This window comes from Mytilus edulis, chromosome 10 (assembly GCF_963676685.1).
Source record: "Mytilus edulis chromosome 10, xbMytEdul2.2, whole genome shotgun sequence".
In the NCBI taxonomy this organism is placed as follows: domain Eukaryota; kingdom Metazoa; phylum Mollusca; class Bivalvia; order Mytilida; family Mytilidae; genus Mytilus; species Mytilus edulis.
Window position 1 is genome coordinate 28,746,866 of NC_092353.1, and position 72,089 is coordinate 28,818,954.

At 31.3% G+C, this 72,089-nt stretch overlaps 6 protein-coding genes across 6 annotated transcripts; 3 read left to right on the forward strand and 3 right to left on the reverse strand.

Moving 5' to 3' along the window:
* Positions 1-325: 325 nt before the first annotated feature.
* Positions 326-15,575, reverse strand: LOC139490808 (uncharacterized). Its single transcript, XM_071277849.1, has 5 exons — positions 15,525-15,575; positions 2,452-2,630; positions 1,873-1,998; positions 1,004-1,183; positions 326-670 (listed from the first exon to the last, which is right to left on the reverse strand). The coding sequence occupies exons 1-5, from the start codon at positions 15,525-15,527 to the stop codon at positions 463-465; spliced, it is 696 nt and encodes a 231-aa protein (XP_071133950.1). The 5' UTR covers positions 15,528-15,575; the 3' UTR covers positions 326-462.
* LOC139490810 (uncharacterized) lies at positions 3,446-6,242 on the forward strand. Its single transcript, XM_071277850.1, has 5 exons — positions 3,446-3,565; positions 3,787-3,944; positions 4,631-4,729; positions 5,177-5,365; positions 5,755-6,242. The coding sequence occupies exons 1-5, from the start codon at positions 3,563-3,565 to the stop codon at positions 5,984-5,986; spliced, it is 681 nt and encodes a 226-aa protein (XP_071133951.1). The 5' UTR covers positions 3,446-3,562; the 3' UTR covers positions 5,987-6,242.
* Positions 15,576-15,837: 262 nt separating the features above from the next.
* LOC139490811 (uncharacterized) lies at positions 15,838-19,237 on the forward strand. Its single transcript, XM_071277851.1, has 5 exons — positions 15,838-15,946; positions 16,182-16,339; positions 17,491-17,589; positions 18,123-18,311; positions 18,738-19,237. Exons 1-5 carry the CDS (start codon positions 15,944-15,946, stop codon positions 18,967-18,969), a joined length of 681 nt encoding a protein of 226 aa, XP_071133952.1. The 5' UTR covers positions 15,838-15,943; the 3' UTR covers positions 18,970-19,237.
* A 4,154-nt stretch (positions 19,238-23,391) lies between these two features.
* On the reverse strand, positions 23,392-26,321 carry LOC139490814 (uncharacterized). Its single transcript, XM_071277854.1, has 5 exons — positions 26,198-26,321; positions 25,822-25,979; positions 25,176-25,274; positions 24,329-24,517; positions 23,392-23,884 (listed from the first exon to the last, which is right to left on the reverse strand). The coding sequence occupies exons 1-5, from the start codon at positions 26,198-26,200 to the stop codon at positions 23,656-23,658; spliced, it is 678 nt and encodes a 225-aa protein (XP_071133955.1). The 5' UTR covers positions 26,201-26,321; the 3' UTR covers positions 23,392-23,655.
* A 211-nt stretch (positions 26,322-26,532) lies between these two features.
* LOC139490813 (uncharacterized) lies at positions 26,533-37,067 on the forward strand. The gene is made up of 5 exons (XM_071277853.1): positions 26,533-26,619; positions 27,559-27,740; positions 33,882-34,007; positions 35,494-35,673; positions 36,725-37,067. Exons 1-5 carry the CDS (start codon positions 26,617-26,619, stop codon positions 36,930-36,932), a joined length of 699 nt encoding a protein of 232 aa, XP_071133954.1. The 5' UTR covers positions 26,533-26,616; the 3' UTR covers positions 36,933-37,067.
* Positions 37,068-44,126: 7,059 nt separating this feature from the next.
* Positions 44,127-48,158, reverse strand: LOC139490815 (uncharacterized). The gene is made up of 5 exons (XM_071277855.1): positions 48,046-48,158; positions 47,702-47,853; positions 45,788-45,886; positions 44,931-45,119; positions 44,127-44,611 (listed from the first exon to the last, which is right to left on the reverse strand). The coding sequence occupies exons 1-5, from the start codon at positions 48,046-48,048 to the stop codon at positions 44,386-44,388; spliced, it is 669 nt and encodes a 222-aa protein (XP_071133956.1). The 5' UTR covers positions 48,049-48,158; the 3' UTR covers positions 44,127-44,385.
* Positions 48,159-72,089: the final 23,931 nt, after the last annotated feature.

The window sequence follows — 72,089 nt, forward strand, 5'->3', positions numbered from 1 at the left end:
TTAAACCTGATTTTAAAGCGCAAAACCTCTATGTAAAAGAGAAGTGACCGAAACAAATAAAAAAACGACAACACACAAACAACAGTGCTCAAAACACAGCATAGAATCTAAAGACTGAAAATCAACAACCTAACCAAAAACTGGATGTGATCTTATGTGCTCCAGCAGGGTAGGCATAATCCGCTTCCCAAGTGGCACCCGTAAATGTTTGTCAACAAACCTAGAAAAAAACCTACAAGGTTCGTAAAATATATTTTACAACAAACCATACAATTTATTTGTATAGTTGAGGTTATTGTCATTTCTAATAAATAACAAAAGTACAAAATGTTAAGGTACTTTTATTAAATATTTCTGTTGTTGTTTGTAAATAAACATAAACGTTAAAACAATACACATAAATGATGAGGATGAAATATATTGCACATGCCCTTGTACGTGACTTAATACTGTTCTTTCACTTTAGATAATTCTTTTTGGTGTAAATGTATCGTCACATCCAACCTTAACACAGCTACAGGCTGTTGGGATTTTCTCGGCATGGAGAGTTATTCTTCCATTGTCACTGGGGCATAACACTGCCATGGTTCTGGTGACGTAATTGGTTGGTCGGCAGTAATAATTCTTTTGTGGTGCATAATGAAATCTGCATTTTGTTGTTCTCTTATGACTGTAAAATTCAAAGTAAGAACAAACTAAATCAACAAAATAACGTCTTATTAAACATGATAATATTTTGCCAGGAATAAGTTAAGTGAGATGCAGGTGATACTCCAATGATACAAATAACAAATGATACTGATACCAAATGATACCCATATTCAATGGTTTTTACTCATTTACTTATTATCTTTTCCTTATTTTGTGGCTTATACTTTAGAAAAGACATCAACCAAACTCTAAACAATGCAAATTTTTCTTCTCTTTTTACTTTATTTTTGGTTTATCATAGTGTTCATTTTTTATAACTAAATGATATATTTGAGATTAAAAGTTAACTCACCCAATACACTCCACTTTATCAATAGTTTGGACTCCTTGGTCGCTTAAAACGACCTCACAAATTTCCTCGCCCAGTTTTTTACCAGTCATTATTTGGTTGATGGATCTATAAATATGGGTCACAGGCGTACGAACTTCTCTGCACATAGGAAATTTAAGGATCTTTGCCATTTTCGTCATTCTGAAATAAAAACATGTAAATATTTATCTAATCCATTTTGTGACAATGTGACCTTATTCTAATATAGTTGTTATCACGAAATAAAAAATATTTGAAGACATATTAACAGATGGTAAAGTTTAAATAACTGTGAAATGTTACTAGTAGTACTGCAAACAGTTGAAATAAGTGATTGTGTTTTTTTTCATATATTAAAATAATAATAATAAAAATTTAAAATTATAGAAAAGAAAATATTAGGTGGAATAATTAGAAGTAACATATTAGTTGGTCAGAGTAAAGTATCTTACGATATATGCCTTTTATTTGCTTTAATCTAAACCAATAAGTAAGTATTGATTGTTTAATTATTCATTTTGAACCAAATAGTATTTAATCGATATAAAAAATTAAAACTAGAATCATTATTATTTTTGCAATTGTCTAAATAAAAAAACAAAAATAAAAGAATCTGAGCTTTTTTTTGTGATTGTGAATATTTATTTCATACAAAAAAAACCAAACAGATAGCAAACATGGAAATGTGTTGATGTAAAGATTCGTATCAGCTCCAAATTAAACAAGAGATCAATAACAATTCATTTAGATGATTTAGGTTTAGAATGCACCAAAAAAAAGACATTTCTGAAGACAACATTATAAAGTCGTCATCGCTTCCTTTTTTCCATAATTTGCAAAAAAATATTTACCCAGTTCTTCTGATATCCTCTACTGCATTTTGTTTAGAGAAAACGTGTTTTGAGACACCATCGCATTCTTTGCTGTGTTTTAAGTAATTCACAAAACTTCCATCTGAGTCTGTCATTGCTTGACGGCTGTAAGAGAGAGTTTTATTTATATTTCATGAAAAAGTCAATCACATCTTTAATTTCAAGGCTGTTCAATAAGCTTTTACAGTATGAGATATAATATGATTTATTTAGTATAAAATGGAAACATAATTTGACTAATCTACTCATTTTTGTTTTTAAACATAATGACTGTTTTGCAATACAAAATTATGAAATATCGGATCTAGCGATCTGTATTTGTTTTTGTATTTAGTGAAGCATGTGTGTGAATTCTGATCTTTGAACTTTACTATTTGCACTTTTTGTTGTAACATATTACCAACGTTTTAATGAACATTGGATAAACCTCAATGATTACCTCGATAATCTCATTTATTTTCTCAGAAGTGCTGCAATGAAATTTTTAATTATTGCATAATTTTGGTATCTATGGTAAGTTTATTTATTAATAACATTTCGTATGATAAGAGTACTTACATGTTAAATCTAACGTAGTTTTCTGGAACCTTACTCTTATCACAAATCCATTCCTGTGGTGGTAGACATTGTCTATACAACAAGTCGTATTTCTGACAGAGCTGCCATTTCTTATCCTTATTCGGGAGAGCAGTAGCAAGTGTCACAGCTATGACAACAACATAAATTTGAAGTAGAACCTGAGAGAAAAATATTACGTGTTTTAAATGAATATCTTACAGCTGTCTTTGGTTTTATCTAATTAATGATAATTCATGGTCACAGGAATAATATGCGTAAAGATTATCATGCATTACTTCTAATATTGTTTATATTTTCAAAACAGTTCTCTTACAAAATTTGTTTTTCAAAAAGAAAATTGAGTTTCTTAAGACTGTAATCTTGAATTAAAAAGTAGAAAAACTTTATAAATGTTGAAAGGTATTCACAAATGTTTATTAAATATAAGTTCTTCTTAAAAAATCTAAATAATCTTACTACTTGTAGACTTTCATATAGATTTCATTTAAATAAAGCAATACATTCATAATATTTCCCTTAGAAAGTAGCTGTATCCAAATAGGAAATTTGTTTTTCGTTTAACTGCGACCTTTTCTTTAGATTCAGACAAATTGGTCATATTTTAAAAGTTGTTCAAAAACGTTTACTCTTTATAAAAATTTCTTCTTGAATTAATTAAGATTTAGTCTTACCATCATTAATTCTTGTTCTGAGTCAAGATTAAATCTGATTTCTGAACTAGAAAATATGGATATTTATATGAATAAACGAGGAAATTAACTTCTACGGTTTTGTAACATCGTTTTTTGATTCGTCCTTTTATTTGTACGTTATACACTGATGTATTACTTAAAAGTCTTAAGGCTATGTTAACAAAATAAAAGTTACGTCACAACAATGATTATCATATAAATTTTTTGACAACATTCGAATTGCAAACTAATCTTTTGTTTTCAACTAAAGTGCATGTTTATGGTTTTGACTCTTTGACGTAATAGTGTCATATGAGCTGCGATTGGCTCTTAAATTCTTTTCCTCATTGCATTAAAATGTATAAAAGAAACAAAATTATGAGTTATTCATAATATACAGTTGTTCTAACGATTTAAACATGGTAAGAAAAAACTATCATTCACTTATCATATCTTAGTTCAGTAAAACTGCACAAATGATGAAAATTAATTGAATTGAAATCAATTTTTGATGATTAGTAATATATAAATATAGTATAAATATCTAGTTATTTTAAAATATAATGACTTTAAATCCGAAGGTTTTACCCACAAATATAGTCAAATTGTTGTTACTATAATTCTAAACATTTCTTTTATCTAGATGCATATTTTTGTTGTTTGGTTTGCGGTATTGGGAATATCTTGCGCTTACAAATGTATGGATCCTCCAGAAATGCATTGGCCTGATAGGGTCAGAATATGTGATGGAAATTTTAAAAATAATCTTGGATGTGATGATAAAAGATTTCCGTATAACCAGTAAGTACATTCTTTAACCAGTTTTGTTCTGGCGAGTTCTAAACATCTTTCTAAATCATAAATTGTTCCTGATTGAATTTCTAATTGAGATATTAAGAAATCGGTCATTTTGTTATTCAACTTTTTTCTTGCTAATTGTCAACTGGCATTTTATATGTGTTTCAATCGATGATTGAGCATTACATGTTATACACGTACTTGTCAAGATTAAGGATATTCTCAAACAATTACACGACGAGAATTTCTTATGGAAGAGAAGTTCTAGGAAATATTATTATAGACATATTAACATATAGATAATAGTTCTTTACTGATCTATGGCATCTATGTTGTTATTTACACACCGAATAATTTTATTGAAATTACATTTTAACACACCGGCCTCTGTGATTGTAAAGTAAGCAGCGCACTCCAGAGAACAGATTTATTAAAGATTGTTTGACCCATATTCTATTGAGCATACGTTACCCATACAAAAATCTAGAACATTAAATTTGTAATTATATAATTATTTTTCACCTATAGATGCTAATTTGTGTGTAATTTCTCTTTAAAGAGTTTTCTTTTTTGCAATCACACCACGACTTCATTTTCATATTTCAAATTACTAGTGTACTATACTTTGATGAATATTGTAATAAGTAAAATGTATACCTTTTTTCATAGTATTGTAATTTTTATTTCAGTGATCATATAGAAAGCGCCCTTCAAGCTGACAGAGATCTCCTATCCTTCGTTGAAGATTCATGTAAAATATACTCTCCAGAACTTCCCCTTGAATATGAGTAAGTTTATCTATAAATTAGAAAATAATTGTTATTACCTCCGTCACTATCGGGGGGGGGGGGGATAAACACTTTTCTAAACGGGTATGTTTGAGTAGACACTGGATGTATTTATAACTATCTGGTTGTCTTTTAATTACATTTTAAAAAAAAGTTAAAGCTTCAATTCTATTTAATGTGTCATTGCATCAATTCAAAACATCAATCATCAATGTGTTATTAGAAATCAGTCCAAGTATTCATCCACGATGTGTTGTTACACCAAAGTCCGAATATTCAACAACTTAATGTTATTACAAAAGGTCCGAATATTTGATCACATTGTGTCATAACATTAACCGTAATATGTTTAATGCAGCAAGGTAACTATTATTGCTACGAATCTACATTGCAGTCTATTCTTTTACTTTAAATAAAATTTATATAATTGTCCACCTTTGTTTAAAGGCAATGTCCAATTGATGGCGGAGATCTTGGAAAAACATTAGGGAGATGTGAGAAGGTTTGTGATGGTGAATATGTTAATGTTACAGCTGTAAATGTGCAAATGGTAGACGATAGAACTAAAGTGTCACGTTGGAGCAAGTGTTATGTTATACGTCCATGGGAACAGAAAGTTTACTACATGAACTGCAAGTAAGTAGTTATAGTCCACACAGCTGTTTTCTTTCTCTTGTGTTTTTTTATTTTTTTTATTTTTTTTTAAATCATTATCAACAATGTAGTAGTGGTAGTGAAAATAAAACAACTCTCCATTCAAGTCACAATTTATAAAAGTCAACCAATATATGTTAAAGTATGGTATCGAACACAGAGCCGTAGCTCACACCGAACAGCTAGTGTACAATTTCTAATACTTTTTTTATAAACCTTTATCCAAATTTACTTTTCAAATTACCTTATTGGCAAATGAAGAGATTCAGGCTCATCTTTTTAAATTATTTTGTATGTGTGATCAAAATTGATGATTATAAGCTTGCTTATTTAAATACAACAATAAAACATTGTTTTTTATTTTATTTCAGAAGTGAGCAACCTACTTTTACTACTTCTTTGAGCAGTTCATTTAAGTGTGTTCCAGACAACTTTATCAGACGTAGGGTTGCCGTATTCTGTCCAGAATTTAAAGAGCACCAATGTCAAAAGGTGGACATTGAATTACCCACTAACTGTGCTGCAAGCCGATTTGAATGTGTCAAACCAAGGGAAACAAGGAAGCAACAAGTAGACAGCTTTTTCGATTCATTGTTTTTGTAGATTTAAAAACAAACTATCCACACGGTGTGCTGTGGGTCAAATTTAATGTTATCAGCGAAAGCAACAGGGTCAGGAAGAAGTAGATAACATGCTTTAAATTTTGAACCTCACAGATTTGGAAAGTTTTGATTTCCTTTTATAAATCCATGCAGACTGTGATATTATGTTTTTGTTTGTAATATTGTTCATTTCATCATCAACTATGCCATGTTCTTGTAATAGTGACTTATGTGTAAATAAAACACCAATTTTATTTATACGAGACTTGTAATTTTTTTCGTGTAGAATAGTTAATAATTGACATTAGTTAAGGATAATTTAGTACTAATCAAGACCCTATTTGTCATCAGTTTATTGAATTTTCCATTGCAAAATAGATAGCATGTCTTGTGGGAGGGTTAGCTGTTAAACCAGGTTGAACCCTATATTTTATCTTAAAATGTCCTGTACCAAGTCAGGAATATGGCATTTATTATCAAATATAAAAGATGTGGTTTGATTGCCAATGAGACAACTCTCCACAAGAGACCAAGATGACACAGAAATTAACAACTATAGGTCACCGTACAGCCATTAACACTCAACAAAGCCCGTAGGTCGTTTTATGTGTGTTTGCGTTTGTTTTTGTTACACTTCGGTGTTCCTTTGTTTTCCTGTTATAATTTGTGAGTTTCCCTCAGTTTTAGTTTGTAACCCGGTTGCGTTTTTCTCAATCGTTTTATTACTTGTTAACATCGATTTACTAATGTTGCCTTTATTTATACAACAACTTTACAAATACAATACAAAATTGCAATCCAGGTATCTATGATGAGTTTATTTACAATTGCTCGTTAACTCACTGCCTATAACTGGTGGCACTTGATCAAACTCTAGGTAATCGATGACACATGAAGACACGGCATACAACTGATGGCACTTAAATACACTGCCTGCTACTGATGACAAGTGGACAAAACTCTCTTGATCGGATGGTAAATGAACACACTACCAAAAACTAAAATCACACAAACACACCCCTTTTATACCGAAGACATATCAACACAATGCCGAATACTGCAGGCATATATAAACTCACTGCTTTATACTAATAGCACATGAATTACTGTCGAAGACTGGTTGCATGTTAACAAACATTTAATGACTATTAGCACGTGAATACACTTTTTATAACTTATGTCATGTGGATACAATACCTATTGAATAGTTTATGCGCCTCTTCATGTCGACCTCTTCTTATTTTCATATGAGTCCATCTGCCACTTGTGAAAAACATGAAAATCTAAGAAATCCGATCATTTTATTTCACTTTTAGATATATTGATGATGTTCTTTTCATTAACAATGCAAATTTTTCATTGGTCTTTTGATGGTGTTCCTATAATATGTCCTCCAGAACTAGTAATACATATTTTAGACTTATATATCAAATTGACATAAGCGGTCATCTCACAACGAGAGTCTATGACAAGCGAGATGATTTTACTTTTGAAATTATAAATTGTTCCCACTTAAGCAGCAATACATGAACGTCACATGCATATGGGATATACATTTCTCAACTCATATGGCATTTAAAAGCTTGCAGCTGCTAGTCAAAAATAATAAAACCAGTGTCTTAAGCCAAGGATATGTCAAAGAACGTCTCGTCCTTTTTATATATAAAAAAACATCGTTTATAATACATAAAACGTTGATCGGTTCTTATACATCCCGCCATTGTGTTATTGTGCGAAGGTCAACTGTGAGTTTTTGTCTTTCCTTTTTGCCTATGTACTGTGTTTAATAGTATAAGCGTTTTTGAGTTTCTTATTTGAAACATTATTGTGTTTTTTAGTGATTAAGATTGTATGAAAAATTTAACTGATGTACGCAAATGTTTAACGTTGTTATCTATTATCATGATTATGTCTGTGTACTTTGCTCAAACATGGTTGTCAATATAAAGGAAGTGAAAGGTTTAGCTAGCTACCAAACCAGGTTTAATCCATAACTTTCTACATAAGGAAATGCTTTCACCAAGACAAGAATATGACAATTGTTTTCCATTCGTTAGATGTGTTTGAGCATTTAATGTTGCCTTAAAGGACTTTCAATTTTAAATTTCCCTTGCAGTTCAGTGTTTATTGTTTTTTTTTAAATTAGTGAAATGGAGTTGAATACAATGCCCACTTCTTATACTTCATTTTATAATTGGTATATAGATGGATTGTAAGGCCTTTTGTAACATAGACCTTAACTTTCTGCCTATTGCCGATGTAACGCGAAGACTTTTCGTATTACAAATGGCATATGGGTAGGAAATAAATCCTACAATTATCAGGCAAATTTGACCTTAGATGGATTTGGTTATATTTTAGGTTCCTTTTTAGTCATGTAGCTCTAATAAATCATTTGCATTCTAAGACTAAGAATAACAGGATAGTCATTCATACTATCTACTGTCACAAAATGAAATGATTTAAATCCACTACAAAAACCCTCGAACCATCCCACAATTCAAACGGAAATAAAGTGTGGACAATTTTAGACCTCAAACATGTTGTAGCCAAGCGTACATAAAATGTAATGCACTGCATACAAGGCTTAGGCACCAAAATTGACCAAAGCGATTGCCTAATTGGTAACCTACATTCGAAGTATGTAGTGAGTAATGCTAAATACTCCCGTGTCTTTCCTTTTGAATATGACATATATCACTTGCTTGAATGACAACTATTTTACGACAAAATAATATCTCTGGTTGAAAATCTTATAGATATAAAAATACACATTGATGTTGAAACGCAATTGTTTGGAAAAGAGGAACATAATTACGAAATTCAACTTTGAAAAACGATAGGTAACGTTGAAGATAAAATAAAACATGTGTAAGCCAGTCGCATTTATGAGCCTCACTCAAATCAGAACTTTTGACATTTGCTAGTTTTTTTTTGTTTATTTGTACATTTATATGAATCGGAGTTTAGTGTGACGTTTTATTTCGCTGAACTAGTACACATAATTGTTAAGGGGCCAGCTGAAGCCTGTCTCCGGACGGGAGTTTTTCGTGCTGTGTTGAGGACCCATTGGAGACCTTTGGTGGCTCAGTGGTCAGATTCTTGATTATGAACTAACAAAGTTTGATTTTAAAAGCGAAATTTCAAACAAAAGATCAAATAAATACGACAATTATATTTTCCATAATTCATTCAGTACGCTTTTCACAATACATACCTACTTAACCGCAACTGTTGAACAATATGTTATGATAAGTTATATTTTGTTTCCATCTTTGTTTGTTCGAAGAGTAAACTGCACTATTTATAAAATAAGAAAATTTTGTATAATTGCAAATGAGACAACTCTCAACAAGAAACCAAAATGACACAAACATTCAGAGCTATAGGTCACCGTGCGCTCTTCAACAACATACAAAGCTCATACCACATACTCAGCTATAAAAGAGCCCGAAATCCCAAAACAATTAAACAAGAAAAACAAGGCCTAATTAATGTAAAAAAAATTAACGAAAAAATCAGTTGAAAAAGGTTAACTCATCAGATGGATACAAACACAAATACATAAAACAAAAACGAAGAGTGGACGTAGATGAGTACTGGTACATCTCAACAACAACAAGACATTGACTACTAATGAAAATAAAAAAAAAGACTAAGACTAAATAGTATATTATTAACATGAAGACTGCCATGATTTGAATATCATAAAATATCATATTGTCATATTCCTGACTTGGTACTGACATTTCCTTATGTTTAAAATGGCTAATCAAACCTGGTTTTATAGCTAGCTAAACTTCTTACTTGTATGAAAACGGTACAACAAGGACGGTCTGGATCGGATTAACAGAATAGAGATAATGAGCACAAAATGAAGAATTAGTTTATCAGAAATAAAGAAGAGAGCAAATCGGGCAAAACAAATAACAAATAAAGACTAAATGGGGTGCAGAAATATAAGCTGCGATCAACATGCAAGGTTTTATTTGTTCACAAGGTGTAATAAGTGTAATTGTATGCACTACTGTTCTGCATTAAATTATTATTAAAGCGGTAATCTCTTAATTTTACTGTTCTTTAGATTAACTGTTCTTTACATGTAAAGTACTCACAAATGCTACTAGGCTGAAAATTGTGAACGCCTTCATAAAACAATATATGCCCGAGCGAGAAAACCGTAAAAATTTGAAAACAACATTTTATAAAATAGTGGATTCACAGAAAATAAAAATATTAATGATTTTACATGTCAACAACTGTGTTCTGAATATGTTAATTCATTCGGGAATGAATTGCTCACATGTAGTGGCATAAAATAATCGAAACAAGCAACCACATTTTTGATTCTCTTATCAGTGTTTTTTTATCCTCAATATTTCGAAGATAAAAATAAACCAACACTGCTTTTCTGGGTAATGGTTCTTTTCAAATGGGTGTTTTATAACTTGGGCGGGTGTAGTCAATACTAAAACTACAACATAACATCTTTACATAGAATTAATAATGACATTTTGACGATGTCCGTTTAATAAATGTCCGTAATAGATAGTTATGTTTTATTGCAAGTATCACACAGTCTGAAGAATATGATGAGTGCATTGACACCAATGACCTAGTATGGAGAGGTATATATATATATATATATATGGTATATATCGTTGGTAAATTGTATAATCACGGTCAGTAAACTGTATAGAGGTGTAATATATAACATTGTCATCAAATATACAGTTTTAATATTGAACCTGTGCAGACCTAGTTAAAAGGGTTAATATGATTTCAAGGATGTGAAAACAAACACACAGAAAAAAAACCCCAAACACAATGGCATAGAGAAAGTTGAAGAAACATATAAAAAGAAAAATATGGAAGTACAACAATAGACAAATACAACTCATAAGGTACTACATCTATCGAAGCACATAAGTTAATTCCAAGTTTTTGGTTGTGTTCGTGTTACGTATTAACGAGATATAGACTCCATATAGGACAAGTGTCAGAGACGAAATTATGATAAATTGTATGTTGTACAGACGTGTTAGAAACTAATATTATAATAGATTATATGTAGGACAGAATTGTCAAATGATATTATTATAATAGATAGTATTTAGGAAAACCGTGTCATATACTATTATTATAAGGCTATTGCATAGGTATTGGTATATCGAATATATTCCTATATTAAATGAGTTGATGAGTTCAATATTTAGTCTATGAAATTCACGAAAAAGTTAAGATATAAAGTTTAAATCAAATAAAAAAGCTTCGAAAACTATTTGAAACCTATTGATGATGTCGACGATTTGAACCTATATTTGTCTATTGCTATATCAAAGACTTTTGCACTCTTAATTTGTGTTAAGTGTTGTATAAAACAATTTTTATGCTATAACAGAACATATAGTTATATTCTTTCTATGTGGTCGATACGATGATAATTGACCTAACAAAATAAAAATTGACAGAGGATGAAGTCCGGGATCGATGTCAACTTTAAGGTTGATATATTGTAGAATCTAATAAACTGATCACAGATACAAGGAATGAAATTTTGTATTTGCGACAGACGCGCGTTTCGTGTACAAAAGACCCATCAGACACGCTTAACTATAAGAAAGTTAGAAAGGCTAAATAGAGTACGAAGTGGTAGAGCAGTGAGAGCCAAATATTCCTAAAAGTTTTGCAAACCAAAGCTTAGGTAAAATATTTGAGAGGTAGAATTGCCTAAGTATTTAAACTCATGGTAGGGCTACAAATATTAAATAATCACTGTCAATATGTCAACAATAGAAAAAAAAGGTAGGTTGATTCTATCATAATCTTTTAGGACAGAGGTGTACGATACTTGTAGTTAAATAGGTTGTATGTAAAAGAGAGACGACAGATACCAAAGAACTATTCAGAAGTCGAAAACATTGTCAAATTGACAATGTCATTACTACCAATGAAAAAAGACGAATGAACTAACAACAATGAAACTATAGACTAGAATCACAAACCCCATCAAACATATGGGGATCTTAGGTGCTTCAGAAGTATAGACTTGTTCTGCTCCACATAGGACAACCGCTAATATTAGTTAATGTTGATAAAATCTTCAATCTATTTTACTACATCATTATGTAATTCTTCAGAATAGTTAGGGTTGTTGTCATTCATAATAACAATTGAAGTACATATTTAAAATCTAGTTTTTATTTAATACTTCTTTTGTAGTTTATAAATAGAAATGAACATTAAAAAGACAATACACATAAATGATGAAGGTGAAATATATTGCACATGCCCTTGTAAGTGACTTGATAATGTTCCTTCACTTTAAAGATTTTTTTTGGGTGTGAACATATCGTCACATCCAACCTTTACACAACTACATGCTGTTGGGATCTTCTCAGCATGGAGACTTATTCTTCCATTGTCACTGGGGCATAATACTGCCATGGTTCTGGTGACGTAATTTGTTGGTCGGCAGTAATAATCCTTTTGTGGTGCATAATGGAATCTGCATTTTGTTGTTCTTTTATGACTATAAAAAAAATAATACCAACACATTAAATAAGCAAAATAACTTCATATTAAACAGATTATATATTCCGCTCGGAATCAATTAAACAAGATGAGGAGTACACATCAATTAACAGAATATCAATAACACTAATAGATTAATACATACAATGAAAGTAGAGATATGTCTTAAATGACAGACACGTGTGATCATCTGGATGGCGGTCCTTCATTTCTGTATTTTTTTTTATTCGAAGTCCCTATTTCTTATGGTGTTTGTCCATTATTCATTCATCGTAATATTTCACCATCTATTATTCCTTATAATTTATTTTATATCTTTATGAGATAAGAAGAGGTGTGGCTTATAATTCAAAACGACAGAAACCGAACTCTAAACAACACAAACTTTTCTTCTATTTTTATTTCAATTTTGGTTGATTATAGGGCTCGTATTTTTCCTAACTTAATGATATATTTGAGACTAAAAATTAACTCACCCTATACACTCCACTTTATCAATAGTTTGGACTCCTTGGTCGCTTAAAAAGACTTCACAAATTTCATCGCCCAGTTTTTTACCAGTCATTATTTGGTTGATGGATCTATAAATATGGGTCACAGGTGTACGTACTTCTCTGCACATAGGAAATTTATGGATCTTTGCCATCTTCGTCATTCTGCAAAAAAGGATGGAAATATTTATCTTAAGCATTTTGTGACAAAGTGACCGGTTTCTTACGTAGGTTTTATCACGAATTAAAAGAGTATTTTAATACGCCTTCAAAGATAGTCAATTTTAAATCACTGTGAAATATTACTTATATACAGTTGAACTCGGTGGTTGGGCTCTCTTTTGTGATTGTTAGTATTTATTTTTATTATAAAAAAAACAATCAGATAGCAAAAATTGAAATGTGTTATTGTAATAGTTTTGTATAAGCTCCAACTTAAATAAGAGTTCATTTTTCAAAAATCAAGATGCTTTAGGTTTAGAATGAAACAAAAACAAATAATATGCATCATGATCGTTCCGTTTAAAGACATTTCTGCAGACAAAATAATAAACTCGTCAGTGCCTACTTGTAATTTTCTATTTTTTAAAAGTTATTTACCCAGTTCCTCTGATATCCTCTACTGCATTTTGTTTAGAGAATACGTGTTTTGAGACACCCTCGCATTCTTTGCTGTGTTTTAAGTAATTCACAAAACTTCCATCTGAGTCTGTCATAGCTTTTCGGCTGTAAGAGAGAGATACATTAAATTTCATGAAATATTCAATTACATCTTTAATTTCAAGGCTGTTCAATATACAAAATTATGAAATATCAGAGAAAGCAATTGGTTTATTTTAAATTTATATTTATTTTCTTTCTAAGTGAAGAATATGTGTGAATTCTGATCCTTACATTTTTCCTTTTTATGTTGTAACATATCACCAAAGTTATAATGGACTTAAGATAAACCTGAACGATTACCTCGGGAATCTTATTTATTTTCTTAGAAGTGCTGCTATTATATTTTTAATTATTGCATAATCATGGTATCTATGATCATAATAAAAATTGAGAATGGAAATGGGGAACATGTCAAAGAGACAACAACCCGACCATAGAACAGAACACAGAAGAAGGTCACCAACAGGTCTTCAATGCAGTGAGAAATTTCCGCACCCGGAGGCGTCCTTCAGCTGGCCCCTACACAAATACATATACTAGTTCAGTGATAATGAAGGACATACTAAACTCCACATTGTACACAAGAAACTTAAATTAAAAATAATACAAGACTAACAAAGACTAGAGGCTTCTGACTTGGGACAGGCGCAAAAATGCGGCGGGGTTAAACATGTTTATGAGATCTCAACCCTCCCCTATACCTCTAGCTAATGTAGAAAAGTAAACGCATACCAATATGCACATTACAATTAAATGCAAGAGAAGTCCGAGTCCGATGTCAGAAGATGTAACCAAAGAAAATAAACAAAATAACAATAGTACATAAATAGCAACAGACTACTAGCAGTTAACTGACATGCCAGATCCAGACTTCAATTAAACTCATTGAAAGATTATGTCTTCATCATATGAATATCAGGCACAATCCTCCCCGTTAGGGGTTTAGTATCATACCATCATAACAAATATGAGAAGAACATAACCCGTGTCATGCCAGCAACTGGTTTTTAGATAGATGTGTTAGTTCCGATGCAAAGACCCTATAAGTGAATCAATATTAACGCCAAAATAATCTTTAATGAATTGACAACAGTATCGTAACTATATCCCTTCTTAATAAGTCTATTGAGTTTACTTATTAATAACATGTTGTCTGATAAGAGTACTTACATGTTATATCTGACGTAGTTTTCTGGAACCTTACTCTTATCACATATCCATCCCTGTGGTGGTAGACATTGTCTATACAACAAGTCGTATTTCTGACAGAGCTGAAATTTCTTACTCATCGGATTAGGGAGAGCAGTTGCAAGCGTTACAGCTAAAACAGCAATATAAAGTTGAAGTGGAACCTGAGAAAAAATCAATACAAGTTTTTAAACGAATATCTTACAGCTATCTTTGGTTTTATCTAATTAATGATAATTTATGGTCACAGGAATAATATGCGTAAAGATTATCATTCATTACTTCTAATATTGTTTATATTTCCAAAGCAGTTCTGTTACAAAATTTGTTTTTCAAAAAAGAAAATTTGAGTTTCTTAAGACTGTGATCTTGAATTGAAAAGTAGAAAAATTTTATAAATTTTCAAAGGTGTTCACAAATTTTTACTTAACATAAGTTCTTCTTAAAAAATCTACATTATCTTACCATTTGTAGACTTTCATATAGATTTCCTTTAAATATAGCAAAATATTCATAATATTTCCCATAGAAAATAGCTTTATCCGAATAGGAAATTTGTTTGTATTTTAACTGTGACTTTAACTTAAGATTTAGACAAATTTGTCATATTTAATAATTGTCCATAAACTTTTACTTTTTACATCAATTAAGATTTAACCTTACCATTGTTAATTCTTGTTCTGAGTCAAAATTAAATCTGATTTCTAAACTAGAAAATATGGATATTTATATGCATAAACGAGGAAATTAACTTCTACGGTTTTGTTACATCGTTTTTTGATTCGTCCTTTTAATTGTACGTTATACACTGATGTATTACTTAAAAGTCTTAAGGCTATGTTAACAAAATAAAAGTTATGTCACAACAATCATTATTATATAAATATTTTGACAACATTCGAATTGCAAAATAATCTTTTGTTTTCTACGAAAGTGCATGTTTATGGTTTTGACTATTTGACGTAATAGTGTCTTACGAGCTGCGATTGGCTCTTAAATCCTTTTCCTTGTGGAATTGAAATACATAAAAGAAACGAAATTGTGAGTTATTCAGAATATACAGTTGTTCTAACGATTTAAACATGGTAAGAACAGACTCACATTAACTTATAATATCTTCGTTCAGTAAAGCTCACAAACTATCATATTTGCAATTTATCAATTGAAATCATTTTTTGATTTATTGGTAACATCAAAATATAGTATATAAATCTAGTAAGTAGTATTAACATAACGTTTTTACTGTCCGGAAATTCTATGTACAAATATATTCAGAATGTTGTTACATGTGTTACTATTCGAAACTTTTCTTTTATCTAGATGAATATGGTTTTTGTTTGGTTAGCGGTACTAGGAGTAAGTGAAGCGTACAAGTGTATGGATCCTCCAGAAATGCATTGGCCTGATAGAGTCAGAATATGTGATGGAAATTTTCAAAATAATCTTGGATGTGATGATAAAAGATTTCCGTATAACCAGTAAGTATATTCTTTGGCTAGTTTTGTTAAAGACATTCTGACAGGTACTATACATCTGTATAAATTATAAATTTGAAAATTGTTCCCGATTTTATTCTAATTGAAATATTAAGAATTCAGATATTGTATTATTCAACCTTCTTTTCTTGTTATTTGTAGAAAATTCGTTTGAAGAATTTGCTTTGTATATTGTTTGGTTTATCACATCTTTTTAATAATTAAAAAAACCAAAAAAACAGCAGAAATCAAAAAGACAAATACAAAATTAAACTAAGAAAGATTAAATACAAAATTAATACTGATAAAGATATTACATTTATATATATATATCGATCAGCTGGCATTTCATATGTGTTGTAAACGATGACAAGTGTATAAAATCAAGATATTAGTTGAATGTTGTACACTGAATATATTTGACTTCAGCAATTTACATGCAAGTTATAATTCGGAGTTTAGTATGACGTCCATTATCACTGTGGTAGTATACATATTTTTTAAGGGGCCAGCTGGAGGACGCATCCGGGTGCGGGAGTTTCTCGCTACATTGAAGACCCTTTGGTGGCCTTCGGCTTTTGTCTGCTCTATGGTCGGGTTGTTGTCGCTTTGACACATTTCCCATTTCCTGTCTCAATTCTTTTTTAAAGCTAATGATAAAATATATGTATGTTTTATATATAAAAAAACATATCTTACAAGGTATGTTCAGTTATAAATATAAAAATGCAAACGATTGATGCTGTAGTGCTGGGAAATATCAGTATGGACATATTATTATATAGATGATAGCTTTTTACTGATCTATGGCATCTACGTTGTTATTTACCGAAGAGTTTTATTGAAATTACATTTTAACACACCAGCATCTGTGATTGTATAGTAAGCAGCTTACTCCAGTGAACAGATTTGTTAAAGATTGATTGACACATATTCTTTTGAGAAGACGTTACCCATACACAAATCTTCAACATTAGATTTTTAATTATATATTGAATTTCTGTGCAATTTCTCTTGTGAAGAGGTGTTATTTGCAATCACACCACGACTTCTCTTTATATTTCAAATTACTAGTGTATTATACTAAGATGAATATTGTTATAAGTAAAATATATACCTTTTTATTTTTATTTTTGTGCATTTTTTCATTTCAGTGATCATATAGAAAGCGCCCTTCAAGCTGATAGAGATCTCCTATCCTTTGTTGAGGATTCATGTAAAATATATTCTCCAGAACTTCCCCTTGAATATGAGTAAGTTTATCTTTATATTTGGAAATAATTTTTATGACATCAGCCACTATCGAGGGGAGACATACTTTTCTAAACGGGGTGTTTAAGTAGACACTGGATGTATTTATTATTATCTGGTTGTTCTGAAGATGATAGCCAACTGTCTGATATTTAGATAATATTCCACGAAATAACATTCTGTTAATTTAATGCGTCCGAAAAGTTTTAATTGATTTACTTTCATCATGAATCATAAAAAAAAATGTATAAAAAAGTAAAGACCTTAGAACCTCTATCACAAAGATAGACTTTACATGAATGTCTTTTAATCACATTTTTATAAAAAAAAAGTTTAAGCTTTATTTCTATTAAATGTGTCATTGCATCAAAGTCAAAACATCAATCATCAATGTGTTCGACATATTCGACCACATTGTGTCATAACATTAATCGCAATGTGTTTAATGCAGCAAAATAATTAATATTGCTATGAGTCTGCATTTCAGTTTTTTTTTCCTTTAAAAAAAATTAATATGATTTCCCCCTTTTTTTAGACAATGTCCAATTGATGGCGGTGAGCTTGGAACAACACTAGGCAGATGTGAGAAGGTTTGTGATGGCGAATATGTTAACGTTACAGCTGTAAATGTGCAGATGGTAGACGAAAGAACTAAAGTGTCACGTTGGAGCAAGTGTTATGTTATACGTCCATGGGAACAGAAAGTTTACTACATGAACTGCAAGTAAGTAGTTATGTTTCACACAGCTGTTTTCTTTCTCATGCGCCTTTTTAAAATCTTTCAATTATTATCAACAATGTAGTAGTGGTAGTACCAAAAGACAAACTTGTTCACACAGATATAAGAAGTTGTTGTATGAGTGCCAATGAAACAACTCTCCATCCAAGTCACAATTTATAAAAGTAAACCATTATTGGTCAAAGTACGGTCTTGAACACATTAGGTCACAACGAACAGCTAGTGTATAGTTTCTAATGATTTATTTGTTATTTTTATAAACCTTTATCCTAATTTACTTTTCAAATAAACTTATTGTTAAATGAAGATGTTTAGGCTCATCTTCCCAATTTCTTTTGTATGTCTGATCGAAATTGAAGATTAAAAGCTGCTTATTTAAATAAAACAAAAACTGTTTTTTTTTAATTTCAGAAGTGAGCAACCTACTTTTACTACTTCTTTGAGCAGTTCATTTAAGTGTGTTCCAGACAACTTTATCAGACGTAGGGTTGCCGTATTCTGTCCAGAATTTAAAGAACACCAATGTCAAAAAGTGGACATTGAATTACCCACTAACTGTGCTGCAAGTCGATTTGAATGTGTCAAACCAAAGGAAACAAGGAGGCAACAAGTAGACAGTTTTTTCGATTCATTGTTTTTGTAGTTTTATCTAAACTACAGAAATGTATCCACACGATGTGATGTGGCTCAATTTAATGTTATCAGTAAAAGCAACAAGGCAGGAAGAAATAGATAACATGCTTTAAATTTTGAGCCTCATTGATTTGGAAAGTTTTGTTTTCCTATTTTAAATCCATGCAGACTGTGATATTTTGTTGTTGTTTGTAATATTGTTCATTTCATCATCCATTATGCCATGTTCTTGTAATAATGACTTATTTATAAATAAAACACCAACTGTATTTATACGAGACTTGTAGTTTTTTTCCGTGTAGAATAGTTAATAATTGATATTAGTTAAGAAGATTTTACTACTTATCAAGACCCCATTTGTCATCAGTTAATTTAATTTCCCATTGAAAAATAGATAGCATGTCTTGCGTGAGGTATAGCTATTAAACCATGTAAAACCCTATATTTCATCTTAAAATGTCATGTACCAAGTCAGGAATATGGCAGTTATTATCAAATATAAAATTGAAGCTTTGGTATGAATGCCAACGAGACAACTCTCCACAAAAGACCAAAATGACACAGAAATTGACAATTATAGGTCACTGTACGGCCTTCAACAATGACTATAGGTCACTGTACGACCTTAAACAACGAGCAAAGCCAATAGTTTTTTTTATGTGTATTTGCGTTTGTTTTTTTGGTACTTCGGTGTTCCTTTGTTTTCCTCTTATAGTTGATGAGTTTCCCTCAGTTTTGGTTTGTAACACGGTTTTGTTTTTTCTCAACCGATTTATTACTTTAAACACAGATTTATTACTGTTGACTTTATTTAAACAACAACTTTACATATACAAATAAAGTTGCAATCCAGGTATCTATGAGGAGTTTATTTACAATGGCTCGTGAGCTCACTGCCTATTATTGGTGGCATTTGATCAAATTGTCGATAAACGATGACACACGAATACACGGCATACAACTGATGGCTCTTGAACACACTGCCTGCTACTGATGACATGTGGAATGAACTCTCTTTATCGGATGGAAAATGAACACACTTTCAAAAACTAAAATCACGCAAACACTCTCTTTTTATACTGAAGACATATCAACACAATGATTGATACTAATATAACGTGAATTACTGTCAAAGACTGATTGCACATTAACAAACGTTCAATGACTAATGGCACGTGAACTAACTTTTTATAGCTCGTGTCATGTGAATATAATACAAATTAAACGAGTTATGCGCCTCTTCTTGTCGACCTCTTCTTATTTTCATATGAGTCTACCTGCTACTTATGAAAAACAAGAAAATCTAAGAAATCCGATCATTTAATTTCACATTTCGATACATTGATGATGTTCTTTCCATTAACAATGCAAAGTTTTCATTTGACTTTTGATTGTGTTCCTATAATATGTCCTTAAGAACTAGAAATACATATTTTAGACTTATACCTCAAATTGACATAAGCGGTCATCTCACAACGGAAGTCTATGACAAACGAGATTATTTTACTTTTGAAATTATAAATTGTTCCAACCTACAGCTATACATGAAAGTCAAATACATATAAAATATATATTTCCCAACTCATATGATATTCAAGAGCTTGCAGCTGCTAGTCAAACTAAATAAAACCAGTATTTGAGGCAAAAGATATGTCAAAGCATGTCTTGTCCTTTTTATATAGAAAAAATCTTTTATAATACATATGACGTTGCTCTGTACTTATACATCCCGCCATTGTGTTATTGTGCGAATGTTAATTGTGGGTTATTGTCTTTTCGTTTTGCTTAATATGTACTTTGTTTGCAAGTAAATGTGTTTTTGAGTTTCTTTGTTGAAACATTTATTTGTTTTTTTTTCTAATGATTAAGATTTTATGACAAATTTAACTGTTGTACCCAAACTTTTGACGTTTTTACCTATTATCATGATAATGTCTGCGGAAGCAAGTCATTTCGTACTCTGACCATTTCGTACCTCTGCTATTTCGTACCCAAATCTGCCATGTTGTACCCAACATTTACCATTTGGTACCAACGATAATATCCATTTCGTACCCTATGCCCAAAATGCATCTACAATTTCGTACCTCATAGGCTTAATACATGTTATCATATTTTGTAAAGTTTATCATGATTTTAAGTTTTTTTTTTAAATATAATATATCAAATAAAATTATGCATCTAGACATACCAATTTTATAAAGTCCGATGATTGGTTTGATTAAGCATCACTTGGAAACTTCAATAGTTATAATTACACTTTGTTTTTTTGTAGGATGTGAAACTCTAAAAGTATGAGGTTAATTAACCAACAAAGACATAATTATCTGCTACTGTTTTTATAGTAATTTATAGTTGTATTTGTCAGGAAATGCAGTGAAAGGGGACACAAGCTGACTTTTACTCAAAAAGTAAGCCATGAGTCAAAGTGTTTGCATAAGTATTTGCAACTTATTTGACCAATCAAAGAACTTGCTATGGCTTTTTAATTTGAGAAATACAGACAGCCAATAGATCACCTTGTCCGAAGATGATCGTACAAACGGTTTTACTTATAAATCTTTCATGAGGTACGAAATGGCATGCATATACATGACCTCCGAAAAGGAATAGATATTAATCTTCCATGAAGTACGAAAGGGCATACATATAAATCTTCCATGAGGTACGCAATGGTATTACATACTAACCTTCCATGAGGTACGAAATGGCATACATATTAATCTTCCATGAGGTACGAAATGGTATTACATGTTAATATGCCATGAGGTACGAAATGGTCAAGGTACGAAATGGTCAGGGTACGAAATGGTTTTTTGCCAGGGTACGAAATGGGGGGTACGAAATGGTTAGGTTACCAAATGACTATAATTCATAAATGGTATATATATCGATTGTAAGGTCTATTATAACATAGACCATAACATTCTGCCTATTACCGATGTCACACAAAGACATTTGTATAACAAATGGCATTTGGATCGGAAGTAAATTCTACCATTATAAGGCAAATTTGACCTTAGTTGGATCTGGTTATATTGTAAATCCTTTTTAGGGCATATAATAAATCATAAGAGGAAAGTCATTCATACTATCTACTGTCAGAAAATTAAATGTTTTAAATCAAACTACAAGAAACCCACGAACTATCCCACAAATTAAAAGGATATACAGTGTGGACAATTTAGAACTCAAACATATTGTAGTGAAGGGTACAGAAAATTTAATACACTGCATAATAGAATTACCGCCAACTTAGATATATAATAGAGAACGAAAGATACCAGAGGGACAGTCAAACCCATAAATCGAAAATAAACTGACAACGCCATGGCTAAAAATGAAAAAGACAAACAGACAAACAATAGTACACATGACACAACATAGAAAACTAAAGAATAAGCAACACGAACCCCACCAAAAACTAGGGGAGATATCTAGTGTTCCAAAAGGGTAAGCAAATCCTGCTCAACATGTTTCAAATGAGTAATTTAAAGTCCAATTTCTTTTTGACAAATTATTAGACAAGTCGTTATATGAAAAATACTAACTCCACAGGAACAGCTTATACAGATTGTCTATCAAGCCGTACTTTATGAACATATTGGTGGTTTTATTGGCATGTTTTTAATGTTGTTCGTGAACACACAACCAATAATTGCTATTGTAATAGATTATTTTTGTAGAAACGGTGGCGCGTAATTCATTGTTTTATTGACAAAAAATTGGACTAGCAATACACATTACAAAGTATCAAGTTATATTTTGTAGTCGCACAGTTTGAGTTCTGCAACAGTACGTAAGTCTTTCGTTAAGATGTCTAGCGATGTCATCTTATAATAATTAAGTTGTTAAGGGGTAATAAACAAAATATCACCTCCCAACAATTTAAGAAACTTTTCACTGGACGTTTAAGATTTATCCGAGAACTCGAGTACTTGCAAGTAAAATGACCGAGTACACGAGTCTTATATTTCAGATCTTTTGACATTCCCAAAATAAACTCGTCATAGATAGCAGGATTGTAATTTTGTATTGTATTTGTAAAGTTGTTGTATAAATACTTTTTTTAATCTCGTTGTTCAAAAGTAATAAATCAATTGAGAAAAAAACAAATCCGGGTTACAAACAAAAACTGAGGACAACATATCAACTATAAGAGGAAAAAAGAGAACAACAGGAACCTCGAAGTGCAACAAAAACAAACGCCAACACACATACAACATACTATTTGATAATAACTGCCATATTCCTGACTTGGTACAGGACATTCTAAGATAAAATATAGGGTTTAACCTGGTTTAATGGCATTCCAAACCTCCCGCAAGACATGCTATCTATTTATTAATGGAAAATTAAATAAACTCATGACAAATAACTAATGTCAATTATTAACTAGTCTACACTAACAAAAAGAGACTAAAGACTCGGATAAATAAAGTTATTGTTTTATTTTCACATAAGTCAATATAAAAAGAACATGGCATAATGTATGATGATGAAATGAACAATATTACAAAAAACAACTAAAAATCACAGTCTGCATGGATTTAAATAAGAAAATCAAAATTTTCCAAATCTGTGAGGTTCAAAACTTAAAGCATTTCATTTTTTCCCTTCTTTTCAGAATGGTTTTGATGACAGCGTAAGATTTGAACTGCAGCACGCCGTGCGGATAGTTCTTTAAAAGAACTAACTACAAAAACAAAGAATCAAAGAAGCTGTCTACGTTTTGTTGCTTTGATTTCTTCGGTTTAACACATTCAAATCGACTTGCAGCACAGTTAGTGGGTAATTCAATGTCCACTTTTTGACATTGGTGTTCTTTAAATTCTGGACAGAATACGGCAACCCTACGTCTGATAAAGTTGTCTGGAACACACTTAAATGAACTAGTACTGCTTGCAAATGTAGGTTTATCACTTCTGCAATAAAAAATAAATCATAAGTTATTTGGTGTATTTAAATAAGCAAGCATTTAATCTTCCATTTTGATCAGAGATACAAAAGAATTGAAGAAGATGATCATGAACTTCTTCATTTGCCAATAAGTAAATTGTTTGGGATAAAGGTTTATAGAATAACAACTAAAGTATTAGAAACTGTACACTAGCTGTTCGCTGTGAGTCAAGCTCCGTGTTCAAGACCGTATTTTGACCTATAATGGTTGACTTTTATAAATTGTGACTTGGATGGTGAGTTGTCTCATTGGCACTCATACAACAACTTCTTATATCTGTGTAAACAAGTTTGTCTTTTGGAACTACCACTACTACATTGTTGATAATAATTGTTTTTTTTTAAAGGCGCCTGAGAAAGAAAACAGATGTGTGAAACATAATAATAAATTTGAGAACGGAACTACTTACTTGCAGTTCATGTAGTACACTTTCTGTTCCCATGGACGTATAACATAACACTTGCTCCAACGTGCCACTTTAGTTCTATCGTCTATCATTTGCACATTTACAGCTGTAACATTAACATATTCACCATCACAAACCTTCTCACATCTCCCTAATGTTTTTCCAAGATCTCCGCCATCAATTGGACATTGCCTTTAAATAAAGGAGGACAATTATATAAATTTTATTTGAAGTAAAAGAATGAACTATAGGGTACACTCATAGCAATATTAATTACTTTTCTGCATTAAACACATTGCGGTTAATGTTATGACACAATGTGGTCGAGTATTGGGACCTTCTTGTAATAACATCAAGTGGTTGAATATTCGGACATTGTTTTTATAACACATAGAGACAAAATTATGATTTTGGTGTAAAACACTTCGTGGATGAATACTTGGACTGATTTCTTATAACACATTAATAACTGATGTTTTGACTTTGATGCAATGACACATTAAATGGTAATGAAGCTTAAACCTTTTTTAAAAATGTAATTAAAAGACATTCGTGTTATTTCCATCTTGGTGATAAAGCTTCTTACGTCTTTACTTTTATACATTTTTATTGTTTTTATGATTCATGACAAAAATGAATCAATAAAAGCTATTCGGACGCACGAAATTGATAAAATTTTCTTTCGTCGAATATTTGCTTACTATCAGACAGTTGGTTGTCATTTTTAGAACATCCAGATAGTAATAATTACATCCAGTGTCTACTAAAACACCCAGTTTAGAAAAGTTTATATTCCCTCGATAGTGACAATTGTCATAAAAAATATTTTCAAATATAAAGATAAACTTACTCATATTCAAGGGGAAGTTCTGGAGAGTATATTTTACATGAATCCTCAACAAAGGATAGGAGATCTCTGTCAGTTTGAAGGGCGCTTTCTATATGATCACTGAAATAAAAATTGCAACACAATGAATAAAGGTATACATTTTAGTTCTAACAATATTCATCATAGTATAATACACTAGTAATTTGAAAACTAAAAAAAAGAAGTCTCATCTATATGTTAATATAGCCATAATAATATGTCCTAGAATGTCTCTTCCGTGAGAAGTTCTCGTCTTGTAAATGTTTGAGAATATCCTGAAAGTATGTGTATAACGTGTATATGAAACTTGCATGGTTTATCTAATCTTTCTGAGTTTTAATTTAGTATGTTATCTTTCTCAGTTTGATTTTGTATTTAATCTTTCTAAGGTTTGATTGGTATTTGTTTTTTTGGTTTCTTTTTTTTTTAATTATTCAAAAGATTTGAGATATCAAACAATATAAAGCAAATTCTTCAAACGATTTTTGTACAAGTAACAAGAAAAAAGTTAAATAACAAAATGACCGAAATCTTAATCAAAAATTCAATCAGGAACAATTTTCATATTTATGATTTTGAAAGATGTATAGAACTCGCAAGAACAAAACTGGTTGAACCATGTACTTACTGGTTATACGGAAATCTTTTATCATCACATCCAAGATTATTTTTAAAGTTTCCATCACATATTCTGACCCTATCAGGCCAATGCATTTCTGGAGGATCCATACATTTGTAAGCGCAAGATACTCCCAATACCGCAAACCAAACAACAAAAATATGCATCTAGATAAAAGAAAAGTTTAGAATTGTTATAACAACAATTTGATTATATTTGTTGGTAAAGTCTTCAGATATAAAAAACATTAACTGAATAACTAGATATTTATACCATATTTATATATTACAAATCATCAAAAATTTATTTCAATTCAACTAATTGTCATAGTTTGTGCAGCTTTACTGAACGAAGATATTATAAGTTAATGTGAGTTTGTTCTTACCATGTTTAAATCGCTAGAACAACTGTATATTCTGAATAACTCACAATTTCGTTTCTTTTATGTATTTTAATGCCATGTGGAAAAGGATTTAAGAGCCAATCGCAGCTCGTATGACTCTATTACGTCAAATAGTCAAAACCATAATTAGCCATTTTAGTAGAAAACAACAGATTAGTTTGCAATTCGAATGTTGTCAAAACATTTATATGATAATCATTGTTGTGACGTAACTTTTATTTAGTTAACATAGCCTTAAGACTTTTAAGTAATACATCAGTTTATAACGTACAAATAAAAGGACGAATCAAAAAACGATGTAACAAAACCGAAGAAAGTAATTTCCTCGTTTAAGCATATAAATATCCATATTTTCTAGTTTAGAAATCAGATTTAATTTTGACTCAGAACAAGAATTTACAATGGTAAGATTAAATCTTAATTAATTTAAATAATTTTTCTTATAATGAGGAAAAGTTTATGAACAACTATTAAAATATGACAAATTTGTCTCAATTTAAAGTTAAGGTCACAGTTAAAAGAAAAACAAATTTCCTATTTGGATAAAACTATTTTCTGAAGGAAAACGTTTTTCTATGGGAAATATTATGAATATATTGCTTTCTTTTAAAGTAGTCTATACGGAAGTCTATAAATGATAAGATTATGTAGATGTTTTAAGAAATACTTATATTTAATAAACATTTATGAAATTTAATATATACATTAAAAAGTTCTATAAGAATTTTTAATACATTTACACAATATATTGCTAAACAAATTAGCTTCATTAGGCATGCGCATCTCTCATGGTGATATCGGATGCATGACAAAAAAGAAATTAAGCTTGAACTTCACAAAATTTGAGTTAAAGTTTAGCATATTTATTGATGTTCTATAAAAATACATGTTTGTAGCTCAAACTACATAAAGTTGGAGTAAAAGTTTAACAGAATTTGGAATATTCAATAAAGTGTATGAATTTCTATAAATCAATTTGTATGATTTCAAGATTATTATTAAGAGTTGTTTTTAAATTATTTTCATCTCTCTCATTGAGTTCACCAGGATCAAGAGTTCCTAACTGTTGCATCAGAAATCCCTCTCTCTCTTTTGTCATATATATATATATGTTTTCTCTGTTTTCACTTTTTTGCTTATAGAAGTTTGTTTATTTGAGCATTATGTCTTTTCATTCATTTGAAGATATTAAAGCATAAATTGTTTGAATAAATAAACTATGTAAGATGAAATGTATTATAAACTTTAAGCATATTATTCCTGTGAACAAAAACTATCATAAAATAGATAAAATTTGAGATAGCAGAAAAAGTTCCTTTAAAAACAAGTATTATTTTTCTCAGGTTCCACTTCAACTTTATATTGCTGTCATAGCTGTGACGCTTGCTACTGCTCTCCCTAATCCGAAGAGTAAAAAATGGCAGCTCTGTCAGAAATACGACTTGTTGTATAGACAATGTCTACCTCCACAGAAATGGATTTGTGATAAGAGTAAGGTTCCAGAAACCTACGTTAGATATAACATGTAAGTACTCTTATTATACGTAATGTTATTAACAAGTAAACTCATCATAGATGCCATGGTTATGCAATAATTAAAAAATACATAAGATTCCGAGGTAATCGTTGAGGTTTATCCAAAGTCCATTAAAACCTTGGTGATATGTTACAACAGAAAGTAAAGATCAAAGATCAGAATGCACACACATGCTTCACTTAAGGCAAACACTAATACAAATTTAAAAAAACATTCACTAGATCCGATATTTCATAATTTTGTATAGCATACAGATGGGTGCGGTCCTAACCTTGACAAAAGTTAATTTAGAGTTAACTTGTTGACTGCTTTTTAAGTTAACTTGAGAATTTTTAAGCAGACCAGCAAGTTAACTTCGTCTACGGTGGACCAGACCTACGGTCCGCTTTTTTATGACTGCTGCAGACCTATCGACGGGTCTGTTCCAGACCAGACCTGTGGACAAGTCTGCTTTTGACCAGTCCTGAGGACAGGTCTGCCCCAGACCAGACCTGTGGACAGGTCTGCTCCTGACCAGACCTGTGGACAGGTCTGCTTCTGACCAGACCTGTGGACAGGTCTGCTTCTGACCAGACCTGTGGACAAGTCTGCTATTGACCAGACCTGGGGACATGTCTGCTTATGAAATGTTATCGTTTTTGCGACTTTTCATATCAGACTTGAGCTTTATTAAAATATACAGTATAAACAACATTCGCATTGTTCTTCCCAAGAAGGCCTCTGATAGCAAATTTCTTTACTCGCTATACTCTACCAGACATTATTCAATAACAACACAATTCTTTCTTTTTTATTTTTATATATTTTTATAAACATTAGTCAATTACATAGAGCTATCATATTTTTTTTAATTAGAAGGCGGATAGAAATTAGGGTTATCCAACGCATCGGAACAACATTCGTATATCATGGGATATCAACATCTTTGTCGACGTTACTTCGTTCCCCGTATTTTACCTGTCCCTTCATAATTTTTACTTTATGCATTTATACATGCATGGATATATATTTCATTGTTATTCTACTTATTTGGATTGGATTTACTATTCTTTTTCCGCAGAATATTCTAACGAAAATTGTACAGTTGTACAGTGTCCGGATATGTACGATGTGGTAAAACTACCAACAATCTCGTCAAATTCGTCAGATTTGTCGAGAGATTTGTGCACATGAATGAAACAGTTGTCACTTGACGTTTAACTACAAACAAAATCAATCAACCACCATAATAGATTAACAGTATACTATTCAGAAGAGAACCTCAAATACATTTTTTATTAAAAGTCACAAATGAATTCAGACATGTCAGTGTTGGTACATGTACTTGGATGATGCGGCCTAATAGTTTCGTTTTACACACCCTAGTGACTGTTCAATATTATGAATACAGAGATGAAACGCTGACATTCTCAATGTATGCGAAAAAAAAATTGCATTAATTGTTTTCCTTATTGCTTACATTTGCCTCCCTACTAACATGTTCACAGGAGTGCCAGGAGCAGACATAATTAGGCGCCATCCCAACAGCGGTCATTTATTTTATACATTGAATCCAGATATCAAAAATATGGCTGATTTACTATGCGCATATATATAGATTTTTAAATTAAAGTGCACATATGCAGGTCAGTTTTTGGTCGATGCAGTCAAATCATTTTGTTGTATAAGTCAGCATGAGGTATGATATCTACTGAAATTTTGTTACGTATCAATATTTTGAATAAAAGGAGGACATGCTGGCACCCTAAATTTATGCGAACACAAATTTGTTGTTATTGTATTGCAATATTGCTGTCCATTGTATTATACATTGAATCCTGACATAACAAATATAACTGATTTACTATGCGGATATATATAGATTTACAAATTAAAGTGCACATATGGTCAGTTTAAAAAGATGCGGTCAAATAATTTTGCCGGACAAGTCAGCATGAGGTATCAAAACTACTGTAATTTTGTTACGTATTAATATTTTGAATAAAAGGATGACATGCTGTCACCCTTAATTTATGCGAACAAAAATTTGTTGTTATATTGTATTACAATATTGCTGTCCATTGTATTATACATTGAATCCTAAAACAAAAAATATGGCTGATTTACTATACAGGTATATAACTTTACAAATCAAAGTGTACATATGGTCAGTTTTAGTTGATGCGGTCAAATAATTTTGTTGTACAATCAGCATGGTCAGCATGAGGTATCAAAACTACTGAAATTTTGTTAGGTATCAATATTTTGAATTAAAGGAGGACATGCTGGCACCCTAAATTTATGCGAACACAAATTTGTTGTTATTGTATTGCAATATTGCTGTCCATTGTATTATACATTGAATCCTGACATAAAAAATATGGCTGATTTACTATGCGGGTATATAGATTTACAAATTAAAGTGCACATATGGTCAGTTTAAAATGATGCGGTCAAATAATTTTGCCGGACAAGTCAGCATGAGGTATCAAAACTACTGTAATTTTGTTACGTATTAATATTTTGAATAAAAGGATGACATGCTTTCACCCTTAATTTATGCGAACAAAAATTTGTTGTTATTGTATTACAATATTGCTGTCCATTGTATTATACATTGAATCCGGACATAAAAAATATGGCTGAATAACTATGCTGGTATATAGATTTAGAAATCAAAGTGCACAACTTGCACAAATTGTCAGTTTTAGTTGATGCAGTCAAATAATTTTGTTGTACAAGTCAGCATGAGGTATCAAAACTACTGAAATTTTGTTACGTATCAAAATTTTGAATAAAAGGATGACATGAAGGCACCCTAAATTTATGCAAACAAAAATTTGAAAAAAATTGCTGATTTAGTATGCTGGTATATAGATTTATGAATAAAAGTGTTCACATGGTCAGTTTTGGTCAACGCGGTCAAATAATTTTGTTGCACAAGTCAGCAAGAGGTATCAAAACTACTATAATTTTGTTACGTATCAATATTTTCAATAAAAGGAGGACATATGCTGGCACCCTAAATTTATGCAAACAAAAAATTGTTGTTATTGTATAGCAATATTGTTGTCCATTGTAATATACAATGTACATTGAATCTTGACATAACAAATATGGCTGATTTACTATGCTGGTATATAAATTTACAAATTAAAGTGCACATATGGTCAGTTTTAGTTGATGCAGTCAAATAATTTTGTTGTACAAGTCAATATAAGGTATCAAAACTACTGAAATTTTGTTACGTATCAAAATTTTGAATAAAAGGAGGACATGCTGGCACCCTAAATTTATGCGAACAAAAATTTGAAAAAATATGGCTGATTTACTATGCGGTTATATAGATTTATAAAAAAAAGTGCACACACGGTCAGTTTTGGTCAACACGGTCAAATAATTTTGTTGCACAAGTCAGCAAGAGGTATCAAAACTACTGAAATTTTGTTACGTATCAATATTTTGAATAAAAGGAGGACATATGCTGGCACCCTAAATTTATGCAAACAAAAAATTGTTGTTATTGTATAGCAATATTGCTGTCCATGGTAATATACATTGAATCCTGACATAACAAATATGGCTGATTTACTATGCTGGTATATAGATTTACAAATTAAAGTGCACATATGGTCAGTTTTAGTTGTTGCAGTCAAAAAATTTTGTTGTACAAGTCAGTTTGAGGTATCAAAACTACTGAAATTGTGTTACGTATCAAAATTTTGAATAAAAGGAGGACATGCTGGTACCCTAAATTTATGCGAACAAAAATTTGAAAAAATATGGCTGATTTACTATGCGGGTGTATAGATTTATAAAAAAAAAGTGCACACATGGTCAGTTTTGGTCAACACGGTCAAATAATTTTGTTGCACAAGTGAGCAAGAGGTATCAAAACTACTGAAATTTTGTTACGTATCAAAATTTTGAATAAAAGGAGGACATGAAGGCACCCAAAATTTATGCAAACAAAAATTTGAAAAAATTTGCTGATTTAGTATGCTGGTATATAGATTGATGAATAAAAGTGCTCACATGGTCAGTTTTGGTCAACACTGTCAAATAATTTTGTTGCACAAGTCAGCAAGAGGTATCAAAACTACTGAAATTTTGTTACGTATCAATATTTTCAATAAAAGGAGGACATATATGCTGGCACCCTAAATTTATGCAAACAAAAAATTGTTGTTATTGTATAGCAATATTGCTGTCCATTGTACTATACAATGTACATTGAATCCTGACATAACAAATATGGCTGATTTACTATGCTGGTATATAGATTTGCAAATTAAAGTGCACATATGGTCAGTTATAGTTGATGCAGTCAAATAAATTTATGCGAACAAAAATTTGAAAAAATATGGCTGATTTACTTTGCGGGTATATAGATTTATAAAAAAAAGTGCACACACGGTCAGTTTTGGTCAACACGGTCAAATAATTTTGTTGCACAAGTCAGCAAGAGGTATCAAAACTACTGAAATTTTGTTACGTATCAATATTTTGAATAAAAGGAGGACATATGCTGGCACCCTAAATTTATGCAAACAAAAAATTGTTGTTATTGTATAGCAATATTGCTGTCCATTGTAATATACATTGAATCCTGAGATAACAAATATGGCTGATTTACTATGCTGGTATATAGATTTACAAATTAAAGTGCACATATGGTCAGTTTTAGTTGATGCAGTCAAATAATTTTGTTGTACAAGTCAGTATGAGGTATCAAAACTACTGAAATTTTGTTACGTATCAAAATTTTGAATAAAAGGAGGACATGCTGGTACCCTAAATTTATGCGAACAAAAATTTGAAAAAATATGGCTGATTTACTATGCGGGTATATAGATTTATAAAAAAAGTGCACACACGGTCAGTTTTGGTCATCACGGTCAAATAATTTTGTTGTACAAGTCAGTATGAGGTATCAAAACTACTGAAATTTTGTTACGTATCAAACTTTGAATAAAAGGAGGACATGCTGGTACCCTAAATTTATGCGAACAAAAATTTGAAAAAATATGGCTGATTTACTATGAGGTATATAGATTTATAAATAAAAATGCACACTTGGTCAACGTGGTCAAATAATTTTGTTGTACAAGTCAGCATGAGGTATCAAAACGTAACTAAATTTTTTATGCATCAATATTTTGAATAAAAGGAGGACATATGCTGGCACCCTAAATTTATGCGAACAAAAATTTGTAGTCATGTGTTAAAATGATGTATTCCTCTAAAATACGTCCTTTCATAGATATACATATAAATAAAGTGCAAATATAGTTGAATTTGGAATATGTATTCAGTGCTCGTTATCATTGTAACCAAGATCGTTTTTTAATTGATAGATTGGCAGATCACAGATAAATTTGTGTTTCAAGCAACGTTTTATGCGAACTTTATTTTCAAATATTTGTATTAAATCCTGTTTATATATAACGGAAGTATTAGTTTTACTTTATTTTCGATGTTTATACTACGAAACAAAGATATTAAAAATATTTTTAAAAAATCGATGTAGAGCGGTCCTGGTTACAAGTTAACTTAGTGTTGAGCAGACCAGTCAAAAGTTAACTTGGGAACAGGTCTGGTTTCGATCGGATTTGTCAAAGCAAAAGTTAACTTTGTGGCAGGACTGGTCTGGAAGTTAACTTATGTTAACTTTATGGCAGGACTGGTTTCGAAGTTAACTTATGTTAACTTTACGGCAGGACTGGTTCGAAGTTAACTTATATCAATAGCGGACCTGTTTCGAAGTTAACTTTTTGGCAGACATAAAAACAGTCCTAGGACCAAGTCCGCTTTTCAAGTTAACTAGATTTTGGTCCTAGGACTGGTCAGAGCAGTCCTAAATTTGGTCATAGGTTAACTTTGACCAGTCCAAATGACTGGTTATCAAGTTAACTTGCTGTACAGGTTAGGACTGCATCCATCTGTAACAGTCATTGTGTTTTAATATGGAAATAAGTAGATTGTATATTAGTCAAAATATGCTTCCATTTTATACTAAATAAATCATCTTACCGCTTCATACTAATTAAATCATCTTATCTCTACATACAGTTAGGCTTATTGAACAGCCTTGAAATTAAAGATGTATTTGACTTTTTCATGAAATAGAAATAAAACTCTCTGTTACAGCCGTCAAGCAATGAAAGACTCAGATGGAAGTTTTGTGAATTACTTAAAACACAGCAAAGAATGCGACGGTGTTTCAAAACACGTTTTCTCTAAACAAAATGCAGTTGAGGATATCAGAGGATCTGGGTAAATAAATTTTAAAAATAGAAAATTTCAATTAAGCACTGACGATTTTATAATGTTGTCTTGAGAAATGTCTTGAGACGGAACGGTCAGAGTGCATATTAATAGTTTTTGTTTCATTCAAAACCTATAGCATCTAAATGAGTTTTTTTTTAATGAACTCTTGTTCAATTTGGAGCTGATACGAATCTTTTACATCAACACATTTCAATGTTTGCTATCTGGTTGGTTTTTTAGAATGAAATACATACTCACAATCACAAAATAGGGCTCCGATTTCTTTAATTTTTTTTTAGAATAATGCAGAAATTATGATGCTAGTTTAATTTTGAAGACGTTTTGTATCGATTTAATACTATTTGGTTTAAAATGAAAAATTAAACAATCAATGCTTACTTATGTTTAAAATGGATCATTAAACAATCAATACTTTCTTATGTTTAAAATGAATAATTAAACAATCAATACTTACTTATGTTTAAAATGAAAAATTAAACAATAAATACTTATTTATGTTTACAATGAAAAATTAAACAATCAATACTTACTTTTGTATAAAATGAAAAATTAAACAATCAATACTTACTTATGTTTAAAATGAAAAATTAAACAATCAATACATACTTATGTTTAAAAAAGATAAAGTAATGAATAGTTATGACCAATAATGAATATAAATAAACAGTAGTGACTTTAAATATGACATGAACGTATGACATTATAAGCTCATTTTGATAAGCTTATACTTTATATAGATAAAGGCAGATGTGGTGTGAGTGCCAATGAGACAACTCTCCATCCAAATAACAATTTAAAAAAGTAAACCATTATAGGTTAAAGTACGGCCTTCAACACGGAGCATTGGCTCACACCGAACAACAAGCTATAAAGGGCCCCAAAATTACTAGTATAAAACCATTCAAACGGGAAAACCAACGGTCTAATCTATATAAACAAAACGAGAAACGAGAAACACGTATATATTACATAAACAAACGACAACTACTGTACATCAGATTCCTGACTTAGGACAGGTGCAAACATTTGCAGCGGGATTAAACGTTTTAATGGATCCATTTATGTTTGTTTTTCCGATAAGTTTATACTTTATAGTTTATGTTTGTTATTCTACCTTGCTACATGTTGAGTATGACCTTTTGATTTATATCAAAGCAAATAAAAGGCATACATCGTAAGACATTTTACTCTGACCAACTAATATGTTACTTCTAATCATTTCACTTTATACTTTTTTTTCTATAATCTTTTTTTTTATTATTAATATTTTAATATATTTAAAAAAAACACACAAGCACTTCTTTCGACTGTTTGCAGTACTACTAGTAACATTTTACAGTAGTTTTAACTTTACCATATGTTAATATGTCTTAAAATATTCTTCTATTTCGTGATAAAAACTACATTGGAATAACGGCACATTGTAACAACATGATTTAGATAAATATTTCAATTCATGTTTTTATTTCAGAATGACGAAAATGGCAAAGATCTATAAATTTCCTATGTGCAGAGAAGTTCGTACGCCTGTGACTCATATTTATAGATCCATCAACCAAATAATGACTGGTAAAAAACTAGGCGATGAAATTTGTGAAGTTGTTTTAAGCGAACAAGGAGTTCAAACTATTCATAAAGTGGAGTGTATAGGGTGAGTAACTTTTAATCTCAAATATATCATTTAGTTATAAAAAATGAACACTATGATCAACCAAAAATGAAGTAAAAATAGAAGAAAAGTATGCCTTGTTTAGAGTTTGGTTGCTGTCGTTCTGAAGTATAAGTAACGCATCCTCTTATTCATGTGTTAATAGTAAACGAATTAATACAGAAAATGAGTGAAAAAACGCTAAATATTTCTTATTAAATGGCAACCAATCCAAATAAAAAGACATGCAACTATAGTTAGGCCAAAATGATATATAGGCTAAACGTGACCATGTTCATGTAGCTGATCCTTATGATTCATATTTTTGGTTATCCCCTGGAATATAGTGTGATTGTTGGTCTAGTTAATGAGTTGATTATTTTCATATTCTAAACATACATATTTGCGCATGTTAAACAACAATGCCCCATCATAGTATGCATGTATGCCTGTTAGTCTATATCAACCATATTCCTTGTTGTTTGTCTATTGTACTTTATTAATAGGAGTCGGATGGAAGTGGTTGGTGATGTATTGTCATTACTTCGACAGTCCCTGATGTTCTTATCAACGAATGATTACTGATCCCTCGATTCCCATACTATCCAATCTTGTCCCTTATAGCTTGTAATTAGTATGTGTGTTTACCCTAAACTACATGTATTGCTTTACCCTATTGTAAATGAATGAGACACATTAAGGAATGTGTAGGGTAAACGGAATAGATAATAAAGGGCCAAAAATGCAGAAAACCGGGGAACAAATAGAGAAAAATAGGCCAAGATATTAAGAAAAGAGAATTATGAGTAAACACAATTGAAAAATGGGGGAAATTACAAAAAAACAACACCTATCCAAACCCTCACATATGTCTAGCGTTGAAGACTTGTGTTCCCTTTCATTATATACCTTGGGTTATTTGTATCATTTTGGTATTTGTGAAGTTGGTTTGTAACCTGCATCCCATTTAACTTATTCCTAGAGAGTTATATATATCATGTTCCATATGACGTTATTTTGTTACTTTAATTTGTTGTTACTTTTTATTTTACAGCCATAAGAGAACAACACAATGCAGATTCCATTATGCACCACAAAAGGATTATTACTGTCGACCAACCAATTACGTAACCAGAACCATGGCAGTGTTATGCCCCAGTGACAATGGAAGAATAACTCTCCATGCCGAGAAGATCCCCACAGCATGTAGTTGTGTAAAGGTTGGATGTGACGATACATTCACACCAAAAAGAATTCTCTAAAGTAAAAGAACTGTATTAAGTCACTTACAAGGACATGTGCAATATATTTCATCCTCATCATTTATGTGTATTGTATTTTATGTTTATGTCTACTAGCAAATCCTAACAGAAGTATTTAATAAAAGTAGCTTTAAATTTTGTACTTCTATTATTTATTATAAAACCTTAACTATACAAATTAATTCTATGATGTTGTACTAAAAAAGATTTTACGAATCTTGTAGGTGTTTTGCATTGTTTGTTGATTAGTTGATAAACAATTACGGGTGCCACAGGGGGAGCAGACTATGTTTACCCTTCTGGAGCACATAAGATCACATCCAGTTTTTGGTTAGGTTCTTGATTCTCGGTCTAAAGTTTCTATACTGTGTTTTGAGCAATTTTGTTTGTGTGTTGCCGGTTTTGATTGTTAAACAATGTTTTTGAACTTCTGAAGATATCTTCAATATCTGTCACCTCTCTTGTACACACCACTTATTATAGTTTTAGTATATATAAAGGCAACAGTAGTATACCTCTGTTTGAAATTTACAAATTGATTGAGAAAAAAACCAAATCCGGATTACAAACTAAAACTGAGGGAAACGCATCAAATATAGGAAAACTACGACACAACAGAAACACAACATTAAATGTAACACAAACAGAAACGAACTATAATATAAACATTTGGCCATTTTCCTGACTTGGTACAGGACATTTAAAGAAACAAATGGTGGGTTGAACCTGGTTTTGTGGCATGCCAAACCTCCAACTGTAATGGCAATGTTACACTTCTGTCCTACATACAATTATGATAGTTAACACCAATCAAATGTTCTATTTATGGCAAATTGACAGGGCTTATATAACAATTATAGAATTTGCATGACGTCGATATGAGAATATTTTTCCTATAGTAGTACATAAAACCCAGACTATGTCATCTGCCGATGTAACCTATATAGTGATATAATTTTATTATTATATTAGTATCTGACACCCTTTCCTACATACATTTTTAATTTTAGGATGGACTGCCTTCTTTCTTATCAGTCCTTTTTATACATTTCTTACTTGTCTATATGCATGTTAAAACTTGAATGCAAAATTTTGAAATTCTCTTGCTCCGTTTTATTATGTTCTTGGTTTGAAACTCAACTGTAGTTCAAGCTCCTAGTTTAAACAGGTGCATACACACTGTGGCGTGATTAAACATGTTTGTGAGCGCAAAACCCTCCCCTAACCTGGGACAGTGATGTTACAGCAAACAGCTAGGATTAAACTTTGCGTTTTGACTTTAAATGTCAACAGTCAACGTGGAGTTCAATAGACTAGTTTCATAATGAAATTGAAATTAGTATTTTGGTATACAGGACTTAGTCATGTTAGTAAATATCTCGTTAATGTATGTATGAACAGTTGAGACGGATTAAATCTGGAGTAGACTTTTAAATTTAAGAGACAAAATAATTTGTTTACACCTTTTTTAGCTCACCTGTCACCTGCGTCCGTCGTCGTCCGTCGTCTGTCGTCTGTCGTCGTAAACTATTTCAAGAATCTTCTCCTCTGAAACTACTGGGCCAAATACTTCCAAACTTTAACTGAATGTTCCTTAGGGTATCTTATTTGTAAATTGTATCCGAAGTTGTGATCTGTTAACAAACATGGTCGCCATTGCTAAAAATAGAACATAGGGGTCAAATGCAGTTTTTGGCTTATAACTCAAAAACCAAAGCATTTAGAGCAAATCTGACATGGGATAATATTGTTTATCAGGTCAAGATCTATCTGCCCTGAAATTTTCAGATGAATCAGACAATCTGTTGTTGGGTTGCTGCCCCTGAATTGATAATTTTAAGGAAATTTTGTTGTTTTTGTTTATTATCTTGAATATAATTATAGATAGAAATAAACTGTAAACAGCAATAATGTTCAGCAAAGTAAGATCTTCAATTAAGTCAATTTGACCAAAATTGTCAATTGATCCCTTAAGGAGTTATTGCCCTTTAAAGACTTTTTTCACAATTTGTTCATCATGTTGACTTACTTTAAAAAATCTTCTCCTTTGAAACTGCTGTATCAATTTCAGCCAAACTTAGGCTAAATGAGTTTCAGAGTATCTAGTATAAATTTTATATTTTATTTCCTTGTATGTCAAGAAACATAGCTCCTATGGCTAAAATAGAACATAGGAGAAAATGATTATTTTTTTTGGCTTTTGAAGAAAATAGGACGATCCAAAAAACATTTAATTAATTGAAAAGCCAAAATAATCATTGATGAGAGATTTAACCAAAAGAATTAAGGTGAGCGATTCAGGCTCTTGAGAGCCTCTTGTTTCTAAAGATATTGTTTCGTAAGTTAAAGAAGTCGCATGCAGGAAATATTTGTAATATGTTTTTATCTTTGTAAGGTGTTTTACATTATGGCCGTTGATATTTTCGTTTGAATTGTTTCATATTGGAGCCTTATAAATATGGTACGGTATAGGGTTTTCTAAATATTGACAGTGGTATGGTAATCTTAAATTACTTTAATCCACGTCAATGTGGTTATTTCGAATAGTTTTCTCATTGTCAATAATACCAAACCCTTTGCATGATCGTTTGGACATACGCATCTGGCCTCGTTTTTTTTTCAAATTCATTCAATTCTTTAAGTCTTTTTTGTTTCTGCTTTTTTGTCTTCTGAATCGGTATATTGTGAAGTGTTTTAATAACTACTAGAACACACCCGTGATGTCGCGAGAAAATATATAACTATGTGTTTGCCTCTTTTTAGCCTGGATTTTTAGTATTGGTATTGGCATCTGGTAGAGTCATGCTGATTATAACATGCACAGTTTTCTCTGCTTTCAAAATCTTTCTGTTTGAACCCGTCGACCTGGAACTTCTTAATTATTGGTAATATTAATTATTTGGAAAACAACAGGGCCTCGAATGGAGTAATTTTTAATCAACAGCATTTAGGCTATTAGTTATAAATAAAATTCTTTGATTCGCTGTTTTACGTCATGCTGGGTAACAAATCTATACGCCTTATTTTAAAACTAGATTTTTAGTATTCGTATTGTCATCTTATAAAGTCATACTTTTAGTATTGACGAAATGTAGTTAACTACATGACGTGGCTTATGCCTTTGGTTGACTTTTCTTATTTCAAACAACTTATTTGCGAGGTATCCAATCAACCAGTTAGATTTTATCCTAAACTTTTCCGTTGCCTTTCTCGTACTTTTGATGTGTTTCGTTCGGATTTATTTGTAATCCATATTTGTTTTCGCTAAATCGATTTATGACTTTTGAATAGACGCTTACTACTGTTGCCTTTATTCATCATTATGTAAAACACAAAACACAAAACAGACCGCAAAACAGGAGTTTCAAGACGTATTAGATAAAAAAAGCATCGTATATAATGAAATGTTCTAAACCATAAGAATATTACAATTAAAATTATCTTGCAATTTGCATGACATGCTACCTTACTCTCCTTTCACAATGGATAATGATTTCAACTTACCTATCAAAGTATGTTAAATAATAAGGACAGAATGTCACTATGAATACTTGGAATCTTTAAAGTACAATAGTAAGACGAATCTCAGGTTTGACTTTGTTAAACTTATGATATTGAATGATCAATTATTGAGATTTATAAATATTTTGAATTGTTAATGCTGTAAAGTGATATCATGCGTTCGTATATAATCACACCATCAGTATCATATACTCGTCCTTGGATAAGTTACATTGCAGGATTTTTTGTATAATGACCCACTTGACAAATATGTTGGTAAAAATATAGAACTTAAGCTCAGCTGATAAATTGTGTTTTATTCAGTTGCACTAAGTTAATTAAATAAAATTGTTATGAACACACGATTGAGAATAAATATCGATTGGCATTTAATGTCAAGGGGCAAATTTAACATGCAAGTCAGGACGAAAACAAGTTAACAAGATATGAATATGAACACTCCATAGTACTAGACTAATATGCTAAAACATATTATTTAAAGTAAAAGTCTACAGGAATATTTGTCATCATTTATATATACCTTATTCCGCGAGTTGACCAGTCTTCGATCTTATTCATGAATGAAACATGCTAAACGGAGAAGCAGTTGATACTATTTCTAGTCTTTGAAAATACTTAGCAAGGGTCAAACCAACGATCTCTCGCATCATGCTACGACGAGATGACAAAGAAGGTTCAAATGTAAAGAGAATCTGATAAAAAATATGATGACCAAATCAATATGAAATATTGTTCCTAGTACCATGTTTATATCTCACGGACTATTATCTGTGGTCTTGATAAAGAGAAAGCTGGATACAAGTTTTATGAGTGTCTAATAAGATTAAAACATTACTAAATAACAAACAAAAAATGATCTACGGGATAGATTTGGAAAAAGAGAAGTCCATAAAACGTACCAAAATCGAAGGCTTGATTACATCAACGAACAGAACAAATAAAAAAAAAACAGACGTCTTCTCTCTGGGCCGGTTAAGGCACTTTGGTGGGTTCAACCTAGTTTAAAAGCTGGTATGACAGATGTAGGTTTATAGGTCCGTTATATTGATCACATTATTTAAGCAATCCAAACAGACACAATCATACATTAATAAGGCCGTTAGTTTTTCTCGTTTTTGCATTTGTGATTTGAGGTCCTTTTATATCTGATTTTGCCACATTGGCTTTGCTCATTGTTAAAGGCCGTACGGTGACCTATAGCTGGTAATTTATGTGTCTCTTTTCGAGAGTTGTCTCCTTGGCAATCATACCACATCTTCAGTTTTATAAGTAATTAATGTGGCAATAAATTATATGCACTAGCAAAAAATGTGCTAACATCCCAGACATACAACACAACTGACTTTATTGTTCAAAAATACAATCGAATCTGACAAAGACGTCAGCAAAATTGTTTTTGTAGTAGAAATACATTCAACCACAAGACAAAATCAGAATTTTACATAACTGTCATGTTCGTGGATATCTAATTTCGTGGTTTTACCGAAGTCTACTTACAAGCCAATGGAAAATTTATAATCGTTGAACCTTTGATTTCGTCGTTCACCTTTAACCACGAAATCTACGAAAATTGGTATCCAACGAATAATTATGAATCCACAGTACTCGAAATTGGTTAACGTAAGGGACGACATCAAAAGATCGATGTAGGATAAAAAATACTTACATCAAATAGTTTGGGGTGGGGGGGGGGGGGGGGGTTAACATTGCTGCAAGTTTTGTTAATCTAAAATCGATTTTACATATATCCCTATTGGTCAATCAATTTTTCCCAAATTAAGTTAAGAGGGGGGGTGTGGGGTCAGTGAAAAAACTATGTGAATTAAGTTTTTTATCCTTCATTGAACTTTTGATGTCGTCCCTAAATTTTAATTATGTAATATTGCATTGCAATTAACAAGAAATATAATGCTATAAAAACTATTACAACTTATATTAAATCTTCTCCATACATATATATGATGACAGCAAACACAGATATGAAAAAGATTTATTTTAAAACAAAGGAAGAAGTGTGTTAATATTTATGAAATCATTCACATGAGACATTCTTTGGTTGTAATATAATTAACTTAAAAGACAGTATTACTAGCAAATGGCATCTTCAACTTGAGAACCACAGAAGCATTTAGGATAAATCACTAAATGTATGTTATTTAGATCAGCACTTAGGAAACGTAATGGCCTACATAGCCTGTTTTGTATATAAGATTATAAATCAAGAACATTATGACAGCTGATTTTAATTTTTTTGATGACTTTGAGCTTTTGATTTCGTAATATGATAAGGGATTTTTCATTTAAAATTTTCCTTGAAGTTCGATAATTTAACCTTTTTAAACCATTAACTTTTATATTTTGGAAAACCTATTATTTTCCTCTAAATTGTGGTTGATACAGTTATTGAAAACTCTCAATGCTTATTTCAAAGCCAAGGAATTATAAGAACCAAAACCGTAGGCCCGAGAACAAAGTTATTACATAGGAAAATTTCTATAAGACAATAACTCAAATTAAAAAAATCGCACTTTCTCTATCCCAAAAATATATTTACAGTGCAGTGTTCTACTATCAGGACAAATAACATCCAAATTATAGAAAAGTCTACCAGTTCTCAACCAGCTCATGGACAATTCTATGTTAAGGTACTTTATTTGTAGACACGAAAACCGAAGGATGATGACTGTGTTCTTGGACCAGTTGAAAAGCCTAATGATCAAAAAGGACATAAGATAACAGCCTAGTCCATCTAGGGTTAAATGTTTCTGATAAAAATAGGAGTCACTTCCGATTATATTACGTTTGTAATATGAAGCGTGTTCGCGTGACCTTGGGAATAGGTAATATGTTAAGATGTCTAAGTTTTTGTGATAATAAGAAGTATCTAAAATTGGCATTAGTTAAAACATTTTGTTCACATTCCATCAGTTATAATAAAAAAAACTTGTTCACGTAGCATCAGTAAGAAGGCTAGAAGGTTTATTAAAGTGACATCAGTTATAGACAATTCTGTCCATGTGCTTTCATTATAAAACCTTGTGTTCACGTGCAAGCAGTAATGGGAAGTACCGTCACATGTCATCATTTATAGGTATAACATCTACAGTTATAGGCAGTGCATGCATGTGCAATCAGTTTAAGAAATGTTTGTTCGCTTGCAATCAGTATTAAAACTTGTGTTTTCATGCCTGCAGGAATTGACAGTATCTTCACGTTCTGTTAATTGTGATTAAGTGCCATAAGTTGTAGGCAATTTTTCACGTGAAATCATTTGAAACCTTTTTTTTACGTGCCAGCAGTTATTGGCTACATCTTCACGTGGCAATCGGTAATAGATATTATATTCACAAGCCAGCCTGCAGTTATAGGCAGTATATGCATGTGCAATCATCAATAGGCAACGTGTTCCCGTTATATCAGTTATAGGTAGTGTAATATGTGCATTCAGTATGAAGCAGTGTGTCACTTAATAAGAGTTATGTGCATTGTATCCACGTACCATCGGTAATAGTCAGTGTTTCATGTGTCAATTTGGGATGATAAGAAATGCTATCTTTTTTTTAATGGAAAAAATACTTATGACAAAAAAGTATCTCGACGAGTATATTTTCATGCAGATTAACTTTTGATAAGCTTTCCAAAAGAAATTTTAAAAACTACAAGACACAGATATATAAAAGTTTATATTTTATTTATACATTAGTCACTATTACAAGAACATGGCATAATTGATGATGAAATGAACAATATTACAAACAACAACAAAATATCACAGTCTGCATGGATTTAAAATAAGTAAATCAAAACTTTCCAAATCTGTGAGGATCAAAATTTAAATCATGTTATCTATTTCTTCCTGTCCTGTTGATTTTGCTGATAACATTTAATTTGACCTACACCGCACCGTGTGGATTGTTTTTTGTTTAAAGAACTACAAAAACAATGAATCGAAAAAGCTGTCTACGCTTTGTTTCTTTGTTTTCTTCGGTTGGACACATTCAAATCGGCTTGCAGCACAATTGGTTGGTAATTCGAGGTCCACCTTTTGACATTGATGCTCTTTAAATTCTGGACAAAATACGGCAACCCTACGTCTGATGAAGTTGTCTGGAACACATCTGAATGATGTGCTAGTAAAAGTTGATGGAACATCATTTCTGGAATAAATAATGATTTCAAATAAGTATATGTTGGAAATAAATAAGTAAGCTTTCAATCTTCAATTTTGATCAAACATACAAAAGAATTCAAGAAGATGCGCCCGAACCTCTTCTTTTACCAAGAATTTAATTTGAAAAACATGAATCGACAATAGAGGTTTATAAAATGTTAAAAGAAGTATTAGAAACTGTGAGCTTGAACCTAATCTACGTCTTTTCGATACGTACACTACTACAGTGATGATGATAATTGAAAATTAAAAAAAAAACCAAAACACATGAGAATAACAGAGCTTTGTGAAACATTATTACTTACAAACATTTCATGTAGTAAACTTTCTGTTCCCATGGACGTACAACATAACACTTGCTCCATCTCATTGCCCTTGTTTTATCGTCCATCATTTGCACATTTATAGCTGTTATGTTTTTATACACGCCATTACACACCTTCTGACATCTGCCTAGCGTTTTTCCAAGCTCACCGCCATCAATCGGACATTGTCTAAAAAGGGGGGAAATCATATAAATGTTACTCAAAGAAAATATAATAGATGGTATTTTTCTTAGTACGTCTATTGCCTGAAGTCAACTCACAGCCATATTTATGACTCTGTTGTAATAAAACACGTTGCGATTAAATATTATAACTTGTAATTACAGAATGTGAATGATTGCTAGGTTGTAATAACATAATCAGGTTGAATGGTATGACGGTGTTGAAATAGCACTTTGTTTTATTATTGCTTTTACTGTGTTGTAATAAAATAGTGTAGAAAAATGCTATGACTGTGTTGTAATACTTATGTATACTGATATTTCAAAAAAGATAAAGCTTTCATTATATTGATCAGATGTTTTAAACGACATTCGTTTTCCTTTCGTTTGTTGATATAGCTCCTGACGTTTAAGTTATTTATACATTTTTGGTTTTTGATAGTTTGGATTGGAACGTTACTATTGAATGTAGATCCAGATCAGCGATTTGGACGCACGAAACTTATAAAAAATATTTCATTATTTATTTTGTAAATATAAGACGGTTACCAAGACATTTGGTTATAATCTTTTTCTATCTTCGAACATCCTGAGTCATGTCGTTGAGAACGATATTGACCCCATCGATAATGACAGATGTCATAATAATCATTAATAATATGAATGTACACTTACTCATATTCAACGGGAAGTTCTGGAGAGTATATTTTACATGAATCCTCAACGAAAGATAGGAGGTCTGTGTCAGCTTTAAGGGCGTCTTCTATATGCTGACTGAAAACAAAAACCAACACAATGAAAAAAAGTATATATTTTACTTAAGGATGTACGTAGGTGAGGTTTTGGAATAAATGTCAAATGTTTGGACTCCTTGGTGTTTTCCCGTACGATACAAGGTACAATATTTTGCCCCATAACACCTTTTTATCTTTTAACATAAGACTTAATAGCTCATAAAAGGTCATTTGACAAAATTTAAGCAGATTCTTGATTTTCTTTCTTTTGATTTGAGACCCAAATAATATTAATACCAATGCAAATATAAGGTAGAAAATCGAGTCAGCCTTTTCCCGCCATATTTTATAACTCAAATATCTCAAAAAGGAGCTCCATGACCTATCAATATTTTTAGCTTATTTTGATCTTTAACTAATACTCTTCTAGTTTAAAGTATCAATTTTGAATTCTTGATTTATTTAATTTTACCTTGAATCACCCAAGTACATCCTTAAAGATAAGTTTAACGTTTGCTGTCATAGTAAAGGCAATAGTGTTTACATATGTTAAAATGTCCATGACAATATTCCTATGCAATGTATGTCTTCCCTAAGGAAAAAAATCTTAAAGCGAGTGTTTTCCTGTGATCTTTTAAGTATGTGTATACAGGCAACATTCAATTGAAAAATTGCGTGTGAGATTCACCTCAAATGAGTTTACACATGAAACTAACGTGAAAATATTCATGTGAATTTCACGTGAAATGAGATTCACATGAATCTCACTGAAAACGTTTACATGAATTTCACGTGAATTTTACAAATTGTTTTTTTGTTGTTTTTTTTCCATGATTTCACTTTGTTTAAAAATTAAGATGCTATTTGATTTACTTTATTTTAAATATTCAAGTGAATTTCATGTGAGTTTCACATGGGATTCACGTGAAACTCGAATGCACTGATTTCATTTGAGTTTCACGTATAAGCTCATTTGAGGTGAAGTGAGATTCACATGAATTGAACTCCACGTGAAATTGATGTGAGTGAAATTTGCCTGTGTATAACCGTGATTTGCTGAATCAAATAATTCTTATCAACAATACTACAGCATGAATCATAAACATTTTATATTTATAACTGAACATATTTTTGAAGATAAACATTTGATATATCAATCATTTGAGTTTCACGTATAAGCTTATTTGAGGTGAAATTCATGACAATTTCACGTAAGATTCACATGAATTGAAATCCACGTGAAATTGATGTGAATGAAATTTGCCTGTGTATAACCGTGATTTGCTGAATCAAATAATTCTTATCAACAATACTACAACATGAATCATAAACATTTTATATTTATATCTGAACATATTTTTGAAGATAAACATTTAATATATTAATCAAACATACCATCTTATACTGTTGAAATAAATTACTGACAATCACTTATATTATATGTTTGTCAAAATCAATCTTTGTTTTATCTAGATCTACTAGTAATTATGTGAAATAAATATACAATTTATTTACATATAAGACACCTGCTATCTTATCTGCTCTTTCTTATTTTTTTCTCATTTTTATGTACCTACTTGTTGTTTTGTTTGTTTAATTCACACGGTGCGATAAATAAAAATAAAATAAAGAAAATTCTTGTTTGCTAGAAACAAGAAAGAAAACTCAACGAAATTTGATGTAAGTATATAATATTCGAATAGTCATTTACATCAGAAAGCGAATGCTGCTTCCTGAATTTACTGTTATAAGGTTGATTTATAAAAATACATTAACACAAAACCGAGTGAGAGCAAGTTTTTAATTTAGATGTATAATTCTTGCTACAATGCGAATGGTTAAAGAGTATACTTACTAGTTATATGGATACCTTGTATCGTCACATGCAGGATTTTGTCCAAATGCATTATCACATATTCTGACCTTATCAGGCCAATCAATTTCTGCAGGTTCCGAACACTTGTAAGCGGCAGACACTCCTAGTAACGCAAACAACACAATTTTCATCTAGAGAAAAGAAAAGTTTTCAATTGTACTAATAACATTTAAAAAAAGATATAAGAAATCTGACGTTAAATAATTTTTTATTATTAATCGTCTAAAATTGTGTCAATCTAAAATTTGTAAACATTGAATATTATGTTTTTTTGCAGCTTTACTGAGCTAAGATACCATAAGTGAAATAAAAACTTCTCTTACCATCTTTTGATCGTTAGAACAACTGTATTTTCTGTATTCCTCACAATCTCGTTTCTTTTATGTATTATAATGCCACGAGGAAAACGATTTCAAAGCCAATCGCAGCTTTCGTTACAAAGACCTATTACGTCACATGTTTCTATTTTTTTTTAAATTATACCTGTGTACCAATTAATCAAATATCTGTCAAACCACAAGAAAAATATGCATACATATAAATAGTATAAAATAATGAAGATTAATTGCGTCAGAGGGAAGGGTTTGTTTACATCAAATAATGTCATACTTTGAACCTTGTGTGCACCAGTAGTTCCTTATAGTCTTCCGTGCATATGTAAATATTCAACTTTCAAGAAAGTTAGAATTCGAGCTAGAGTCAACGTAAAATATATGCACTTACCTTCAAAATGTTGCATCAAAAAAACATGGCTGTTTGTCAGTAAGCAATAATTCATTTTTATAGTGCATATGTAAATATTCAACTTTCGAGAAAGTTAGAATTCGAGCTAGAGTCAACATAAAATATATGCACCTACCTTCAAAATGTTGCACCAAAACAAACATGGCTGCTTGTCAGTAAGCAATAATTTATTTTAATAGTGCATATGTAAATATTCAACTTGCAAGAAAGTTAGAATTCGAGCTAGAGTCAACATAAAATATATGCACCTACCTTCAAAATGTTGCAACAAAAAAATACATGGCTGTTTGTCAGTAAGCAATAATTTATATTTTTAGTTATTGAAACTTGCAGTATATAGTAAAACAATAGGCGCCCGGGATGTTCGTAGAAACGACTTCGCAAGTTACAACCTATATCAAATCAATTCTTGTGTTAGTTGTTGGCAGTTTGGATGCCTCCCGTAGATATTGTATCTCATACCTCTAAATAAAGACACGGATACAGTGACAATTTTTGGTAACTGATATGATTGTTTGAAACACGCGTCTAGCGTTCCAAATTATAAGCCAGGTCCAAAAGTACAATAAAAAAAAATACCGAAAATATTCAAAAAGGGAAAGTTCATAGAAACTGACAGAATCAAACGTTGAATGTCATATTTCTAGTTTTTTTACCGGCATTTCCCGGGGAAAATGGTGAACAAAATCTGGTTTTTTATCGTTAGCTAAACCCCTCATTGTCTGACAGATGATTAGAATTTCATGATATTGACAAAATTTGGTAAAAATGTAAAATCATATAAGAAATAAACTCTGAGGAAAATTCAAAAAGGAAAGAACTTAATCATCCCAACCCATATTGACTTAATAGATTAATGTGGCAATAATCGGGATTCAGCAGCCAAAATTGTGTAAACATACATGACAGACATACAATATATCTTTGATGAGTTTTAAAAGTGGTGTTCGAATAAAGACCAACATTACCGTTCAGGGCTCGGATATAATATAACAGGCGCATATATGTGCCTTTTATGTTATCATAATATCATTAAAACATAACACACACAAAAACTAGTTATATAGCTTTAAAATATTTAAACATCAATAACAATCTAACTTCATTTACATGGTTTAGAATATAAATGAATTTTAAAATTGATACCGCCGTCAAAATGCCATGATGTTTCGTTCAACTTCTGTTTTCAGTCGATGAAACAATAAACTCATCAAAAATACCAGGATTAAATTTTGTATATACGCCAGACGCGCGTTTCGTCTACAAAAGACTCATCAGTGACGCTCGAATCCAAAAAAGTTAAAAGGGCCAAATAAAGTACACATTTATAGTCCAAACACAATCATCAGATGAAACCTGGATCGAAAGCTTTAATTTTATAAGCATTACTCCTACAACTTGCTCCAACTGGTCATCCAATATATTCAATATAATTTTCCAAACATTTTTTTTCTTTTTAAATAATTTTCACGTGTTCAGTAAAACGGGTCGGGTAATGCATCAGCAATATATGTATATGGTTCTATCACTAGGGTTGATGTTATCTATAGTATTTGCAAACTAGTTAGCTGTTATTCAATTATTCAGAACGGTTATGCTCTTGTAAGGCAATTTATGTTACATTAATGATTTTTAAACAAAGAATGACGACCACGGATGGACAATAATAGGGTTTGAATTATATTCACAGATTAGGTTCTAAAAAAATGAATGCTTTCAGATTTATGTTTGAAAGTTTAAGATTTACTTGCAATTCTATTTGCTATGTATATATAGCTAAACCAAAAGCGTAAATTTCAAATTTAGCTATTTAGTTTTAAAGTTAACGTTACATCGTGGCTCAATTTTGTCATGTTTTGTTTGCAAATGTGGACTTTGACCTATTGGTGGCCTTCGGCTGTTGTCTGCTCTATGTTCGGGTTGTTGTCGCTTTGGCACATTCCCCATTGCATTTCGCGACCCGAAACTGCACATATACAAAGTCCTTTAGATTGGTGGAAATGGCGACTTTGATCTGATTATTTAAGTTAGTAACAACAAACAATTTAAGACGACCGACATTTGAAGCTATTGTTTCTTCATCATAAGAATAATGACATCTATTGAATATAGTAATAAGTAACAAAAATACACACAATCGCTCATCCTAGAGCAATTTAGCATAAGTGTAGACCAAAACACCCGACTCTCTGTTCAAGGTTATATAAAAAGTTTAATCCAAATTTTGTTTACGTTATATTTGATTCTCAACAAATTTCTACGATGGAATATTTATCTACTCGGCATTTAGCTGATGCATTGTGATGATTGTTAGACGATGTTTATGTATTCTTTTAAGACAACGTTGTTTTATTTACTTTCGTATTCGATGCTTTTAGATTCTTATTTCCTGAGTAATGATCACACTGTAAACAATGCTACAGTTATTCACATGTACTTCCGAAAGGACAAAATATAAATGATATAAGGATACTAATCATTCACTATAAACGTATAACGACAGTTCACTTGTATCTTTTTATTAATTTAAGGTGTTAGGTTATTGTATTATGTACTATTAAGTGTCTGTTTGCCTTTTTATTATTTAGCCATTGCGTTGTCAGTTTATTTCTACTCCACGAGTTTGATTGTCTCTCTTGTATCTTTCGCTCCTCTTTTATTTTTCAAGTAGGAAGAAAAACAGACAATACCGTATCGATAAGAAAGAAGAAAAAAAAACGATAAAAACAAACAAATCAACAGAACACTAAAGAGAAGACAACAAGATGTTAATAAAAACCTCACAAAAATCTGAAAATAAATACTGTATAGAAGGGCTGTCATTTTCTGCGCAGTAGTGAAATCTGCTGTATTACCTCATGTTTACGATCAATCATTGATTAAAGATTTTAAATGGAGACCTTTGGTAGGTCTTCACTATTAACTATGGACATGTACGATTGCTTAATCATTTTTTGACTTTGTGTTATTTCTCAAGGATGTATGTATGTGTATTCCTCATCTCTTCAATATAATATTCCATTAATTGGTTAAGCAAATTTACAAAGAAAAATACTGTATGACATTGAATGTATCAGAATATCAAACAATATTAGTGGTATTCAATTCCACTTCATACAGCTGTGATTATTTTCTACTTCTATCCTTGATTGTCATTGCACATGGAATAAATGGATCTGTCAGAGAAAAAAAAACCCTCGTCGACGACATGTCCTATTAATGAGCTTCATTGTAGTTTTCTTCGTAGATAGATTATACGGCAAAATTTTGCATTCGTTGATAAAATACACCACAAATCACGATTTCACAGGGAAGGAAGAGTTATTTCCCATGGGATTTAATGTGAAACTGGAAACTTATATTGGAAATTGATTAGAAAGGTCTGAATGGAAAAATTATAATTTTTTCATACCTTATTTGGTTAGTTAAATGAACGGACTTCATTAGCAGGCGTGTCCGCATTACACGAGTTCTGCATCAACATATATATGAATGAAATTGAACATTTGAAACATTGGTAAACTACTGGTCTGAAATTTCTTAAGTTGGTTACAATATTTTTTTATATAACATGTTTCACATCCCCAAAGGTGTACTTTTTTTTTTAAATATCAGCACCACAAGGTTTAATCTTAAAATGTAATCAAATAATAAATGCACAAAAAATGCACTTTCAAAGGATGTGAAAAAATTGTGTATCTGTTTAAATGAGTCGGAAATCATATTTTAAATCTAAATTGTGCTATACAAGAATTATATCGGAAGTACATTCGGATATTGTTTTCCAATCTATATAAATTAAAACATCATCATTCTGTGATTTTGCTATGCGTTTAACTCCTTTGAATAATGGAATCATGACAGGTCTTATTACATCAGATTCATTGTCTTACAGATACAAATCAATTCACTTTTGTTTCATTTGACGAGTACATGGTGTTTTGAAAAAGGAAAATCACAAAAAAAAACTGAAATCCAAAGAAAATTCAAAACGAAAAGTCAAATGGCAAAAGCTCAAACACACCAAACGAATGGATAACAACGGTCATTTTCCTGACTTGGTACAGGCACTTTCTTATGTAGAAAATAGTGTATTGTACCTGGTTTTATAGCTAGCTCAATCCCTCAATTGTATGCCAGTCGCATCAAATTCCATTATATTGACAACGATGCATGAACGTTAACAAAACAAACAGACATAACAGATGCAAACGTCAAAAACAGTGATACAGCAGTCGACACTGTAATTCCATTCACTAAAAAGACAAACAAATACGTATACAGGAAGCAAAACAAATGCATATATCAACATTTACAACCTCATTCATTGCTTTTTTCATTATTCGATTATATCTATCTATGTTAAATCCACTCATAACGGATTGGACAACTTTAAGAACTGGGACCTATTCCTTTCCCTGACAGGCACACGGTTGAATTAACATTAATCCTGACGTAGAATCGCGATATATTGTATGAAATTATTCACATAGGAAATGTTTATCGCTAAGTAACATTTCTCCTGTTCGATGTTGAAGTAAAATTGTTTAAAAATAAAATTGTTGATGAATATTATTCAAGCTATTTAGTCTTGGTCAATTGTTTTATCCCAATTTGGATTTTGACTGCGTAAATTCATAGTGACTTGTTCATACATATTTCAAAACCTTCAATAAATAGATATATGAAAGTGTTGAACTAAGTAAACAGTGTGCCTATTTTGTTTTAGCATTAAATTTCCTACATGTGGGATTAATTGATGTAAATGTTCTATTTGGTTTGTTTTCTGTTACAATGTTAGGTGCAATTGTTTGATTTTTCGTTTATTTTTCATCCCAAACAAAAAAAAAATTACTAACGTTCTAATCGTCACAAAAACATTAATTTCAAGTGTAAACTTCATTTCAATTTCACCAACGGAAAGAGAGATAATCCTTTTTACTTTTTTTGCAATTTTCAAGGAAAGCAGATTTATCCCCCGTTTGTATGTAAAGACAACGAGGTCAAAATTCTAAAATTCGTAAATTATCTATTCTTTACTTGTAAGTGTGTATTTAAGAATTTTAAAATTACACACTTACAAGTAAAGAATAGACAATTAACGAATTCAGAATGTTGAATATAATACAAAAGGAAGATTTTGTGGCAAATAAAACAGATTTTTGTAGAAAATCAACAGACTTTAAGACAGAGATTTTGTTATAAAATTGTATACATATATTACTCACTTGTTTTTCTATGATGTGTTAGCATTTACAATTTACAAAAAGTCTTAAACAACCTTTAAATTCTAAAAGAACTTGTGCTGAGTCAGTTAAGTCCAACTTGAATTGGTCCATATTTATGTTTCTTCTTCTTTATATACAGAAACACATCAACTGGTTGATGATTACTTTCTGGTTAATGCCTGGTTTACCAGTATTGATAAAGATTGAAAATATTTTTTAATTACATAATAATTTTTCAATTTTTATAGAGGTGTTATACCACCAATGATTTTCCCCTAATACTTTTCAAAAAATTGTGCAGAATTTATCGTTGTTTCAAATAAAGAAATGCATGGCACGAGTTTAGTTTTATCCTGTCCAGTACTATAGAAAAAATTTCGCTTAACATTTCATTGCATATCAGAAAATAACCATCACTGGAAGTTAACCAATCAAAGTTATCCCCTTATTTAACCTGTGTACAAGATTTAGTAACCATGTAAGCCAAGTTTCCAAAATATTCGATAGAAAACCCAGATACAAAAATAATGGTGCTCTGAAATACCCAAGACATATGTTTAGGACACCGAAAATGTTTTACTGCAACAAAATGTAGGATTAGTGTTAACAACAACTTTCAAATTCATGGGAACATTATTTTAGTCGAAATGCGCATCTGGTGCAAGAAAATTGATACCGTTAATTTTATTACTATCACTGGGTCGATGCCTCTGCTGGTGGACTATTAGTCCCCGAGGGTATCACCAGCCCAGTAGCCAGTACTTCGGTACTGGCATTAAAATACGGATTTTTTTGTGTTATTAAAATTTGCTGTTACAAAATGATAGAAATTATTATAAATTAAGGAATGTATCTCCCGCATGCAAAGCTCTGATTCCTTTCACGGATTTGGCTATACTTTTTGGACCTTTTGGATTATAGCTCTTCATCTTTTATATAAGCTTTGGATTTCAAATATTTTGGCTACGAGCATCACTGAAGAGACATGTATTGTCGAAATGCGCATCTGGTGCAAGAAAATTGATACCGTTAATTTTATTATTGGTCTTTAAACACCCTATGTGTTAAATTCCAAAATAGTGTTTTTGATAAAGTGTGGTTTTATCTGATATCTGTCATGCAATGTATAAAGAGGGACGAAAGATACCAGAGGGACAGTCAAACTCATAAAACAAAAATAAACTGACAACGCCATGGCTAAAAATGAAAAGGACAAACAGACAAACAATAGTACATATGACACAACATAGAAAACTAAAGAATAAACAACACGAACCCCACCAAAAACTAGGGGTGATCTCAGGTGCTCCGGAAGGGTAAGCAGATCCTGCTCCACATGTGGCACCCGTTATGTTGCTTATGGAGTAACAAATGCGGTAAATAGTCTAATTCGATATGTCACATTTATGAAACGGAAGGGGATTGTAGTTACGACGTAAGAAACATATCCGATATCAAACTTCACCATTTGGAACTCTTCATTTAATAGCTTCCTTGTGAGCTACGACCCTCTAACAAGAAAATCATGATAGGAAATGCAAGCACGGTAATATCGTATCAATTGGGAGATATATACACCGTATGCAGGTGCTGCTGGAATGTTGCTACTTAGAAATGGAAAGTTCACAATTGAAAAGCTGAAATCATCTCTTTTGTCGTAAAGTGTTGTTTTCAATCGACCCTCATTGTCAATTTCTAGATGTAAGTCAAGATATGAGGCCGACATAAGTGTATCTGTTGTAGCCTTTATCTCTAGTTCAATGGGATAGATGCGGTCGACATAGTCACCAAATTTTGAATTATTTAGTGATAGAACATCATCTATTAAGCGGAAAGTAGAGTTAAAGGATATTGAAACAAGTCGACAAGAAGAGGGGCACAATTCGGTCACATTGGAAATAAACTCATCATAGATACCAGGACTAAATTTTGTACATCCAGACGCGCGTTTCGTCTACAAAAGACTCATCAGTGACGCTCGAATCAAAAAAAGTTAAAAAGGCCAAATAAAGTACAAAGTTGAAGAGCATTGAGAACCAAAATTCCTAAAAGTTTTAAATGCCGATAGTCTGTTGAAAACACGTCCTCCGAACGTAACAAATATGTTATCAATCAAGAGTATTATATTACTTCTGATAACTTAAATAAATCAAAGTATTGAGGAACTGAACATCGGATGACAACAAGTTCTCGTGGATGGTATCAAAAACTAAAATCATATCTCTTTACCTCAAAGTTAGGCTAAGGTACATGGATATATTATTTTTCTGAGACAAGTTCCTGTGTGGCTGATGAATGAAAGAACATACCTCTCAATCTAATTTTAACTAACAAGAATGCACATTTTTTGCTCAGGTATGTATTTCCTCATGCGCTATAAATATTGAGCTGCAATATGTGTGTTCTGTATCTTCCTTTAGTAGGAGCACCACCATAGGTTATGGTGTAAAAAGGAAGACATTAAACACACTGTATCGGTACAGATTTAATGTGAGCATTTGCCTATCCTGTTTTCAAGCCTGGCAGTGACGGTTCTTACTATGCACGTGTCTATGTTTATGATTATATCGGGTTATATGATCGTCGAACATCTTCGATGGCCACTTCGAAAGTTAATAAGATCGCATCAGGAGTAAAAATAACCCACAAGAAATGCAGATATACTACCGAGTTTATTGTTTATTTTATACTGTATATAATGTAGATATGTGCGTTTTAATATGTCATAGGCCGAATGAAACAATTTGAGTGAAATCGGTGAACATGAATATGTCAGCTTATACCCCTTTAAATGCAAAGTAAGATTGCATCTGCCATATACGTCCGTTTTGACTAGATTGGCGTCTTAAACGTACATTGTATGTATAACCCCTAGTTCAGTTGTTGTAAATGGTCCTCGTGAGTAGCTACCTTATATTGCAATTTAATTATACAACTGATCTCTCATCGCTCCAGTTTTCTGATGTGTCGCATTGGGTTGTTACTTGCTTGTCCATGTTTTCCTAGAACAAATATCAATAAGTGCACATCCTTAATAAATATAAAGACACAATGAGACAGTTCGCAAAGAAAAACATTGCCTTGTGCAAAGAAACAGTATATAGGTATCAACAGCACGTAAACAAAAAGTGTCCATAAATATACTTTCCAACATACACAGCAAAATGTATCAATCAGCAGAAATTCCCAAAAGAAATAGTTACCCAAAACATCAACAAATATGTTGACGACAAGAGAAACGCTAGAATACTGATTCCTTTTGCAAATTGTAGGTGTATCATTTTTTTTTATCATCGGTTTCATTTTATTTCGTAGCGTTTGCTAATTTCATTTAGACCATACTTCAATTTTCAAGGTGGAAAATCCGAAAGATTTTATTAACTGAATTGAGTTGCGTAATTTATGTTTTTACATTCCAATTAGATTTACTAAACACATGCATACAAACAATATGTATTTGTTGTTTGTCTTATCGACGATTTATTACATGTCACTAAACATATACAGCTAAAGAAGTATATGGATATCAATATAAATTAAAACAAAGAAATTCATAAATTGTTCAGAACTATTGTAATTATTTAATAACAACTGAACCATAACTAACTCATATGCGTTAACATGTTTATAGACAAGAACGGTATGAAAATATTTAAACGACGCTTGCAAAATATAGAAAAATGTAAGTATACAGCACTTTACAATCAGCATTATATCCAGAGTCGACTTAAAACAAACATACAATCGATTTTGTTTTAGTAGTTATTTAACTTGGCTGCGGCGGTAACTAAAGCTTATCTACAACGTACTTTTATTTAAAAAAAGGATAATGGGTTACTGTTTACAAATTTTTGAATTTGTTGAAATACTAAGGATTTTCTACCTCAGGCATAGATTACCTTAGCTGTATTTGGCAAAACTTTTAGGACATTTGGTCCTTAATGCTCTTCAACTTCGTACTTTATTTGGCCTTTTTATCTTTTTTGGATTCGAGCGTCACTGATGAGTCTTTTGTAGACGAAACGCGCGTCTGGCGTATATACTAATTTAGTCCTGGTATCTATGATGAGTTTATTTACTTCGATAGGAATTAAACTAGTATTTTTATTTCAGAAATCAGCTATGAGTTACTCCTTTAAAAGCAAAGTAGAAGAGTTTTCTGTTAAGTTGACTCGAAATAAAAATGGTTTCGGGTTCCAACTGCCAGACAATACGACAAAAGTACATCAGGTAATGTTTTTTCAATTCATTATGTATCCCCAAAAAAAATCCATTACGCATATGTCATGGCTATATTTTCGACATCTTACAACTGCAAAATGTACAATGATCGACAAAGGACACAACCATGTATCTATCCACAGAAAACAGTTAATATAGTCTCCTTGAAATAACATATGGTTGAAATATAATAGGAAATGAGGATTATGTGATCAATTCGTGTAGCTTAAGCTGACAATTTGAAACTCGTTGAACGCCTTGAATTATTATATTTTTTAGTATGTGAATTTTTGCCTCGAGGAATATTTTAATTCCTCAGACTAAAAAGACTTTTTAACGTTTTGTAAATTCAAAATATGAAACTATAATCTGCCCGTTGAACTTGTGAGATGGTTCAATTTAAAAGGTGAAATAAAAAGTGTAATCTATGTAATCTAGGCATTGGGAATTCCATTACATTGTCAATTGTTCAAACGCTATTTAAGAGAGTACTACATATATACGAAAAAAGCGTAAACAGGAGGCTAAGTAGTATACTCTTTGCTGGTACTAAGTATCATGTCTTCTACAAACAGGAAATATTTCATGCATTTATTCAATTAAAACAAATTATAAACATGCGTGAGTCTCCTTCTGAATAAATAATTATTTTTCTTTTCTTTTTTGTATATATTGTTTTTTATACTTTTTATATATTTAATATGATTTTATAAATTTCACCTCTGTACATGTACCTATATATTTTGTGATGAGAAAATAAAGATACTTAGACGTTTATAGGTAACATTTGGTTGCTTATTGATGTATATAGTTATCAAATGTACCAGAATTATAATTTATTACACCAGAAGAGCGTTTCGTCTACATAAGACTCATCAGTGACGCTCAGATCAAAATAGTTTTAAAGATAAACAAGTACAAAGTTGAAGAGCATTGAGGACCCTTATTGATGTATACTCCAATTTCCTACTTATACTTTTCTAGGCTGTCATGATTTGCTTGGATTTCGTTTCAAACCTATCGTAACTTGCTTACTACTAGTAGTCTTATGAGAATATCGAAAAAAGAAAACCATATAAGATTAGAAACAATGGAATATTATCTTTGGATATCGAAAATGCACCATGCAAAAAACTTTGGACTTTATAGATTAGAATCATTATAGAGAACGATAACTTTTTATAAATAAAAAATATTGATTGTTGCTTGCCACACATCAAGTATTAAATAGCAAACATATTGATTATTGAAGGGAATTGTTCCTATTTGGCTTTCCTTTATTTGGTTTTGTTTTTTGCTCATTCAATTACCTTCAAAAACGATTTACTACTATATCATTATTTTCTCATCACCAAATACATAGGTAAAGAGAAGACAGGTACTATAATACATTATAATACATTAAAGACATTAACATAAATATACAACAACAACAAAAACAAAACAAATATCCAGGAGGACAAACTCACTTGTTTATAATTCCTATAAAATTGCATCTATTTCTTTATACTTAAAATGTTTATAATTTTGAAATGATGTTAATGGAATGTATCACCAATATCTAGATAACATAAATTACACTTTCTTTTTTCCCTTTCTATCATCTTCCAAGTTCGACTGGAAGTTTATTGTTACATATTCGAAGCCAAAAATATTAAATCATTCTTCAAAACACTAAACATTCTTTAAAATACGTCAATTCAAGAACTTGTGACAGTTTCGAAAAGTCTCGTTCCATGTTTGTTTTAATTGATCACACATTTTTGCTTTGATATTGTATTTCAATCATACATAATTTAAAAGAGCTGTGTGTAAATAGAAAAATCCACATTCATCAAATATACGTTTAAAAAATAATAACCATTTAAAATCTATGTTTTAGTACATTGTAAGTAGTACAGTAGTTTATAAATGAATAATACAAAAACACTTTGACAGCTTTCCCATAATCAATTTGGAACAGTAGGAAATCATCCTTAATTTTACATCCATAGCAAGTGGAAAGCGTCCTAGCTCACCGTATATCATACAATTTGGAACGGAAAATTTCAGATTAAGGAGCAGCTTACAAAATTTTAGATAAATCTTTTCGATAATATCACAGTTTCTGAATCCCTATATTTCTGAACCATGCATATAACGTAATTAGTTTGACTACTCTATTAAAAAGATCAAACTGACACGAAACTGAATGGCTTTGAAATTTTCCCCTTTTTAGTATCTCATACATCGCTTTTGTACCTTTTTCAACTTGTAATTTAATTGCATTTTAATAATTTCCCGTTTTTAACAATAAAATATCAAAATAACTAAACGCAAGAACGATTTATATCTCCTGACTATCCAAAAAAGGGTAAATTGTCTGGTAATCTTCCACATGAAAAACTTAATATTTTGGTTTTGGATACATTGACTTAAAATGTTCAGTATTTACAGTATTCATTAAAATACCTAACGGTATCTGAAGATCTTGTGGGTTTTCGGCCATCAAAATAGTATCACCTGCATATACTAATAAAATTATATTGAAAAATAAATCAAGTTCCTTTTCTATTTCTTCTGTAACTGTGAAAAAAACCCATTACATTTTTTGTTTGTAAAAAACTTTCCATTACATAAAAATTCTCCAATGACCTTCTGTTATTAAAAATAATATTTGATTTATGTTTTTTGTACATATTTTGTATCATATTTAACATTTTCCCAATTACATTGTTGAACAGTTATGTATTCCAAAGCCCATCCCTCTAAATTTTGTCAAAAGTATTTTCAAAATAATAGAGTTTTTTATTTTCAGAAATTCAAACAGAGAATGTAACATTAATAAATTATTCATTTTGCTATATTCTTGCCTAAAGCCACAACACGTTCCATATAAAATCAGGAAATCGTCACGCCAGAATATGTTTTCAAACGCTCGGTCAAAACAGCCGTTAACTGTTTACCAAAACAACTTTAAAGAAAGATTTTGCCGGTATAATCTTTAATTGTTGACGAAAGTCTTCTTGTATGTGTGTTCTAATCCAGCCAAATTTGATCTAATGACTGAAGTTCGACTTTTGGTTTTTAATTTTCGATAATTTTGTCTTGCAAATTAACATTATTTATTAACGATGACTGACTATGATAAATGCCAAATGAAGCTTCTCAACATGTATATTCATTAAATTCCTATCCTTTCAACACGTTCTTCTACATATAGACAGGTACTTCACATCCGTCTACATTTGATGCATACACATAAATAGATAATGGACAATGCACATCAGAAAATAATTTGGAAACACTACTCATTTCAAAGTACAAAATCTATTTATGAAATTCACATTTCTAATGCAATAATCTACACCACTAGCATTCCTGCAAGTCAAGTTTCCTGCCTTGTCACTATTTATCTTCCCATTAAGTATAAAACAGGCCAATAATAAAGAACCATACATTTTATCCCAATATCTTTATTTTTTTCTTCTCTCGGAATATCTAGAAAGTCCAAACGAACACACCATTTTTTTTTTTTTATAGAATCAGAGAAATTATTTGAAAGATCATGAGAATTTAAACAATGCAAGATGTTTGTGATAAAATGCATTGATTTGTGATATTTTATAGTTATTATTAAATTTACAAACCACCTCAGAGAAAGATTGTCTTTTTTTTTTATTCTCATGATCTTTCAAATAATTTCTCTGATTCTAAAAACCAGTGACATTTTGGAAAATACTGTTATATTTTTAGAAGTTGTTCTAATTGTTTTTGTTCTGTTTCTAGTCATTACAATAAAAAAACAAAAATCATTTATTACAACTTCATATGATTAATATAGATAATCTATGGATGTATGTATCATCATATTTTACTACCACTGGGTCGATGCCTCTGCTGGTGGACTATTAGTTCCCGAGGGTATCACCAGCCCAGTAGCCAGTACTTCAGTACTTGCATGAAAATACGGATTTTTTTGTGTTATTAAAATTTGCTGTTACAAAATGATGGAAATTATTATAAATTAAGGAATGTATCTCCCTCATGCAAAGCTCTGATTCCTTTCACGGATTTGGCTATACTTTTTGGACCTTTTAGATTATAGCTCTTCATCTTTTATATAAGCTTTGGATTTCAAATATTTTGGCCACGAGCATCCCTGAAGAGACATGTATTGTCGAAATGCGCATCTGGTGCAACAAAATTGGTACCGTTAATTTTATTACTTTCTTTTGTATTGACTAGAAACAGAACAAAAACAATTTGAACAACTTCTAAAAATATAACAGTATTTTCCAAAATGTCACTGGTTTTTAACTTCAATACAAAAAGCCTATAAAAAAAATCTCATAGTATGTATTTAGGTTTAAAATAACAAGAACTCATTGCATTTTCTATGTTACAGTAAATAGATGAAATTAGGAATTATACGAAATTACTAAACAATTCAGTAAATACCTGTAATTACTAGCCAATTTACTAATTACACGTATTTACTAATTGTTTCAGTGATTACAGGTTTACAGGTATTTACTAATTTTTGTTCATTTTAACAGCTATTTACTAACTTGAAATGTTTGGAACAAAATTTTAGACATACTTCATGAAACAAAACAAGAAAGTAAAAGGGTATGAATCAATGTCATTCAAGACTGCATTCCCATTATTTACAGTTTGTGTATTGAAAGTGGAAATTGGTTGTTTTATAATTTTTGAAACTTGTCGAAAATCATTAACAACATGCACGACAATGATATAAATCTGAAATGAGAAAAAACACTGCTGAGAAGTTTATAGGCAACTTTGCCGGCTCTTTTTGATGATAGACAAATTTTTTATGCCGTTTTTTGGATCAATTATCTTGATAATTCATAATATATTTAAAATCTAAATCCGGAATATGTTGCATATCAATCAGAACAAATAACTCTTACATTTCAAGTGCAGTAAAACATTTCGAGTCATAAACATAGCATATATATTCTGGTGTGTTTTGTGTTTCTTTGGTTCTTATAACGTGAGTCTGTACTTTTAAAGATCCCGTCATTAAGTTATTGTTCTATTATATGTCATTATGTCATTGTTCTATTATAAATTTGATTATACTTTGAAAGACAAACGACAAAATTATTTTACTCTCGTAATAGTATTAACCATATATGGATTCCTGAACATTCTTTCTGGATAATTTTAAATCTCGGTCTGTTTCGGAAATTAATTCTAACATAACTTTTGATTTTTTAATCCTGCATACCACCATTCCCCTCGTGAAATTTTAATTGTTTTGAATAGACATTGAAAGACAAAATTTCTTCCTATGTGACGTTTGCACTTTCTGACGCCAAACACGCGAAATAATGAATGTGCTTTTTTCGTAAATGTTTGTTTGTGTTGAGATTGTAACACAGTGATGACCGTGATGACTGCTGTAACCATATTTTGACTATTTTACCGATTATTTCTGTTTTGTTAACGCATTGTTGTTAAATAACGGAATTTGATGCGACTGTCATACAAGTGAGAGGTTCAGCGCTATAAAACCAGGTTCAATCCATTATTTTCTACATTTGAAATTGCCTGTACCTAGTCAGGAATATGATAGTTGTTGTTCATTCGTTTGGTGTATTTTATCATTTGATTTTGCCATTTGATTAGGGACTTTCCGTTATGAATTTTCCTCGAAGTTCAGTATTTTTGTGATTTTACTTTTTGTGACTGTTTCAAAGCACAATCTTCATTTGGCATTTCTATAGAATATTTTGTAAACTTGAGGTTTCATGGTGAAAAATTTATGGGTAACTTCCAGTGATGGTTGTTATCTTTTATGCAATGAAACGTTATGTGAAATTTCAACTGTAGTACTGGACAGGATAAAAACGTACTTCTTTTTTTTGAAACAAATGTAAATTCTGCAAAATTATTTGAAAGGTGCAAAGGGGAGGGTTCACGAAGAGCTAAAACTGCATGGCCCTAAATTCTTTATGTTTTTTTAGTTAGACCAAATATTTACAAATTTCATATATAGTCGACAGTCGACGTCAGCTGAAATTCGTAGCGGTTATCGGTAAAAATAATTTAAACTATCAACCACGTTCACCCGTGATATAGTTTTTCACATTCCGTTCATAAATCGCCAAAAGGAAAACCACTACTGACCTACCTTTTAAGTGACTGTACTGTGATAATAGTTATCAAAAGTACCAGGATTATAATTGTATACGCCAGACGCGCGTTTCGTCTACCTAAGACTCATCAGTGACGCTCATATCAAAATAGTTAAAAAGCCAAATAAATACAAAGTTGAAGAGCATTGAGGATCCAAAATTCCAAAAAGTTGTGCCAAATACGGCTAAGGTAATCTACTCCTGGGGTAAGAAAATCCTTAGTTTTTCGAAAAATTCAAAGTTTTGTAAACAGAAAGTTTATAAAAATGACCATATAATTGATATTCATGTCAACACCGAAGTGCTGACTACTGGGATAATCCTGACCTTTTTGTCATATTTGGCCTAAAGTGATTCTTATCCTTTAACAAAGACCAAAAGGTAAAGAAAAAATGTTGTATTAAGGATGTACACCAAAATTTCTAGAATTAAACTTTTTTTCTTAACCAGATTTTAGGTTTATAAGACTGTAACAAAATAGTTGGTGAAGAAAAAAACATATGGTGGTGCACTTCTTTTTTTGCTACGGCCCTTTGAAAATGCCCAATTTTGATGATTTTCCCATTTTTCATCGATTTTTACCTTTTTTTGGGCTATTATCGTGAAAATAATCACAGTTCCACAATTAAACTTTTTTTCATACTTTCTAGAAAGATGAAGTGGATCAATCTGAATAAAATTTACTTAAAAAAACTATAGGTAGGTGTTAATATAAGCAAGTTTTATCATATTTTGACGCTTTTTTGTGCAAAATTTACCATGCTGTCATTTTTGTATTTTTGTGATTTTTCTCAGTTTTAAGAACAAAATGCATATTATTTCAACTTTTTTGTTATAAATAATTGAAAAAATACATATCTAAGAAATTTGAAAAGACCAAAATGGTATGGGATGTACATGATTCTTGTAAAATCATTTTTTGTATCCCTAACCCATTTTCTAAAAATTTTGGCTAAAAATGCTGACTTGATTGGTCGTAAAATTTGAAAACTGGATTACTCAAAAACTATTCATTGTAAATACACAATTTTTTCACAGAGTTATGTTTGATTATTATATAATAATATTTTAAAAATTCACTGATATTTTCCACTTGTATCACATGTTTTGGAAATAATTCAAGAACGAGATTTCAAAGAGACTGAACGAGACTGAAAAGTCAGAAGAATACATCCTTAAACCTTTATATCTGCAACCAAATTGTATTATTGACGTCATATAGTAGGTGTAATACCACCTAAATCATGGTACGTCACATCCGGTTGTATACGAAAATAAGTCGAAAAACAATATTCCCTTGAATTTGACAGTTGTGGGTAATTAATCCTAAATTGTATTGCAGCAAAAAATTTCTGTGGGTATTTCAAAGCACCATTTTTATTTTATTTGGGATTTCTATAGAATATTTTGTAAACTTGAGGATACGTGGTTACTAAATCTTGTACAAAGATTAGATAAAAGGAGAAATTTGATTGGTTAACTTCCAATGATGGTTATTTTCTAATATGCAATGAAATGTTACGTGAATTTTTTTCTATAGTACTGGACAGGATAAAACTTTACTCATGCCAATTTTTTTATTTTTTTTAAACAAAGATAAATTCTGCACATTTTTTGAAAAGTGCAAATTTAAGGTAACACGATACCGAATGGCATATCGCCCGATTTCCAAATTTTTTTGGCACACGTGTTCTTTGAATCGAGTTACATCAGAATATATATTAAAACGTGGGGGTCACCATTTTTGTTTTCTTTGTAATTTCATAGGAAAACGTCAATTTTGTTAGATTTTCCAATAGATGGCTATGTTCTTATATACGGAGAAAAACAAAAAACTAACATTCTAATATGACGTGCTTCTTTCGCTTTGTAAACAACACCGTGATAAAATTCTCGATATATCTATACTTAGCGCAGACTCCAAGATGTACACAAATGGCTGTTTAAATATGCCTCCCACGTAAATCCACATGTATCGTAACCTATGTGTAAACGGTTGTGGATTTCGCTGTGTTATCAATTACAATTGAATAAAACCCTGCAGAACATTTATTCTGATTCTGACGCATAACAAAAAGAATTTACACATTAGAGAACGGAAAAATGGACAAAAACAAAGTAAATTAAAATTCCGCGAAATGCCAGTTATGATTTTGGCGCATGAAAACGTCAAAGCTGAAGGTTTTCTATTGCGTTTACCTTCTAAACTCGGATACAATTGCATTAAAATAAATTATTGAGGTAGGTGTTGCTTGTTTTCTGTTCTATTGCATTATTCGCACATTTACTGATTTCAGCAAGTCAACATGGCGGCTCCTTGGTTACAACATGTCAACAGTGAATTTGACTGTAGCTTACGATAAAAAATGTTAATTTAAAATTGCAAATGTTGGGTTTACTGAGAAGTAACAAAAGGAATCACATTTTTTTTCTAGCGGTTAGTTAAGAAATCATTCATGCAGGTTTATTAAATTTGTTTTACATTTATCGAACAGTGGGTAAAATAGAACAGCCACACACACGGTATACCCATCATCGCTTCAGTTTTTTAATGATCGTATTTGTCCTATTAGAATCGAAATAATAAATTTACACAGCTCAGGATAAAATTCGAATATCACGGCCCAGGCCATGTGTAAATTTCCAACAAATCTATGGCTTCCATGAATTATTTCTTAATTATATCCTGGATTGCATACAATCCATACACGTATAGAAACTCATATGTCAACATCCTTGTTTTTGATATAAATGGCTACAAAGTTGATCGATACGCCTAGAATTTGACCGAAAACGTGTGACGTTATTCTATACAGAATATAACGTTATTCCTACTCAGAGATATGGAAAACAAAATATGTGTCAGTATCTGAATGGTGTTTATTTGATGTTCATTTCCCCTGTTGGGTTTCGTATATTTCCTAGTTATGCAATATAAAATTCTATTGATGTGGTTTTATTTCGTCCTGCAAATGGAAAGTTCACTCGCATGAATTAACATTAATCTCGTTCACGCAAAAATGATAACATGACAATTTAGTAGAGTGTACTCTGCGTGGTGTAAATGTGTGAGTTGTCTGCTCAGCAAGTCGAACAAACCTTGCAAATTGTATGCAAAATTTCACAAAGCGTTCTGTCATTCGTGAAAAGTGATTTACAAAAAAAATCTTGAGATCATATATGCATTCTCTAGAGAAGTGAAACAAACTGCGAAATATAAAACGTCAAGCTTAAAATTCCATATGAAGGAGATGTAAGCCGGAGTCTGTACTCTGCGTGCCTTTATATTTGATCAAAATGCCTAATCCAGCAACCTGTCACAAAAAAAAATCAAGACGATATGCGCACCTTTTATATGAGTAGTAACACCAAAAACATAATGTAAAAGCTGAGGCAAAACGACGGTAGTCCTAAATAATTAGTCTGTAAACCCTATATAGTGTATATACCAAGTGCGGGATTGGTCGTCGAACGGGCACCTGTTAAACAATATGATGATACTTGCTCTATTAGGAATTTGGTGACAATTCATATTTTTGAATATGCAGTTCATATTATGGAATGGTAATTTGGAGATATAAAATGTAGTAGCAATAAAAACAAGCTAACTTTTTCGTCATTTCGTCTTTGGTAGAAAGTTGATAACAAGTAATTGGCAATGTTACGGTATCTCCTTATTTCATTATGGTTTGAAATTTCTCAAGAAGAACCAAAGTTTTAAGACTTAAACAAATATGTAATAAGAGACTGATAATTATACTAAACATACTTATCAAAACTTTCCAACTTAGGGTACCAACGTTATTAAAACTACAAATAGAAGTAAAAAGATACTCGTCCAATTAGCATTAGTCACCATTTTCTTGATATCTTTAGTTTTTGGTGTCTCATGATACCCCACTTCCTTAATGAGCAAGCAGTAACGTTGATATTTCGTTTTGCGTGACTGTTCATTTTTGGTCCTCTTCGTGGTCTACTTTTAAACTATGTCAATTTCTTTGACAAAAGTAGAGGCAATGATTGAAATTTTACCAACTAAAGTTGCAAGTGACGTTTGTAAATTGTAGGGTTGATTGGTTGATTTTTGGTTGCTTAACGTCCAGTGGCAAACATTTCATGCATGTTCATGACGAGAACAAGGTAACAAAAAATACAATAGGTAGTTTTTGTAAGAAGCCATCCGGGATGACGGATGATGATTGGACTGACACTGGAAAATGAGGGTATATAAAATAGGGACAGAAAAAACGAGGCATCGGATTTAACGTGGCTGCAAACTTGATAAATCCCGCTGGGGATACGGCAAACAAGTATTTATTGCAAAAATAAACCAAGAATAAAAATAAGAACATAATTTATATATAAATAATTACATTAGATGTATGTTTTATTATAATACTTTATTATGATTGGCTGACTGCACATCACGTGTTATTCCTTAAGCAATTGCATTACTCAATAAAACTTTTCTTTCAAGATAACACGTGGTCCCACAATAAAGTGCACAGGTGAACTAAATAAAAACATTATAAAATTCGTGTTTTCGTGATCATAGCCAAAAAATGTAATTATAAGTATTGAATGCTTCTTTTTGTAATTTCATAGGGTTGTAAAAGCGTTGACCGTGCGCACATTTTTAGAATGAAGCGCTTCATGAGGGTTGAGATCTCACAAACATGTTTAACCCCGCCGCATTTTTGCGCCTGTCCCAAGTCAGGAGCCTCTGGCCTTTGTTAGTCTTGTATTATTTTAATTTTAGTTTCTTGTGTACAATTTGGAAATTAGTATGGCGTTCATTATCACTGGACTAGTATATATTTGTTTAGGGGCCAGCTGAAGGACGCCTCCGGGTGCGGGAATTTCTCGCTACATTAAAGACCTGTTGGTGACCCTCTGCTGTTGTTTTTTATTTGGTCGGGTTGTTGTCTCTTTGACACATTCCCCATTTCCATTTTCCATTTTATTCGGTAAACGCTTTTACATCCCAATGAAGTTACAAAAAGAAGCATTCAATTCTTAAATAAATCGTGCAGATGTTTAAATATCAAAGAAACAGAATATTTAAAAAGTATAGTTATACATTTGTAAAAGTATGAGCAGAAGAATTGTCGGATAACGATAAAGGACATAAAGCAATCTATGTCAAATAACCATTACGCATTGCACCAAAACTCTCGGGACTCTGCATCTAGGAAAAGTTACCGTTAAAAATGTCACATAGTTACCAAAAATACAGGATTGTTATTATTTAATCACTTTGTGATTGCAGAGCCTGCTGCATTGGTTTGTATGTGTGAACGTTATTCGATTTTGGAGTAGAAGTACAAAAAACTGACTCGAAAGTTTTATGCCTTCAAGGCCAGTGGTATTTCAAAGAACGTCTTTTCCTTTTTCTAAAAGAAACCGCTATCTGAAGGTACCAAGTCCTTGTTGATAAATATTCCGTATCAACTTCACAAATAATACATGATAGTCTTGAAGCATAGATTCTGGGTACTGACGTTGTTTATCATCTTAATAACATGTTATACTGTTCGTTTTTTTGTCTTTGGGAATATTACTTTTACTGTTTAGTCTATTTTTATTGATATCCATTTGACGTGGGTCGGTACTTGTACTTCCCGCCATTGTGTTATTATTCTGTGATAATTCTCCTATTCTTGTCTTTCATTTTTTGCTAATTTGCTTTGTCTATATGCCTTTTGGTGTTTCTTTGGTACATATATGACGTTGCTCTGTACTTATACATCCCGTCATTGTGATATCATACTATGTAGTTTTATTTCATCTCTATCAATAAGTTTTTTTTTCAACTAAGCAAACAATGTCACGATTTCTTAACAAAGTTTCAAATTCAGGATATTATAGTTTTTTTCAATTTCAATTTAGTGATAGAATATTGAGTATATCAGGATATTTACCTTAAAAACTACTATTTCACATATCTAAATTTTCTGTATCAAAAGAAGCATTTACACCATAAAAACTGTCTGTTATCATATTTACATGTTTATCAATAACGTTTTGATTATCAATATTTTCGGTTTTAACAACCTCATCAATTTAGTTTTTAATTTTGTTGTGCTAACATTCAAAACAGGTTTATTAATTTCATACAATAAGACTTGTGCTTGTGAATTCTCCCTGACGTCTCTAACTCGGCGTTGTACCATTTTGTCGACGTCTTTTAGTTGGTCTTTTATCTGGTGTTATTCTATTGTTCGGCGTTCCCATCAATGGTGATGGAGGGGTTTCATTTACAGCACTGTCACTTTCCATGCATATGTCTTTCACAGTCATCATCTTCTTGTTGATGGTGCTGTTGTCCGTCAATATGCAGGCAGGCCCGCACTAGAACTTCATCCCTTTGTTGTTGTTGTTTAGCCTCTTCCATTCTTGGGAATATTTTTTGTCTTCGTTTAACAATTTCTGCTGGGAACAGTTCATTTATACTAAACGGGCCACTTTTCAGCTTGAAAGCGTTATTTAGAACAGTGATATATTTATAATTCTTGACATAAGATTTCTCTGACTTTTGTTTTCAGGATTGAAGAGTAAAGGTCAACTCTGTACAAGTCCCATCTCCGCATGCACCCTTAAAACCCTATGTGGATGTGCGAGGCTTACGTCAATTATTCATTACTACTTCTGCATCTGCTCAACCAGTAAAAATCAACAAGCTGAGATAAATGACCCAAAATTACCAAAATTGTAAAAAAAAACTTAAAGTGAAACACAATGGCTACCACCTATATAATGTTATGATTATTAACACACACTTTACTATTGGTTTATAAAGAGAGTTTACACTGTGTTTTTTTCATAATCAAGCCATTTAACACTATTGTGCACTTCCTACATGTATTTTGGTTTTTATCCGAATCATTCTAAGGTTATAAAGAATGAAATTAGTAGTTGATTTTTTCTATCCGCAACCACAACATTTTGTATACTAAAACGCCTGTTACAATTTGTTGAAAAATTCTAACAATCATAGCAATATTTTTTTTTAAAACTCAGTCAGGGTTTCCCTTATTAAAGCGGGATTTTGCAAAGGTTGGGTATCAATTTGTGAGTAGTATGATTAATATTAAAATTTAGTACTGTGTACATTCTTAATTTCCCAATGATTAATAATCTGAAAGACGCTATTTTATATTTCACTTTCCAAAGTTCACATACTTTTCTTTTTAGTAACTGAATATATGCTTTAAACATGCGTAACCCTTCTCTGGCTGAGTGTTAAATAATTGAAGGTCGAATGAATACGCATACAAATGATTTAATTATTCACCTGCAAGCCAATTATAATTCCGAGGTTTTTGAACTTAATTTGACGAAATTAAATTAAACTGACTTTAACAGAGAAATATGCTTTAAAAATTCCGCTTTATAATCTTTGAAAGAAAGAAAATCGTGTTTTAATAGTGTTTTTTCCTTCAAAATGTAGCTCCTTTAAACATGATCATATCTTAATATAAAGTCAATTGGAACGAATGTTTTCTTTTTACGAATTATTATAATGATTTTAAATTTCAGTCCAAAATCAGAGCGCTCAGTCTTGATAGCGAGGCATACAAAAAAGGTATCAGGGTTAACGACCTAATAACCAAAATAAATGGCAGATCTACGAATAGGTTATCAAAAGATGAGTTTAAAAAAGTTTTGGAAAAAAAAGAAATAGTGACGTTCTCCGTTGTTAGAATAAGCACAAGTGAAGGTAAGCAGAAATATTCAGAATAACTACTAGTAATTCAAATGTTTGCTCTCAATACGTTCATGACATGAAACATAGTAACTGTGTTACATTGATATTTATGGTACCTCGGTGGCCAAGAGGTCTAAGAAGTTCTACTACTGTAATCACTAGCCATTCAACACTGAGGTTGTGAGTTCAAACCCCGCACGTGTGGCTGCACACGACTCTAATCCTAATTGACTAGGATTGTCAGTTTTCATATCGAAGGTCGGTTGTTTTCTCCGGGCACTCCGGGTTCCTCCACCAATAAAAACTGGCCGCAATGAAAT

Coding starts and splice junctions, on each gene's coding strand:
- LOC139490808 (XM_071277849.1), bottom strand. Junction 1,999..2,451: donor AACTACGTTAGATTTAACAT/GTAAGTACTCTT, acceptor TCTCTCTTACAG/CCGTCAAGCAATGACAGACT. Junction 671..1,003: donor GATAAAGTGGAGTGTATTGG/GTGAGTTAACTT, acceptor TGAATTTTACAG/TCATAAGAGAACAACAAAAT.
- LOC139490811 (XM_071277851.1), top strand. Junction 16,340..17,490: donor AAAAGATTTCCGTATAACCA/GTAAGTATATTC, acceptor TTTTCATTTCAG/TGATCATATAGAAAGCGCCC. Junction 17,590..18,122: donor GAACTTCCCCTTGAATATGA/GTAAGTTTATCT, acceptor CCCTTTTTTTAG/ACAATGTCCAATTGATGGCG.
- LOC139490813 (XM_071277853.1), top strand. Junction 27,741..33,881: donor ACCTACGTTAGATATAACAT/GTAAGTACTCTT, acceptor TCTCTGTTACAG/CCGTCAAGCAATGAAAGACT. Junction 34,008..35,493: donor GAGGATATCAGAGGATCTGG/GTAAATAAATTT, acceptor TTTTTATTTCAG/AATGACGAAAATGGCAAAGA.
- LOC139490810 (XM_071277850.1), top strand. Junction 4,730..5,176: donor GAACTTCCCCTTGAATATGA/GTAAGTTTATCT, acceptor CTTTGTTTAAAG/GCAATGTCCAATTGATGGCG. Junction 5,366..5,754: donor GTTTACTACATGAACTGCAA/GTAAGTAGTTAT, acceptor ATTTTATTTCAG/AAGTGAGCAACCTACTTTTA.
- LOC139490814 (XM_071277854.1), bottom strand. Junction 24,518..25,175: donor GAACTTCCCCTTGAATATGA/GTAAGTTTATCT, acceptor CTTTATTTAAAG/GCAATGTCCAATTGATGGCG. Junction 23,885..24,328: donor GTGTACTACATGAACTGCAA/GTAAGTAGTTCC, acceptor TTTTTATTGCAG/AAGTGATAAACCTACATTTG.
- LOC139490815 (XM_071277855.1), bottom strand. Junction 45,887..47,701: donor ACAAGGTATCCATATAACTA/GTAAGTATACTC, acceptor TTTTGTTTTCAG/TCAGCATATAGAAGACGCCC. Junction 44,612..44,930: donor GTTTACTACATGAAATGTTT/GTAAGTAATAAT, acceptor TATTTATTCCAG/AAATGATGTTCCATCAACTT.